The sequence below is a fragment of the Lathamus discolor genome, chromosome 1, assembly GCF_037157495.1.
Source record: "Lathamus discolor isolate bLatDis1 chromosome 1, bLatDis1.hap1, whole genome shotgun sequence".
Classification (NCBI taxonomy): domain Eukaryota; kingdom Metazoa; phylum Chordata; class Aves; order Psittaciformes; family Psittacidae; genus Lathamus; species Lathamus discolor.
In genome coordinates, this window is record NC_088884.1 from 155,089,220 (window position 1) to 155,161,308 (window position 72,089).

General features: G+C 40.1%; 1 protein-coding gene across 1 annotated transcript; it reads right to left on the bottom strand.

Annotated features, from left to right (window-relative positions):
- Positions 1-22,108: 22,108 nt before the first annotated feature.
- Positions 22,109-26,681, bottom strand: ADRA2C (adrenoceptor alpha 2C). Its single transcript, XM_065665313.1, has one exon. The coding sequence runs from the start codon at positions 26,633-26,635 to the stop codon at positions 25,298-25,300; it is 1,338 nt and encodes a 445-aa protein (XP_065521385.1). The 5' UTR covers positions 26,636-26,681; the 3' UTR covers positions 22,109-25,297.
- Between the last annotated feature and the right edge of the window lie 45,408 nt (positions 26,682-72,089).

The following is a 72,089-nucleotide window of genomic DNA, read 5'->3' on the forward strand; positions in this document are numbered from 1 at the left end:
GTCTTGGTCAATTTTCCAGATTATACTTTTATGTCAACAACAAAAGTTATCAATTTATGGCACAGCCTCAGTGGAATAAACATTCTGCAAACACACACATGGCCTTTCCGCCCTAATACATATATAACTGGCAGGTCAGATAAAAGATGTGAAAAGGAAATAGCTGGCGCAGAATCTAGCTGGAGGTCTGTGACTAGTGGAGTTCCTCAGGGGTCGGTGCTGGGACCGGTGCTGTTTAATATTTTCATCAATGACCTGGATGAGGGAACTGAGTGCACCCTCAGCAAGTTTGCTGATGACACAAAACTGGGAGGAGTGGCTGACACACCAGAGGACTGTGCTGCCATTCAGCGAGACCTGGACAGGCTGGAGAGTTGGGCGGGGAGAAACTTGATGAAATTTAACAAGGGCAAGTGTAGAGTCTTGCATCTGGGGAAGAACAACCCCATGTACCAGTACAGGTTGGGGGTTGACCTGCTGGAAAGTAGCGAAGGGGAAAGGGACCTGGGGGTCCTGGTGGATAGGAGGATGACCATGAGCCAGCAATGTGCTCTTGCGGCCAAGAAGGCAAATGGCATCTTAGGGTGCATTAGAAAGGGAGTGGTTAGTAGGTCAAGAGAGGTTCTCCTCCCCCTCTACTCAGCCTTGGTGAGGCCGCATCTGGAATATTGCGTCCAGTTCTGGGCCCCTCTGTTCAAGAAGGACAGGGAATTGCTTGAAGGAGTCCAGCGCAGAGCCACAAAGATGATTAAGGGAGTGGAACATCTCCCTTATGAGGAGAGGCTGAGGGAGCTGGGTCTCTTTAGCTTGGAGAAGAGGAGACTGAGGGGTGACCTCATCAATGTTTACAAATATGTGAAGGGTAGGTGTCAGGATGATGGAGCTAGGCTTTTTTCAGTGATATCCAGTGATAGGACAAGGGGCAATGGGTGTAAACTGGAGCATAGGAAGTTCCACGTTAACATCAGGAAGAACTTCTTTACTGTAAGAGTGACAGAGCACTGGAACAGGTTGCCCAGGGGGGTTGTGGAGTCTCCTACACTGGAGATATTCAAGGCCCACCTGGACAAGTTTTAAAATAAATGCAGGGAATGGAGATATGGTTATCATTAAAAAAGATAATGGTTCCGATGAAGTGCCAAGAAATGAACACAGAGCTCCATTTCCATTGAATCATAAGAAAATATTACTTCCCCTAGAAGTTAGATATAAGACTGGGAAAAGGAGTATGTCAACAAGGAAGAGTGGATTCAGAAACACTGGTCAGAGTGGCAAAGCAGGACCACCTGATCTTTTTCAGGACATGCTTCTGAATGATTTCCATGACTTCATTTTCAAAAATTACTAAAATATATCAGTGTCTTGCGTTCAGCAGTAGCAGTCATTTTTCTCCTTCTTAGTAGCTGGTGCAGTGCTGTGTTATTGACTTTCAGGCTGGGAACAGCACTGATAACACTGATGTTTTTAGGTGCTGCTCAGTAATGTTTAGTCTGCCCAAGGTCCTTCTGAGCCTCACGCTCTGCCAGGGAGGAGGGGAAGCCGGGAGGCAGCAGAGACAGGACACTTGACCCAAACTAGCCAAAGAGGTATTCCACACCACAGCACGTCATGCCCACTATATAAACTAGGGGCAGTTACCCAAATGGGCTAGATCATTGCTTGGTTGGGCTGGGTATCGGTGGGCGGCTGGTGAGCGGTTGTATTCTCTTCCCTTGTTATTTCCCTTATCATTATTATCATTGTTGGTAGCAGCAGTGGTTTGTGTTATACCTTAGTTACTGGGCTGTTCTTATCTCAACCCGTGTGAGTTACATTCTTTCGATTCTCCTCCACATCCCCCTGGGAGTGGGGGGATGAAGTGGGAAGGAGTGAGTGTGTGGCTGCATGGTTCTGGGTTGCTGGCTGGGCTTAAACCACGACAATCATTTTATATTTTATAAAAATATTTCAGTATACATGTGCTATAGAAATCATTTATTCCAAAAGCTGAAGGTTAGCAATATCATAAACAACTGAAAGCAGGGAATTTTAATGCATGATGTTGGGAAAGCTCAAATAAGTGGTGTTGGCAAGCCTACCTGTAATATAATCAAAGGAAGAATGTCTATTAGATATCAGAAAAAGGGTGTCTGCTTTAAAGGTAAAATGTGTTGAAATTCAGAAGCTGGTTGTAGAAGAGATGGTAAGTGGAAAAAATCTAAACCACAATAGCATGCACAAATGCTGGTGACTAATCTTGAGAATCAGAAAGGCTCCTTTCTGAACTACCGTGACTCCTGTAGTTCCTTTCAGCTTCAAAAATACTTAAAAAAATCGGGGTGCAATGATTCTGTGGTGGGTTTGAGCCATCAGACCTCCTGGAGCACCTTAAACAGGATGCATGTGTTCTCCCTTGTCATGAGCGTGCTCTGCCTGGCTGTGTTCCATCACCTATAGAGCTGGATGCAGAAGCAGCCATCCATGCATTGCATTGCACCTATAGTCTTGGAAGAGCAAATTTAAGATAGTGGAGTGATTTGTATGAAACCCCAGAGATTCCCCTGTCCTGCGTACATCAGATCCTATATGCTTTGATATATGAGGTTGAACAGAGGGAGGGATCTGATAATTTCAGAACATAGCTACTAAAAAGCAGTACTTAGTTGTTTGAAAGGGAAGGTTACATTATGATAATTGCAAAGCAGTGCAGGGTGCCCTTGTGATTGTTGAAATTTTGTAATCAAATTCCATTTCATTGTGAATCACTTTACCCACAGATCATCTGCCTCAGTGCACATATTCAAAAGCTCAACAAAAGGAATAACAAACCGTACCAGATGCCTCTATACATGTGTTCAATCCTCCCTGTGAGGTGGCTTGAACAGACCATGGCATCCCAGCTACCCCACTTCTGCTCTTTTTCTTCCACTTGGTGACATTGGCCTTCATCCCTAAGACGACTTGATGAGTAGGGGTTAAAGGTTGCTGTGGAGAGATGCAAGGTTGCATTGTACAGTCTTTGCACAGCAAATGTGTGATGTGGGACATATTCTGGGGTGGCACAGTTGCAGCACTGTTGTGACTTTATTTCACTGTTTATGTCATTGCAGACTGTGTTTCACGGACGCAGAAGGGCAGGTGCCTGACGTGGAATATCTCTGTTTGGATTTTGGGATTTGTTTGTTTTGAAGTTTTTTCTTCTAACTTTGAAATCTTACAAAACAGACTAGATTGTAACTCTTGCAATGTCTTAAAATCAGCCAGCAAGGGGCTAGCTTCCATCGAGAAGATAAACAATGGATCAAAGAGATTTCTTAGGTGAGAGTGTGTGTTTATGTGAAATGATTACCAATACTGTTTGTTAGAACAGCAAGGGACTAGAGATCAATGAGTTTATACGCCTGCTGGGAGGAACAAAGAGAAATTGGTTTAATTTGGAAGAGAAATGATTCTGCCTGGATGTAAGGAAAATCTTTGTAACAGCTAGGGAGGCAAAAGCCCAACTCAGGACAATGTGTCATTGAGGGCTTTCCAGAAGAGGTTGGGCAAACATCCGTGAGAGATGATGCAGGAGCAGCTACTCTGCAGCAGTCCAAAGTTGAGCCCTAAATCCCTTGAAGTTTTTGTCTTTGGTTTTATGGTTAGCAAACCATAAATAACTAAAGTTTAATCTTAATGTACACAGAAAGGCTGGTTTTCCTGGTGTAAATTCAACTAAATATTTCAAAGAAAAAACCAAATCAAACCAAAAAACAACAACAAAATTAACCTTCTGAAGCAAATCCTGTTCAATAGAAAGACAGCACTGACTTCTGGGAGCTCATATGTCCTTGATTAAGCTATGCAGCTTTTGGGCTGAGAAAGGTTATTCTTTACATGGATCTAAAGCAGGAAATGCTCTGCAGTCTGTCAGAGTTAAAGGGCTGCCTGTTAGACAGAAGTACTTGTGATGATACCTGGTGCTCTGATGCCAAGTTGCAGGTGAAGCTGTGAGTTTCTCTTCTTCTTTCTCCTCAACAATCTCCCCACTTTTTTAGTCCTTCTTGCAATACTTCTGTGCCCTTCTGTATGTGGTGATAGGACAAGTGGTAATGGGTTAAAACTTAAACAGGGGAAGTTTAGATTGGGTATAAAGAAGAAGTTCTTTATTGTGAGGGTGGTGAGGCACTGGAATGGGTTGTCCAGGGAAGTTGTGAATGCTCCATCCCTGACGGTGTTCAAGGCCAGGTTGGACAGAGCCTTGGGTGGCATGGTTTAGTGTGAGGTGTCCCTGCCCATGGCAGGGGGTTGGAACTGGATGATCTTAAGGTCCTTTCCAACCCTAACTATTCTATGATTCTATTCTATGATTCTATCCATCTCCAGGATTTGAAAGTCAGTGTTACAATTCCCTCAAAGCCTTATAAAACTCAGAATCTCCACCTCGGTAAATCTATTGTGGCAATGCAAGCAGTGTGCCCAGGCCCCCTAGAATTCTCTGTGGTATGATTTTCTTTCAGGTGAATGCAGAACACCTTTCGTAACCAGTCGATAAAACAAGGAAGAAATTCAGTGGCAAAGTCAACAGATGTGCACAATCAAGGAAACCTGATATTCTTCCAAGTAGGCAATTTGCAAACCAATTTTGTTAATAAAACAAAGCCAGGTGTGGCAGCTAAAAACAGAACTGCAACCTTAAATATATTTTGTTCTGATAAAAATTTGGTGTCACTTTTCTCTCTTCCAGAAGATTCTAAGCACACCGCATGATAAGCTGAATTGAAGAATTGCTGGGTTCTGAACAAATGTGAATTAGGAACTTTCTTTGAAACAAGGATAAGTTTCACAGCCTGTAGCAAAAAACTATACACTTGGAGAAGCATTAAAATCTGCATTATGATAGTCAAAAATATGTTTGTTCAAGTACCTTATGTTTAGATCTGGCTGAACTAGTCATAGGAAAGACTGTCTTTATTGTTTTTTATGTTTAATGTGATAGAAACATGAAGCTTCTGTATAATCGGGACCTTATGGTTAGAGATGATACAAACAAAAAATAATTATTTTCTAAGAAAGAAAAGGATAGAAAGATATTAAAAAGTATGGACACATAAGGATAGAGTAAGGTGATTAGGGTAACTGCCTGAAAGATTTGGCACAAAGAAGTTTTGTAATACATTACTTAAAAAGACCTATCAGGCATCTGAGTGGGTTCCTCCATGTGGGATTGTAAAAGCACAGCCTCTAAAAACTAGAGTTATAGGATGACACGAGGAACACTGCTGAGGCCTGACCCAAACCCCTCTTTATGAGGGGTAACTCTGCAGGCTTCTATAGAATAATGCTTTGTGAAAGGTGCTAAGGTGAATAAAAACTCCTTTTTGTAACACGTAAGTTCATCAAGTGTTTAACTCTGCTGGTTCTCAAATACAGGCAATAAACCAGACCCTCACTCTGAAAAGCCCAATTTTTCTAGCAGAATTAAGATGGTGTATCAGAGGAAGCTGACTATAAACATCATGTGTGACTGAGTTAGTTTTTCATGTTACTGTATTTCACTTCATGAATTTCAGTTTAGAATAGCAAAGATTAAACCATTTTCCAATATTCGCTTTAGTATGTATGCAGGAGATTTGACTTTCTCCTGAATGGTTACACAGACGTACACACAAGGTAAGGTTTTCTTTCTCAAGTTTAAGTGGTTACAAGAGGAAGAGAAGAGCATATGGCTCAGAACAATAAGAGTGATAATGAGCAATCTGGATTCTGACCATACTCACTGCTAACTGATTTTATGAGCATTATCAAATCAAAGCAAAAATGTGCTAAGGGGAATAAGGATGAATCAATGCGTGGAGGACTGAGGGCAGCATAACACATACTTTGATCCTATGGCAACTGAATTATTTAGATTAAAGATTGGAAAATGATCTCTCTCCATAATTTCACTAGCAATCTCAAACCAAAGAACATTTCATTTCCTTACTTCATTACCTCAGTCAACAGATGGAAACAGTAACAGTAAGACTATAAAGGATGATATTTCTATTATTATTATTTAATAAGTTTTCTTTGAATGTACACTATAATCCTGTTCTGGAGGTGGAGAGAAAAATATAGAGACAGAACTGCTATTAGAGGTTAATATTCCCTGGGATACAGAGGGAACATTTATTAAAGCAGTAGTAAACCAAATCTTTTACACAGGGCCTCTTGGACGTGCCATCAGACCCTTTAGTGAAATTCTGTGTGTGCATAGTCTGCTTGGACAAACAAGCTTTGCACGTGAAGACTCTGCCATAAGCATTTGCAGATGTTGGGTTTAATCTCCTGAGTCTAAAAGACCTGAAATCAGTGTGAGGCCAAGGCCGCCCAGTAGACGTGCCCTTGTGTGATCTCACCCAACAAACATGCAGGAATTAATGTATTGTGAGATTTTTCACTCAGCCTGCTTGCAAGACTTTAATGTGAAAGTTCTGAGCACTGGTGTTTCAATCTGTGCTCTTCCATGACCTGGGCTGAGCCGCAGGGGCAGTTTGCTGGGACTCACAGAGTGGCCGTTACTCATTGTCCCTTTATGACAAGTTGGATCCAGCCAGAACTCAGGCCACAGTCATTGCTCACACAAAAACGGAAAGGAATATAGAATCACAGAACGATTTGCATTGGAAAAGACCTTAAAATCATCCAGCTCCAACCCCCTGCCATGGGCATGGATGCCTCACCCTAGACCATGTCACTCAAGGCTCTGTCCAACCTGGGCTTGAGCACTGCCAGGGATGGAGCATTTACCAATTCTTCGGGCAACCTGTTCCAGCACCTCACCGCCATCACAGTAAAGAATTTCTTCCCTGTTTCTAACCTGAACTTCCCCTGGTTTTGAACCCATTCCCTCTTGTCCTATCACTACAGTCCCTGATGAAGAATCCCTCTCCAGAATCCTCGTTAGTCCTCCTTCAGATACTGGAAGGCTGCTCTGAGGTCTCCATTCAGCTTCTCTTCTCCAGGCTGAGCAGCCCCAACTTGCTATAAGCTCTGAGCCTGCGTGCCTTTTACTTGGTTTTGTCAAAACTTTTCAAACATAATTACATATTTGCTGGGCCACAGAAATTGTGGTTTTCTCCCTGCTTCAGACTGAGCATTACAGAGTTCATGACTGAAGCTCAGGTCTTTCCTTCCTTTCTATGAATGCTGTAAGACTTAAATTCCTAGTTTACACTTTACTCTGTATGGAGGAAGAGTTTCCACCTGTGAATGAGAGTGGCTCTCCCCTAAGAAAATGTCTCTCATCCCACCTATCCCACCATGTTTTTCCCAGCAGCAATGTGGTTAGTGCACATTTTTAGCAGACGCTCATTTGTACTCTCCCACTCTAATTACATGAGCTTTCTGCCCTTATATAATATATAGAGGAGAAAATGGGTTAATTTGAGAGTTTACGAATCACCAGAGTTCTGTACAGGGCACAGATGTGAGCACTTTGATACCCAAGTCCCTGCAGAGAGCTAGCTGTAAATGAACATTGCCACCTGGCTATATCAGTAAGCGTTACTACTGCATTGCATAAAGGTTTCCTGTTGTAAAGTTTAAATCTATACATTAATTTGCCCACAGGATTATTTTGCTTACAGCCTTATATCTAGAGCGTGACTGAAGGATTTACTGAGATGACACGTATGTCAGCATAAAAATAAGTATTACTACAGGACTATTTTTAACACACCAGAAGCATACCCCTAATTGAATCTTGCCTAGTGGCCTGGGAATACGTCTTGTGTAGGATTGATTAGGCACTCCTGAGCTAGCAGGAAACATGCATGCAAGAGCACATGACATAAATAAAGCTCTGATGCAAAAAGGTTCAGAATAGAGCTCTTAATGGAGATGTTTCCTACAGGCAGCTCTTGGCACTGGCTTTGTTTAGAAAAGTTTCATGATCTCACAGAAAAAGAATTCAGCTTCTACGCATTTGGTGTGCTTAGAAATGCAGATACCTTTGTCTTTGGCATTTCTGAAGGCTTGTCAGATTTAGGTTGCTCTAAGATGCAAAAAAATATTCAGAGAAATGACCTTCTTTTCCTTTTGTTAACACGACATCCCAAATTAACCCTCCTGTTCTAGTTTCTACTTCCTTTTGAGTCAAGACTTTCCAGCCAAATGCAACAATATTTCAGGATACAGCTCACCTATTTGCACACTGAAGTGCTCTGAAAGCACAAATGCACACACAGCCCATCTATCAATCAATAGTTCTTTAATAACTAAGGTACACAAAGAAATTTTGTAATCATATTCTACAGGATATGTCTAAATCTGTCTGAACCCTCTTCCAGCCTTCTCATCCCTCAGAAACCAAAAGCAGATTTTGATCCATTAGTTGGGAGTTTGTCTGTGCTATTAGTCAAATCTTCCGAAATGATCTCCAGAACTCTCTGACTAGGCAAGCAGTGTTATAAACTGCCTCTTCTTTCATTGCCACCTGCTACTCAAACGATGGTTTTTACAATAACATAATTGACACCACACCTGTTCCTACCAGCGTAAGTACAGCGTGTACCAACATAAGGAACAATGTCCCCAAAGCACTTCAGCCCGTGAATTATGATTAAGGACTCGATTGCCCCATGCTGTGGAACAAGACATGGAGGTTCCTGAGATGCCGCTGGCATACAGTGCTCCAGCTCACCATTTTTCTGTGATTTTATTCCTTTTCACAAACCAACTGACATTGCTGAGTAACAATTGTGGCTGGTAAACTGGAGGATGCTGCAGGGTCTCTCCTGCTGCTTGCCCTCTTACTGTGCTGAGCAGTGACATAAGGAGGTGCAAAGCCTCATGTCCTCAGCAGTCAGGCTAGGGAGCCTATCTCCTTCAGAAAGCTTTGCTTTGCAACCCCCAGCCACAAGCCCCTTTCCAATAGCTCTCTTCAGTAGCGAAGGGGAGAAATGATGGATGACATGGCTTGCTTGGTCGCTACTGGGGTTTGGTGAGTGTATTGTTGTTGGTTATTTACATGAAGGTTTCACAGGCTATCACAAAAAGATAAAGAGAAATTTAAGATACTGCAGTGAGAGTAGAATTTACTGGGTGAAATCTGTTGCAATTGTACCTCCCTAAAAATATCCCAGCAGGGAATCTTCCCCACAGCCTTCTTTAAATACAAGAGTTTTCAGAAGCTTTTGGTAACAAAGACGGTTAAAGGGAACAATTAAATAATAGCTGTCTTAAAGCCAACTGGAAATTGCCTTTGATATCGGAATCCATCTGTGCCAATAAGTGAAGCCTACTGGGGAGAAGATGAAACAAAAATAAAAGTGTCATGACTACTGGTGGATAAGTAGATGAAATTCAATTAGCTCAGCTTAGTCAGAAACATGCATTCACCATTGTAAATGAAGTTTAACTTTCCCCTCTTGGTTCCACAATGAAAACTGTTCTACACACCATGCCTGAGGAAAAAACTCTGCTTTTTTCATAGAATCATAGAATTGTTTGGGCTGGAAAGAACCTTAAGATCATCCAGTTCCAACCCCCTGCCATGGGCAGGAATTCCTCACCCTAGACCATGTCGCCCAAGGCTCTGTCCAACCTGGCCTTGAACACTGCCGGGGATGGAGCATTTACCACTTCTTTGGGCAACCTGTTCCAGTGTTTCACCACCGTCACAGTAGAGAACTTCTTCCTTTCATCTAACCTGAACTTCCCTTGTTTAAGTCTAAACCCATTATCCTTTGTCCCATCATTACAGTCCCTCATGAAGAGTCTTCTCCAGTATCCTTTTATTTTGGACTTCCCCTCCCACTCTAATATATCTCTTGAAATCTCATTTCTACATACTGAGAAAGAGCTTCCATACCTATCAGGGCAAGATGAAAGTATTTGCATCATGTAGTAAATGTATATACTTTATCTGAGCAATAGTACTCTTTATTATTCACTATACAGAACACAGGCAATCTATAAATGCCAACTGTAGAATTTTCTAGACCAAATTTCTGAACCTGTGCCCTCCTGAATGTTTTCTCCTCATCGTCTAGCTCTGAATTTTGTGCCTTGAAACAATTGCTGTAGTATTATGTAACAGGCATTCCCTCTTGAAGCTAATAAAAATTGCCTCAGTAGCTGTTACTGCCACAAATTCTTTTGAAAAATGACATTCTTTTCTTAATAATGATTTTCACAGCTGCATTTTAGAAGATAAAAATATAAAGCAATCTCTGCTTCAGTAATAATGATCTACTTAGTTTTCATATCTCCTTTTCAGTAAAATACTTTCACCCATGCATATGATTAAAAACTCAGCTCTCTGATCAGTTGGCTTTAGAAGTGTCACAAATTTTTCATGATGGAATATGCAGTAGATGAACCTGAACAGAGTTTACACTGACTGACTGATAGTAAATGTTTATTGATAGAACATATTATGAAAACAAGAAGTGTTGATGGCAGGGACTGAATAACGAAAGGTATTGTTTTGTGACAACAGAAGTTTCCCTGAAATGATTTCAAAAGCTGCTAAGCCATAACAATAAAAATTGGTTATAGTCCAAGCAAAGAGATTTAACGGAGTTCTCTTTGCTTGGGATCAGATGCAAGACCCAAGATTTTCCAAACTCATCATCTAAAGTTATTCTCTTTAGCCCAGACTGAAGATACCCTAAATTCCAAGTTTGTGTTTTTGCCATGCTAACAGAGCAGCTTATTCTGAAAACAATCAATGCTCACCATCTGAGCCAGCAGCTGCTGAGTTGTAGCCATGTGTTTGAGTAGTCTTTCCCTCAGAGCACTGTGGTTTGTTTAGTTAACACTGGTGAAATCCAGCTTCTGACAAAAGCACTGCAAAATATACTCCTAGTAAAGAGTACAAGTAAAGGCACAAATATGCCTATTGGGTATCCACATTATCACTTCTAAGCTCAAATGGAAAACACTAGTCCAGAAACAATGGTATCTTGTACAAAAATCTCTGCCAACAAGTAACTTATTAGTCATCAGAATTTTTCATTCTTCCTAGTATTTGTCTTGTTTGGATTTCAAGAACTTTTTAATGAAAAAAATAATCTGAAATTCTTATTTTTTTCAGGTATAGATTTTTACTTTTCTACATGCTTCTGTGGCAAAGTAGGAAAGATCGTACCAGTAGGAAGACAGGTGCAGAGGAATGAAAACACAGAAAAGAGATCTGTATGTCCTACGGTTTGGGAGGTTCTCTCCCAACATTGGTGTTTTGCGTTTGAAAAAAAAAAAAAAAAAAGGAAATATTAAAATTCTATGGAAAATGTTGACACAATGGGAAAATAATGTCAAAAGCTAGCTCCAGTTCTCTGCTACTCCTGCTAGGTAGCCAGTGGTACAAAAATGGGGTTAATTTTTGTTAACTAGAGTCAGGTTTTTCTGGGTTTTTTTTTGTCATTTTTTTGTTTGTTTGTTTATTTTTCATTAAAATGCTTTGAAAACTGAATATAACCTGTGGGATGGTGTAGAGTGAAATCCCCATTTGGTAGCATTACAGCAATACGTAAACAAACCATTCCTAGAAGAGTAAACTGATCATAATTTGATGAGATACAGCATAAGAATCCCTATACAAACAGGAGTGAAAGACTCCCATCCTCAGTGACTTTTGCGATAGCTTGTTTCTTTCCATTCACTGATCTGATGGTCCTTCTAGTAACACCTCTACTGAACTCTCAAACCTGCTCACAATATCCAGGTGTTTCAGTTGAAGTCTGTCTCCCACCCCAAGGGATTTTCTTGCTTGGTCCTTCCAGACAGTATCACCAGATGACCTGGCTCAGACATGTAGTTTTATTCAAGTGGGCAGCCCACTTGGTTCTGTTCCTCTCCTTCAAAACATCTTTTGGTGTTGAAAACTGCTGATACCTGTCACAAAAACTTGTGCACTTTCTTCCAGCAAACCCCTCTATCAGCTTTGTCATACAATTCTCATGCAAAAGAGGCATCGGCTATTAAGGCAGCTGACACAGTAGGTATGTAAAAAAATAAACTTTTTCAGGTAAGAGCTCCTTCCCTTTCCCACCTCTGAGCCCCCGAACTCAAGTTCAAGTACAGTGATAGATCATTTCTAGAGGAATTATGAAGTTAGCCCATTCAAAATAAGTGCTCTGTGACAACAGTTCTATTTCATGAATGAATGATCCTTTCTCCTCCACCGTCTCTTCATAGGATTTGCTAACCAATACCAAAAGTCTCACTTCAGCAAAAGAAAGCTGAAGCTATACATTCTTCAGTATTTTTATACCTGTTTTGGAAGAACCAGTAACGTAAGAATTGTACTTTGTGGTCACCTAAGCTGAATCCATCTGTTTTTACTGGACAATACATATTGCAATTATCACTTCAGCAAAACAGTAGTTACAGTTTTAATAGCCCATTTAACCTAAGCACTAATTTTCTCATCTATTTTGGGGGTTGAAATGTCCCATGCTGGTTTCCAGCACAGAACTGATGCTTTTCTAAAAACATAAGAGGAAAACCCAAGTAATCTGCACTGAAACATTTAATCACTGATGAAATAATGTGTGTTTCCTGGTTTGGTTTTTTCTAGGTCCCATTCGGAAGCTGAGGCTGATGTACCAAATAGACATCTGTAGCTGGTGCAGGCTGCAGAATTGGTATCCTCTGTGTTCTTTCTTATGTATTATTCAAATTTATCCCCAGATACACTTACCCAAAAGAGAATTATTTTGCAGTATTATAGGTCTCCTGATCCAAAAGATTATAAGAAGGCAGCAGCATCTCCTTCACTTCTGGGAGGGGCAGCTGTGAAATATAGGAGTGAGCCTGCTTGTGTTTCTGAGCTCTAACATCAGTTAATTCAATTGCAGTGCAGGAGTCGTCTGTTTGAAATGAATAGGAGTCTGTAAATGCCAGCTTACAGTTATTTTGCTGCTTTATTTTCTTGTACTCACTGCACTTTTACAGGGGGGTTGTGGAACAGGGAAGGAACATAAGATGCATGAAGGAAGAAAAGGAGAAAGGGACATTCATTAAAAAAAGTAAAATGATAATTAATGGGCATTAAAGGGGAGAAGTCAGGGGCCTATAAAACCAATATCCTATTATTAAGGCAGGCAATTCAGTTACAGAGTCAGTGCACAGACAATTACATTCTTGCAAAAGAACCCTGAGGCTATTCATGGAAATATTTACCTGACTATGTGTGTGTGTGATTGCTCCTTAAAAAAGAACAAAAATGGAACTGAAAGACAAGACCAAACTTTTAAAAGCACATGACAAATTTAGGTATATATTAAATCAATCTAAGGGGGCAATTTACATTTTTAACAATAACACATAAAAACATATCCTGAACTGTATTTTATTTTTCCACAATGCAATTATTTAATTGAGTTGAATATTCAGCTAGTGTATAAAGACAGCACTCATCGTTTGTTTTGAGCATTGAAGGTTTAAAAATGGCTTATTTCTGATATTTTAATCTTGGGACATGTGTAGTTCTCATTGTAAGATGTGCAATAGCTTGGGAACTTATTATAAAAACAACTTCAAAGAACAGAAACAGAGCACACTGGTTTGGAAGCCTCATGAGTGCAGTTTTCTGGATATATGTAGACAAAACTTTGACATTTATCATTCCAGAGTTTTTTCCACATTCAGACAATTTCTCATTATTTTATCCTGAGCAGGAATCCTGCTTCTAGTCATTGAACTTGTACATAAAAAAACCCAAAGCAGGAATAGCCTCAAAAACATAAAAGTCTCAGTGCAAGTGCTGTTCCCAGAATCACAGCTTCCAGAGAGATTAACTCCTTCCCAATGCTGTATGACAGACAGAAAGAGAGGTTTTGCACTGTATATTTGTGAATAATATGAACTCAAGCTAAGCAGGAAAATATAAGGCAAAATTCTTCCTCTAAAATTTGTTCTGGCCTTTAGCTATAATCATAGAATAATTTAGGCTGAAAAAGGCCTTTAAGAACATTTAGTCCAACCACAACCTAACACTGCCAAGTCCATCACGAAACCATGTCCCTAAGTGCCACATCTACACACCTTTTAAATACCTCCAGGGATGGTGACTCCAACACTCCCTGGGCAGCTTGTTCCAGTGCTTGATAACCCTTTCAGTGAAGAAAGTTTTCCTGACATCCAGTCTAAACCTCCCCTGGCACAATTTGAGTCTGTTTAGTCTCGTCCTACTTGGCAAAAGAGACTGACACCCACTGGTAAATCATCAGTTCTGTAATATCTGTAGATACATGAAATAGCAAGTTCAAAGTTTTTAGAGCTATTTCAGTGTACAAGAGTTTGGGAAAGCTACAAAAACTAGATATAAAAGTAAACACTGATGATACATATCACAACCCTCAAATTTCAAGTCATTCAGAGCAAAACAAAACAGCAGATGAACTCCTTACCAAGTAACACCTCAGTGACTATTCTCAAGTTTTCATTATATGTTTTTTTCTAAAAATAGTGATCTAGGACTGCTGTAGCTCTTTCTTTGTTCATAAGTTTCAAAAATATTTATGACTGAAATAACATTGTGCATATCTTGTAACGAAACAAAGAGGTAAAAGATTGAAATGACAGGTTCAATGCACATTGCACACTGGGTTAGAGGCCAGCAATGGAACTAGATATGAACCCTTGTCCAGGCCTCAATAGTGTTTGCTGTTAACTTCTAAAATAGAATTATAGAATTTTAAAAGTTTTGGGCCCAGAACCAGCACTTTTACTCCATCCAAATGGTATCAAATGCTAAATAAAACTGCTGGCATTTAAAAGTGTTCTTGGAGTCCCCATCATGACAGAAGAAGCTCCCAAAGAGTTTTCTAAACCTTATGAAGCTGGGTGGGAGCACAAATGGTACCAAGTACCTCTGGAGCTTCATAAAAGACAGTGAAAGTGGGCATCAAGAAAGGATTTGGTCTGATAACAGAGCAACATATTCACCATCAGCAGCAATGGGACCTGTACTCTCCTGACCCCATGAACAAGTATAGTGAGGAAGGAACGTAGCCTGTGGCTTCATGATGGTGTTGATTTATCACTCCCTCACCCAGGTGGGCTTCAGCTGCTTCAGCAGTGTCTGCAGAACAGAGACTACAGCAAGCAGCTACAGACCAGATCTGATCATACCTTGCTGAGGATTTGGCCCCAGCAAACATGTTTTTCTCTTGAGTAGACACAAGGAGGATACAGATACTTTATGTTGTACTTCTGCAAGCTACATCAAGGATTACTGTATGTTAAGAGCATTTTTCAGACCTGTGATATACTTAGTAACAACCAAATAACAAACCTTAACATACATGGAATATACAACTATATTGCCATGCCCTACAACAGCATCTGCCTTGCAGTTGCAGAGAATCATTACTGATATTCTGAAAGGAAGAAAAATGACTTGCAATTCCAGATGTGATAACATATTCATGAACTCATGAGCTAGCACCTGATCCTTTGAAATGCCACTTCTACGGAAGGGTCAGGCCCCTTCCATGCAAAAACGAATGAGGAATGCAGCTACATGTATCATGTTCAGAGACTCTGCATTGCTCAGCCTTTAACTAAAGTCTTCAGCTGTGTTCAGCTGTCTGTCTGTCAGCTCATTTCCATGCTTTCGTCTCTCTCATGACAGCTATGGTATACGTCATGGCTAGGTGCTTTATGATTTATATACTTCACTGCTTCAGAGTCAGTAGATCATTGAAGACACATTTGACTTGCTGGACATAAGATGGTTTGCTTTATTTGGGAAAAAAAAGAAAAAACAATCCAAAAGCAATACTTTGGCTGGAGTTCTAAAGAAAATGCCTGTAAAATATCTGTATGTGTATGTGACTCTACTGTGTTAAGGACTGGGGCAGGGCTGGGGAGACTGGCAGGACAAGGGAACATGATGTAGGGGTCTGTAGTCACTAAGTTAATTCTAAACAAAGAAAAGGTTTGTATCCTGGACCAGCCAAATATGTGTTAGAATTTGCACACAAGAGATAGAAAAAATTTAGATATCTGGATCCAAATAGCCTAAGGAAGAGATGAACAAACTTTGCTCTCCTATAACTGTATGTGCATCATTCTATAGACTATTACTTTAATGCTATCCAATTATTACGACTTTCCTTTTGTTTATTCTTAGGAGGACACAGTTCTTAAGAGTCATTGGCTAATTCAGGTTGGAAGGGACCTCAGGATGTTTCTAGTCCAGTTTCCTACTCTAAGCAGGGTCAGCTATGAGGCCAACCCAGGTTACCGAGTGCATTACTCAGTCAGGTCCTGAAAACTTCTAAGGACAGAGCACAGACTTTCTGGGCAACCGAGAAATTTTATTACATGACATTACTTATCCTCATGGATAAGTAAGTGCACTGAGTTAATCTAGTTGTGCTTGATTAATCAGAGAATGAAATGGTTAATTTGCATCCAAAAGTTTAAATGACTTTTTAACATGTTTATTCCTAATGTTTATTTTTGCATTACCAAAATAGAAAAGGAACAGCTATTCTTGTAGTCCTGCAAAACATCTTTTCTGTTTGTTTGTTTCTCCTCTGAAAGAAAAGGGAGGGGTGAAGGAGGGGTAAGGAGTAATTTCTGTCATTAATTAGTAGTAACTGTTACAACAACAAAAACCTAGTTAACACACAAAAAGGTTATAACACTAGATGATCTTTTGAGGTCCCTTCCAACCCTTGGGATTCTGTGATTCTGTGATTCCGTAACACCTTTTGAAAACACTGTAACCTGAGGGCAGCTTCAACCCATGTGACTATCAGTTATCCCGTGCTGCGGATTGCAGAATTAGGCAAAATTGAAGTGCTGCTGAACTCCTTCTCCAGGAACAGACAGGTTCCTTCTCCATCCACATTTACTATGCATGACTACTTAAAAAAATTACTTCTACCTACTTTTTTCCTTTAATAACATGTTTGGGGACAATCCTTTCCCTTAGTTATGAAAAGTGTGAGTTTGATAGACATTGACTGGCATTTCTGAAGGTGGTAAATACTGTCAGGAAGCCTTCTCTGTACAAAGCGTTCACCCAGCATTCAAGTTCCCTCTATAGTCACCACTTTGCCTGAAAAACATACACAGAATTGCTCAATGCCCCAAGACGTTTGTTCTCAACAGCTGTATTGCCAGTTAGAGAGTCTATCATACCTAATGTTAGAATCATGTATGTTATTTCTTCAGTCTATATTATTTTTTCATTCAGTTTCCAGGTAATTTCTGGATTATTGAAGACACAGGTTCAGTAATCTCAAGGGAGTGACCTTCAAAGTATGAGAAAATAATGATCTGCTGATCTGCATTGTATCCTGAGACACTTGGCAGGCACTAAAATGGGAGATATGAAAGATCCCTGGCTTAATCTCTTTTTCTATCTGAATTTGAGCCTTTACCCAAAAATGAGGTTGGCCATTTCAGTGACTAGTTTTGGGGGATCTTGGGTCAACTTATTTGTTTTTCAGTAATACATCTGATTTCTGCACTTTGCCAGGAATACAGAAGTTCACCCCTTTGGGGTGTAAATCATAGGTCAGTTATGCCCTGAGGATACTTGTTCAATTCATGGTAAAAACAGGCACCTAGAAATGGGAGTGCAAATCCAATGCTGGTGACTAAAAACACAAAAATAGTAAAAAAAAAAAAAAAAAAAGAAGAAAAAGCTAACAATGCCAGTGCCTTTTCACAAACTGGAGGTACTGCCTTCCTTTTTTCTTACTCTGTAAAACCCAAACTGCATGGCCTACTACCAGCTGGAGACAAGCAAAGGAGAGAAACATTTAGTTTACGTATCTTGATAGGATTCATCTGCAAGTTTGGTGGACAAGCAGAACTTTAAAGCACAGCAGAACTTTATATGTTGGAGCTTAGCAGGGTTCCGAGAATCAATAGTGAATTTGCAACTGGGAAGATCAACATAAATTAGAAGCTTGTTAAGACTGACCTACCTAAATGTCATTAATCTTTTGGTTTCTCATCAGCAAAAAGGGCAAGGTAGTCCTTCCTTAATGCAAAAAGACATTGACAGACTAAGTATAACAAAGGTTATGAAGCATTTAGATACTATGATAACAGAGCTAAGAGCTGAGTGCCCATAAACCCAGGGGCCTGAGCTGCCCAGTATCCAGGAGCCTGGAAGTCTCGGCTTTCTGGCACCTTATCCAGGAGCCAGCCAGACAAGCCGGTAAGCAGTCAGGCCAGCAGAAGATGATTAATGATCTCCTGATTTCCATTGTACATGGGGCAATAGAGACACATTCTTTAAGAAAAGATCAGATTTCACCAAAGTGGCATTTTTCTGACAGAAGAACATGCCATCCAGGAATCTTTAATCACTTCTATAGCCAATTGTGTTGTTAAAATGACGCATCACATTCCTCTGATGTATCATGTAGCAGATCAAAAGCAGTGGTCTGATCGATTGACTAGAAGTCTCCCTTTAATCACCAACAGAAACTGCTGCTGATGTAAACAAATTAGTGCCAACCTTAGGGAATGAACATTTGTAGACACTGCACATAAGCGTTTATTGGTGATAAAACAGTATGGCTTGGAGTGAGTCAAGAACTTTTAGCATCATTCGTGTTACTCTGAGGTACTTACATATAGCAGAACTGCATTAAAGCATCTCACAATAAGTCTTCTGGGCAATCCTCCCAAGGATTCCTGGGAGGAGGGAAAGTACTGTCTACCTTTTGTGGATCAGACACTAAGGCATACAAGGTAAAGGCACAGCAAGCATGTGCTGTGAATTGTATTCAGATTGCAAGTAGAGACTGATTTAAAGAGGGGAAAGGGAAACAGAAAGGGAACAGAAAGACAAAGCGAGAGACTCTGCTATAACGTGATTCAATAGGCACTTATTTTCATGCTCTAGTCTTTGCTGGGCATTTGAAATTCCTCCTGTCAGTACAAATGCAAGAGCCCTGGCTGAATAACTCTCCACACTGCACCAAAATGGGATGAGAGACACATTTAAGTAGGTGATCTCAGAGAGGGCATTCCCACCACAGACAAGATTAAGCCTTTTCCTTAGTTCAGCTGTGGCTTTTTCTTTTAAAATTTAGCTGGATTAGCTATTTTTTCAGGATTTCTCATATTCTTCCCAGTATTTGACATGTGTTTGCTTCCCAGATAGAGAATGTCCTTGTGGAATGAGAGTGTTAATCTACTGAGAGATAAAAAGCTAGATCAAATAAAACATTTATGTGCCTGAAGGAAAGGCATTTTAGCTGCATCACCTTTATAGTCTGTTGGTGAAAGCACTCAGTGAGGAAGTGGGAGACCTCAGTATTAATTTCTTACTCCAACAGACTGGGCTGAAAGGGATGCTGTGCTCAGTGTTCCACTACAGAGGAAATAATGTGAAATGTTGGGTCAAAGGCATAGAGAAGGCAAACGAGAAGCATGCCCCTGCAGCCTAGGGTTAGCCTATTGAGTGTGCTGTACACCTCGGAACTAGACATCACACCAAAAAACCTACTCCAAGTGGCCTGCTTTTTAATTCATCAGAGAATACTTAATGGACTTAATAGAGGGACATAGGAATCCTCATTTTTTTTCCTGCTGTCAACAGATGTACAGCTTTCTCTGTCAGCAGAAAGCTATCAGCAAACAGTATCACACGAAATGAATGACTGCTGTTCGCAAAAATGCTGAAACACAACTAATTGATTTTGATGAAGCAGGCAGCTATATTTGTGTACTTTACATCCAGGACTGTTAATAAAGCATTTTTGTTATGAGAATTACATATAGACAAACTGAATTAAATGCTATTTTACTTTTCATTAGATTTCTCAGAGAAGAAAATTGCTTTACAGCAGAAGGCTATTGACAGAAAAGCTCCTTTTTTAGTGTAAACTGTATCATTGGTGTAATCTATTAAAAGTAAGCTTCTGCAATTTCTGTTTTGCAAAAGAAAAAGGAGGGGGTGGGAAGAGGAAGACTGGCATTGCGGTAAGATGTTAGACTAGGACTAAGACACTGGATTTCAATTCCTAGTATTTTCTGTGCTTCTTTTTTTCTGTAAGATACTGGCAATCTTTCTCTACCTTATCAACTGTTGTGCAGTTGAATTAAAAAATGTTTGGGATGCTGTAGTGAAGGACATGTGCCAGAAGAAATAAACTACTTAAAATGTCTTCTGTTGTACTCTAAGGGCCGCCACTTCAAACAAAGACAATGTACCAACTGTAGGTATCACCTAAATTCAGACCAAGCATGATAGTCATTGAGAGTTGAAAATACCCCAGCCTTTCCCCCCCATAACAGTAATCAAGTCATCCACCTGCTGGAGGACTGGGCATCTGGAATAACCATCTGAACACTGACTCTTTGAGCAATTTGCCAATTTTTGCTCGCTTGAGAAGCAGTATTTCTACTATTTCCATATCATATACCTCCCTTAGTCTTTCTTAGAAGTTCAAAGCAATTAGGAAGCCACAAAATTAAAGCCAGCTCAGTTATCGGAGTGGGATCCAGGGAAACTTCACAATACACCCTAGAAAATGCTGACTATTCCTTTCCAACATGCCTGAATTGTCAGACTCCCTTTTCTGGTCTGAAACAGAGATGTGCAGGGTGTATAATATGAAGTGATGCTTTTTGCAAAAACTAGACAACATTCAGTGCAGCACTATTGATGCTACATGGTGACTTGGGTCCAAGTGCCAAAACCGTATTTTTGGTTTAATTTCAAGGACAAAGGACAAACTTAATCTTGGTGTTAAACACGGAAGTGAGCAATCCCTTATCCCTACTTTCTCCTGTGCCATTTTCTATATGACCTAGTTGACCCACAGATGTGAAAGGCAAATTAACATTTGCTATTATGCAATGAAAGAAGGCAAATTCCTCCACTGTACTTGTCTAGAGTGCAAAGAAGGTAAGTAAATATTAATTCCTCTGGTGTCATCGGTAGTCACTTCCTCATGCATCATTCCTCCTCCAACTCAGAGCTTTTTTTCTGAAGCATCTCGCTGCCTTCCACTCACCAACAAAGTCACAACCATCAAAACAAACTCTCAAATAGCATCTGGCCTTCATTTTGCACAGCTTGGAGGTATTCTCTCTGCTTCTTGACTGGAGTCATAGCTTAAGGTTAGAACATTCTCCTGAAATGCATGTTGTTAGTGACATTTCCTATGAAATCCTTATGCTTCTCAGATGCAGTTCTAACCAATACCAACTTCCACAGAACAAGAAGGAGACCAACAGTTTTCTTCTCTGAAAAACAACTGCAATCAGAAAGTGCTCTTCACACACCTTATACTGAAAATATACAGTAGGGCTTGTTGCTCTGGTTATATAGTGAAAAACCTCTTGACCCACACCTATGGATTTGAACAGTAGCCAAAGTTAAGCAGAGAAGACTACTTTCTTTTTGCTCCTGTACATTTGTGCACAAATGTTTGCTTACATTCCTCAGGCACATTTACTGAAAAAGAGGCAATGTCTAAGGAAGCTCCTAATATCCTTGCTCTCACTAAGTAGTTTCCTCATTCACAAGTAAACACCAAAGTTTTCTGGGCTTACTCACAAAGGGTGATACAGCTCAATGGTCGCAAAGCTGCTTGCATGTAACCTTCAGTTTCAGGTCTACTTCTCAGAAACTGCCAGTGCTCCTGGAACAACCTGACTTTTTCGGAGCAGAGATCACATAGAACAAGGGACTGATTCCTATTTTAGGCAATGATTTAAAGCTGTGATCCAGTCAAATCTCCTGCATATAAGGCCTCTTGCATCTGCACCAAGCCTCGAAGAGGCTAATTCGGCAGTCTCACTCACGCAAAACTCGCATAGAAAAGAGCTAAGGGCAGCAGCACTGGTTTCCCATCCTAGATAAGTTACAGTGTTCAATATTTAAATAACCAACCAAGTCACTATTCAGAAAACTGGTTTTGAAAATGAAACTAACTTCTCACTTTAGACTGAGAGAAAATCTGCTTCAGGTGAAATAAGCAAATGAAGAGTTAAAGATCAAGTGCTTGCTGTTAAAAACAGTATGACTTCATAGCAACATTTCCTTCTTACACAACAGTAAAAAGTAAGGGTTTCAGCCAGCTCATCAGATGTGATCAAAGACACAAGTGGACACATTTGAAACATAAAATATCTTCTTTTTTTTTCTTAAGCAAAAGCTGCATTGTCTGTTTTTTCCTGTATATGCTATTAGCCAACTTACAGTGAAAGCAAAGCCACAGCTTGAGTAGCAAAGCTGATAACTTTTCATAAAGTTAACACCACCCAATATGTTAAAAACAAATTCCAGTCTTCAGCTATTGCAAGTAATAACAGAACACTATAATTAAAAAAATAAATCAGCCCCATTTTACTTCCTTGATGCATATTCAGTGGTTACATTAAAAACAATTTTTATAGAAATCCTCTATACTCACTGATTTATAGAGGGAAATTCACCTTAAAGGGGTGTAAACTGCACATATTTATTGATAATGTTACTTTTTAATCTAGCTCAGAAGGAAATTAATCAGATGAGTAACTGTGATGATAAATAAAATAAAACCACAGAAAATGCCCTGTTTTTACGTATGCTGCTGTAGCTGGATATACAGTGTCTGCATCAATCTCTTTCAGACATTTGGAAATGCAAAATAGAAACATTATTTCCTTTACGTTTATAATGACCACAGAATAATTTTATAGAGAAGAAATTACTTTTAAGGCACATCAGTCATTCCATATGTAGTTCATATCGACTAAAATATGTCAATTAAATTTCATTTCCATAGACTCCTTGAATTCTACATGGTAAAACAAAAGAGAAGGATTATTTTCACAGGCAACAAATCTCATTGTCTACACACTGAGAAACCACTCTAAATGAGCATTAAGTGACAAAACCAGACCTTCATCTTGGTGGGCATAGGTATCTCTAATGAAGCTGTCCAGTAGCTCAGAGGTAGTAGCTATGTACCCTGTGTTGCTTTGGTTGCTCTGGCAATTACATAGTTTCTTCAGATTAAACAAACCTGAACTTTTTAGCTACATTGTTACCTACAAATAATACGAGCTTGCTTCAGCTTTCCTGATGTAACTTTAAAAAGAATTCTCCATTTTGTAAGAGAGAAATGGCTTTTAATTTCCTCCTCCTTGCTATTTTTTTTTTTTCCTCTTATTTATGTCTCAGGTACATATTTGTACCAAACCATTTGCTATTTACAAAGGGATGCTCCTGAAAATAAGTATTAGCATCCTTTCTTTAGGTGCAGATGTGCAAACAAAGCTCAAATCTTTTCACAACTCCAAGCCTTATATCAAGTAAGGATCCAATAAGTTATGGATTCAAGACTTTGAAAATGTCTCATTTGTTTCTTTAATGAAATCAAGCAGAATTTGGTGCAATCTTCTCACTCCTACAGGACTTCCGCTTGAGTTGGCCGTGAAGTTAAATTGTCTGTTGAATTAACACCAGACTTAGCTACTGACAACCTTCTTTTCTAGGGCTAAGTGAACCGAATGCTTACTATGAAAAACTGATGAAACAAAGTGACTGTTCTGTCATTTCTCCTTATGCCATAGATATTTCAAGAGAAGAGAGACTACAGACACCTGTCAGACAGAACAGAGGGAGTAAAGAAGGGGATATCTAATGATTCTCAGGTATAGATTCAATTTAGCTGTTTCAAGAAGCCTGCCGTATGAGATTAGAATTTGCTCTATTTTTCACTATTTTGTTTACTACGGAAAGGTTCATTTCAGGCAGATGCCAAATCCTGCTGCCTATGGAAGGAGAGATACACCTAAAATGGAGAGTATTTACCCACAAACAGAATACACACCTTGCAGCAGCACAGCTGGAAAGGGATATAAATGCTCAGCTGAGTCTTACACTTGGTATGCATTCAGTGGTGAATGTACAGTCACCAGACCCTGTCTCTCCTCCTCTTCTTTACAGTTCATGACATTTTAGAAACTCATGGGAAATATTTTGCTTTAATAACAATTCACTAACTATATCTTCTCCCCTCTTCCCTCCCTTCCCCCCAAACAAAATCCTCTGAAATCTTAAATTAGAAATCCAAACAGCAAAAGGGAAAGAAAGCAACATTAATATTAAAGGTTTGAAAGAGCTGCACCTTCTTTTGAAATTTGTTCTCATACACCACTGACAATCTGCAATGTATGCTTCTCATTAAAAAAATAAATACAAAGGATTTAGTTGTTCTAGACTGTAAATACGAAGGATTTAAAAGACCTTATTGGTGTGGTGATTGCTCCTCCTCTGCAAATCTGCATAGCAGACTGCCTCCAGCTGCCTGTCTGAGGATGAGAGCAGCATGCACCCAGCCCCTGAGATAAGCCTTTTCAGGGGAACTTAAAGGGGGGGGGGGGAGTAAGTTCCCCAACACACATGCAAGTTGAGCTGGTTGGAAATCTGAATTTTTTTATTTTAACTCAGAAAACATTAGGTGAGTTCACAATAATGATTTTTATTTTCCCCCACTACCTGCTTCAGGACACCAAGGTGCTTAGAGCACTGATCTGAGATGGATCTTAATGTGTGGCAATCCAAGAGGGAGAAGTAAGGTCATAGGGTGCATGTGCTCCTTTTCATATTTCATGAAGACATGCAAGACTCACAGGTTTGTCCCAATGACCAATCAAAAACTATGGGAAGATAGAAAAAGTTTCCCATCCAGCTCTACATGCAAAGACCCCTTCAAAGAAAAGAAACCCCCATGCTTTCTCTTTGACTTAAGCCCTGTGTAAAATCATCATTCAGAAGGTTTTAACAGTACAAAGGTTTATTTAGAAAAGAGTTTGGATTGTTCTTTAGGATTTTTTTTTTTTTTTGGCAAACATTTAAATCCTTTTGTAACTCAAAAAACTGCCAGTGCCTGGTACTTTGCACTTTCTTTGCCCACATAAGCAGTAAAAGCTAATTTCTTACTGGGACAAGACCATCACAGGACCCAGCTGCTCTATTTATAAATACTCAAATCTTCATCACCACTGCCACTTAATCCTTTCCTCCTGATGTCTCTGCTTGTTTTCCCACAAAATTTCAGATCCTGTAAAAGCTCACTGCCTCCAAAAATCAGTGTCAGCCTATTTTCCTCTGTGGACTCCCCATGCCCTCCATCAAGGTTCAAAGACAATCACTCCCCTTCCCTTTTACTCATCCACACTCCAGCACCATTCTGTACCACAGTGAATGCCCTCAGCCTCCCTGGCTCTATCTCTATACCCCACAGCACCACTCTGCTCCACCGAGGGGGCGAGCCCAAATCCCATGTTCTCTTCCCTCCCTTCTTTGTCAGCACAGAGCCTTCTCCTCTTTTAACTCTACTCCTGCTCAAGGCAAATCCATCCCTCCAGCTCAATGCCAGAAGTTCTTCTTCTTCTTCTTAAAAAGAATGTGTTTAAAGGATCTGCGAAAGTCCTGGTTGAAGATGGTGTAGATGACTGGGTTCAGGGAGCTATTGCAATACCCAATCCAGAAGAAGAACTTGAAGAGAGTCTCAGGGACCTCACACGCCTCCCGGCAAATACCATAGAGGCTGTAGCTGAAGAAAAAGGGGAACCAGCAAACTACAAAGACCCCCATGACCACGGCCAACACAAAAGTGAAGCGTTTCTCCCGGGCTTGGGTGACTTTCTTACGGCAGATGCTGCTACGCTTCCGGCGACGGCGGTATGAGAATAACTGCATGGAGCGATTGCTAGCGCGGGACAGACGGCTACTAGAGTGCTTGGAGGAGTATGAGTAGGAGAAGGACTGGCTCTTGCTGCTTTTGCGGGGATGCTCCTCCCGGCTCCGCCTCCGTCTACTCTCTGAGGTGCTGCTCTCCTCCAGCTCAATGTCCTCCAGTTCAGAGGCTTTGCGCCAGTGGTGCACTGAATAATGTCCATTCTCTCCCAGCTTCATCCTCACGGATGTGCAACCGCCAGCAACGCGGCTCAAGCCATTCTCAGTCTGGGAGGACCCTTCTGGCATTGTACGCTTCTCAGAGAGGGTCCTGGTCCTTAGCTTGGCCACGCGGTAGATGCGGATGTAGACCAACACCATGATGAGGCAGGGGGCAAAGAAAGAGCCAATGCAAGAAGAAAGGATGTACCATGTCTCATCGTTCAGCTTGCACTGGGGAAAACTGTCTCCCTCGGGGTCCCGGTACATGGAGATCAATGGAGGGAAGGAGATGACTGCTGAAATGAGCCAGACAGTGACGATGATGGCCTTGATCCGCCGGGGGGTCCTTTTGAGGTTGTACTCCACCGCCTGTGTGACCGACCAATATCTGTCGAGGCTGATGGCGCACAGGTGGACGATGGAGGAGGTGCAGAAGAGCACATCCAGCGCCAGGTAAATGTTACACCAAGTCTTGCCGAAGTACCAGTAATTCATAAGCTCGTTGGCTAAAGAGAAAGGCATGACCAGGGTAGCCACCAGGATGTCTGCGCTGGCCAGGGACACCAAGAAGAGGTTCTGGGGTGCTCTCAGCGCCCGGCTGGTGAGCACAGCAATCACCACCAGCACGTTGCCCACGATGGTGAAGACGATGAGGAAGCCCACTACCGCCGCCAGGCTGGCCACGGCCGCCGGGGAGTACGGGGAGGGCGGCTGCAGGAGATCAGAAGAGGACGGCGAGGATGGGGGCAGCGCCAGGGACTCGTTGGGGGAGCCCAGGCTCGTGTTCACCACCAGCAGCAGATCCATGGTGGGTGTGCGGGGCGCCGGAGTCCTAGAGAGCCCGGCGGAGCCCCCGCCCCGCCCCGCCGCCCCGCCGCCGCCGCCCCGCTGCCCTCATTGCCCCCCGCCAACGGTCCAACAGCCGCCTCGCAGAGCGGCCCCAGCAGCAGAGCCGGACCCTCAGGGCAAAGCCGGGCAGCGTCGCCCCGGCGCGGCAGGGAGCCCGGCAGCGCTACCTCCGCCCGGTCCCCGACGAGGGGGCAGCGAGGTACGGCTGGCCCCCGCCACCCGCCCGGTCATGCCCGGCTCAAGGCAGCCTGCAGCTCCGGAGAAGACACCCCCCAGCCAACGGGAGTCGGGGGCGGGAGCTGGATCCTCGCAGGGAGCAGGGTCCGAGGCGGCGGCAGCAGCATCCGATCCCATGGAGGGCGGCCCCCGGCGGCCCCTCTCCGGCGGCGCGGCAGCGCGAAGTCGCGGCTGCCCGGCGGCTCCGTCCTAGACTCGCATCGCGCTCCCAATCGGCGGCGTGCCCCGCCGCCGCGCGCATGCTCAATGCCGACAGGTGAAGCCTCCGCTCCCGCCCGCCTCGGTGGAGCGCCGCGGCTGCCGCCGCCGCCCCGCCGTTACTGCCGCCCCTCCTGCCGCCCCGGCTCCCGCGGAGCCCCGCAGCCCGGACGCCTTCTCCTCCCCGCTGCGGCGCTGTCCCACGGCGCTGTCAGGGAGGGGCGGCGGCGCGGTGCTCCCCGCCACTCAGCGCAGCCCCTTACCCCTCTTGGTGGCCGGGCAGGTGCTGCTTCTCTGTGCGGCGCCGGCTGTGAGGGGAAGCGGCCGTGGCGGAGCCCGCCCCGGCGGGTGGAAGCGGCGGCGGGCTCACCTCCCGGGCGAGCGGCGAGGGTGCTCGCTGCGCGCTGCCGGCCTGGCGCGCTAGGGGGCGGCCTTGTCCAGCCGCGTGAGGTGCAGCCGTTACCTGAGCGGCCGCGCCGCCCTGAGGGGACCGCGGGCTCCTGGCGGGGCTGCAGAGCCGTGTTTGAGCACAGATGTAGGGTGCCTGCTCGCCGGGGTAAAGCCCGCTCCCCGCCGCGCGGTTCTCCCGTGCAAACCTGCAACCGGCAGAGTGCTGACCTGGGAGGGAAGCGGCGGGGAAAATCTTTGGGGCATTCGGCTGTACTCATGAGAGCAGAGAAACCTCAATATGGGAAGCACTGAGCAAACTTAAGAGTGGTATTTCTGCTGTTTGGGCTTCCGGACACCTACCTCTGGAGGTACATGAGAGCTTCATCTATCAGTAGCCAGAGGTAACCAGAGCAGGATACGGCTGGCTCACCGCCCCTTTCCACAGAGAAAAGCAGAGAGGGTCTGGGTCATGCGCTTGCTGCATCCCCATCCATCTTACGTGCCTGCTGTGAGGAGCACATCTTCACATCTCCTTCACTGATGGCCCTGTGACTTACGTTACCTTCCTTTGGATGGAAAATTTGACAAGTGACAATAAAAATGAAGCCACGGCCACTTCCATGCCTCATTCTTCAGCTGAACCTGCCTACTGGAGGGTAGAAGGCATTTCAGCGTAGTCCTGGTCTGGGGTAGTATGTGATCCTGAGAAAAGCCACTGCCCTGCACTGGAGAATATGTTGTCTCTTGTTATGCCCCTTCTTCCACCTGCTGTCTCTACTGCTACTAGTCCCCAGGTCTTCCTCTGGATATTACCTGTGGTACACTTAGGTGAGGGTTATAGAAAGGTAAAGAGAACAGCCATATATACAGCATGCCTCTTCTGGGAGCATGTCCTGCTGCCCGGATCACAAGGCCTTCAAAGCAAGGACTGTCCCACTGGTCTCTTTGCTGCTGCGCTTGCTTTTCTTGTGCCACACTGCAAAAAGCCTGTGCTTATGTAACCCTAACAACAGCATAACCCTAACCACAGGATTAGCTGTGAGCCAGGTGAGCCAGAATATGAATTCATCCACAGCCAATTAATTTGCTTTTCATCCAGAATAATGCATTCCTTTTATGCTGCGTGGCGGTGTTACTGGCTTGCAGGGGATGAGTATTTTTCCCCATTGTGACAGTGTAAAAGATATGGTAAAGTAGTAGATATCTACAGCAGAACTTGCAGCATGCAGCGGTGCTGAAAACCACAGGCTGACTGGATTCCATGGCTAGTACTTAGTTTTGGAGCTGCCTAAACTCCTTCATCATCACCCTGCTGACTTCTAGAGGAACCTGATGTTTTGCCTGTGGGCATTCACAGTCTGAGCATTTGGTTTATGCCTCCCTCCTGCGCCCCATCTGGACCCAGAAATGCAGTATCCCTAGGTCTTGGGAGAGTCACAGTCTGGTACATGTTCTGCTTATTACTGCCAGGTTTATATTTATAACACAAAATTGGAAGTAGTGAAGGCAAATACACTTCAGAGCACTTCTCTTTCTCTGTATAACATTCAAAATAATAAAATACCTGATATTTTAATGGTGCACAAGTTGAAACACAACAGCCTGGGGCTTTAGGGGATGATAAGGGATACTCTGATTCCAGTTGTCTTTTTAGTGCAACCAGGACTGGTTCCTCTGTTCTCTGTGTAGGTACATGGACTGGAGTATAAAGGGTTAGAAGTGAATATGCTTAGCTCTGATAGGAATGAAAATTCCTCTGGAGATTATGATCTAATTAATCTATTTTGTAAGCAATTTAGTCTGAAGGTTGGGGTGGGGTTTTTTATTTTTTTTTACATTTGAAAACTAATTAACCAGATGATCAGAGAACTGGAGCACCTCTCCTATGAAGACAGGCTGGGAGAGTTGGAGTTTTTCAGACTGGAGAAGAGAAGACTCTGGGGAGACCTTATAGGAGCCTTCCATTACCTAAAGGGGCCTACAAGAAAGGTGGGGAGGAACTTTTTACATGGACATGTAGTTATAAGACAAGGAGTGATGGCTTTAAACTGAAAGACAGGAGATTTAGATTAGATATTAGGAAAAAAAATTCTTCCCTGTGAGGGTGGTGGGGCACTGACACAGGGTGCCCAGAGAAGCTGTGGCTACCCCGTCCCTGGCAGTGTTCAAGGCCAGGCTGGATGAGGCTTGGAGCAACGTGGTCTAGTGGAAGGTGCCCATGGCACATGAGGTTGGATCTAGACAATTTTTAAGGTCTCTTCTAGCTCAAACCATTTTATGATTCTGTGAATAAACACATTGTGCCTGTACGTAGAAGACAAAGGAGATAATGTTGGAACTAAACTGTGTCAGGTAACAAGCTTTGATAAGAGTGAAATGCAGAAGCAGTAATCACCTGAACAATCAAAGTGTAACATATATAACAAAAGGATATAGAAATCTGATGCCCCCTCAAGTCCTCCTAAATATACAATTAATCTGGTAAAGAGGCCTCTTTAAAAAAGCTTACAAAACCACAAGATGACTAAATGAATAGATGTTGAGGTTAGTAAAGTTCAAACAGGAAGTAAATGACACATTTTTAACATGAAACCTGAATAACCAACAAAGCAGCTTCTTAATATTTGTGGTCAATTCTTCATATTTGAAAGTTTCATAATGGTATCTATAAACTGAGCAGACAAGTGTAACCTTTTATATGACTGGCATTAAGGAGAAAGCAGGAATGTATGATCTAACTGGTTCCATCTGGGATTAAAATACAATACATACAAGCTCAAAAATCACATGAACATTTGGGATTCAGGAACTAACTGTCAAAAAGGGGTATATAAGACCCACACTATTTAATTCCCTTACTAGCGTAATTATGAAGTCAGTCTGACCAAGTATGTCTTAAAGTTGTGTGAACTTGAACTTGAAATAAACTTTCAGCTAATGATTTTGGGCTTCAGGTTAAAAGAGCTGAAGCTTTTGAAGACTTATCTTTGCCCAAAGTAAGTCAATGCAAAAGTTTCATAACAAAAAGAATGAGACAAGCAAAATGTCTGAGCTATTACTTGGCATTTCTAATAAGGAAATGCCAATCGGGATTTAAAAAAGAATTAAAAAAGAAATTTGGAGCAAAATACCCGCATTTTGTTGTGGGTTTTTTTTTAGCACTGAAGTTGTACTCTGAAGCTGAAACAATTTGGTATCCAACTCCACTGAAGCCAGGGAAGTAACTTTTGTGTTTTTATGTGTGTAACTAAGATTCAGTTTGCTTAAATAGCCATATGTCACCCCAGCTCATGTATATGGAGCATGGGCACAGATACAAAAAATCTACACTCATAAAAATCTGTTTAGTCTACTGACAAAGGTTGGAGCAGGGTAAAAGACAGCAGATAAATTAAATGTGCTCATTTGAGCTCACGCTTGGTAGGTGCTAACAGGATCTCATTAAAAAAAATAAAGCAATTTAGAGGCTGTATGAGGCTCTTCTAGATAGTAAGATGGACCTCCCTTAAACTGACCCAAGACCACACTTCCTGAAGTAATCCAGTAGATACGGTGTTATACCAATCTACCTGTATGCTGTCACTGCTGCTTGGGTTCCCTCTTCCAACATCCCAATACAAACCTGCCATCACAGCAGGTTGAGAAGATCCTGCAGGATCTGCAGGAGCAGAACTGTTTCTCTAATTCCTGATGGTTTTTACTTGGATTCTCAAACTGGACTGACCTTTAGTTCAGTTTGGTCTACCAGAAGACACTATTGGCCAGAGACCCATGACCTTCACCTGGTTTTGTATCTTGGGAAATCCAAAAGCTGTCACTGGGAGACTGGCCAGTTGTGGCTTCAAGAACTCAAGTCCAAACTCAGGGACAATTACCAAAGGTGATGTCAACCCGGCCACTGAAGTTGGTGGAAGGTTTCCTGCTGACATCCAGATCTTTAGGCTTCTGCTAGATTGTATAAGAACATCTGAACGTCTGCTTTGAATAGTGCTGTCATGCCATGCTTGCACAAACACAGATTTAGCAGTAAACAGTGTTCTAGCTGCTTTGCACTTCCAAACATGTTTTGCCTCTTCTGTTCAAGATCTGAAGAACTTGTGTGCTTGAAAGCTTGTCTATGCTTAACTCCCAGACATATCAGATGAGTTAGTGGAAAATACTACCTCCCCATACAAACCTGTCTTCTTATACTTTATATCTTTAAGTCATCACAATTGTAACCATGCTATTAAATGCTCTTCACTGTACTTTATTTTTAGTAATCCCTCCCTCCACAGAAGAGCAACATTATGATTTATAGAGGGAATATGTCAGCTTTCTCAATAAAGGGAATGGTATTTGATTTTCAGTGGGAACTGGGGTCCTCACTTCCCCCGTTGTGACTTTGAAAATATGTCCTGCATAAACAAAAAGATTTGTAGGCCAGCTAGATTTATTAAACATTTGGAAGTTCTTTTTAATCTCTCAAACTAAGCTTTACATCAATAGGCAAAATTATGCAGTCTTATCAAATGTACTAGAAACTGTCTGCTGACAAAACATTCTGTACATCTATATACTTTCTGAGACACAATTTGCATTATAAATCTGCTCAGGATGCCATGATCAAACAGAACAGGTCAGCTGAAATCTCTGTAAGTAGTTAAATAGATAAGCTGCAGTACAAACCTTGTGATAGCAAAATGGGATAGTGAAGTAGCCTGTTCCGGATCTTGAAAGAAAGAGACTAAATATAAGGAAACTGACAGTTACTTTGGAGGAGAGTTCAGGTCTTTCAAAAAGTAAATACTGTTATCAAGTGAAATATTGTGAAATTCTATAGCACTAAATGGACATTAACCTGTAAATTACTGAAAGAAATCAAGGTAAACATTTAGTTTGCAGAAAAGGAGCCAAATTCTCAAAAGACATAAGTGTCAACCTGCTTACATTGTGGTTTTCATGACAGCACCTGATCGTTTTTCCTTAGACACAGGATAATTGGACTCTTTTGTATGTCTAGGCATCAGCTGACTTTTTCTTTGAAAATGCGATTTGGATCGGTTGAGTTCTTGCTTTGTTGACTACCCACCAGAAAATTAATCACAGAGTCATTTTAAATCCTAAAAAAAAATATTTAAAGCTTTCCACAAAATAGGAAAGAATGTTTGGAGAAATAATACCACAGGCATTTATATTTATTTGTGAATATTTGAAATATTTAATCAGAAATATGTAAATTAAATGGTTTTCAAAATCACTTTTTCTTTTTTAAAGCAACTTTTGGACTTGAACATCTTTTTCAGCTATTATTTTTTTATTACACTGTCCAGTGAAGGAGAAAATTTTGATTGAAATGAGACTGTTTTAAACTCATTCTTCTGTGTGAAACAATATTTTATTGACAATTAAGATATCAAGACCGAATCAAAGCCAGTTTATTCATTATTTTTTCCTTGATGCAGAACTAAAGCTTAATCATGATGTTGAAGTTAGCATTATGCTTGAGCTAAAGTTGAATGAAGAAAGTTATTGGTTCAGCTCCCTAAAGCAATTTTCTTCTCCTATATATTTGTAACCCTTTTTCAAGCTTTTACTAAATGGTGTCATTGTTGTTGGCAAGACCATGAAACAGAAGTCAAATAATCTTAGTCAGCCATATCCTGTCTGGCTCATTTCTGGAAGTCTTTTCTGCTTTTGTAATAGAATCACGTCAACCATAACTGTGTTGCAGAGTGCCATTGATTTAGCCCTTTTGAACCAAACCTACCACAGAAGTATTTGTTTGATTCTCCCTGTTACTGGAGAGTCATGAAAAATAGATCTGTCCCCTGTCTTCCTTTTCCCTATTTGTACTGTTTCCATTATCTGTATTCATTTTAAGGCTTCTTCATTTCTTATTTATTAAGTCGGTACTTTAAATAGCCTTTACAGACACCTGTACTGATAGCTACGCCATTTGCGCAGGATGAGTGCATTATTTTTCTAGGACTCTGCACTGCATTTGAGGACTCTTCCCCTTGATTTCAGTGGTTTTTTAATCATGCAAGACTTCTGCACAGTTAATGTGTATGGGAAGTAGTTTATTGTTCTGAACTTATATTAAGCATGCATTTATTTGCATTCTGAATTAGGTTTTGCAAGTTTGTATGAGCTTCAACTTCTAAATAGAGAAAATTCTGTGTAGATAATTTATCATCTGTGACATTGCCTACCTCTAATTTATTACTTGTGGGGCCTGCTTGGCATAAGTGTAAGAGGCTTTCTTATGACAGATTTTCAACTGATTTAGTTAGGACAGATTTTGGTTGCAAATCCTTACATCTCTGCCCTCTTAATTTATATTGAAATAACCATTTCCACAGTAATGATCAAGTAACAGAAACCACTGCAATGGAGGGTGGGGGAGTAGATGGCACCATGGTTTGTCACCTCCCAGCTGTATCTACTTCATGGCATACATCTTAATTTTTTGAATCACTATCCAAGGAATTTCAAAGGCTGGTATTAATTGCCATGATAATCGATCATCAAACCTCATGCAGTCTGGGAGAAGAGGCATCTACCATCTTGTACACTGTTCTGTGGTGCTTTGTAGGAGGAAGATTGTGTCTGCACAAGATCGATGAGAGCAAATTTTGCCATGTTTCCCAAGTCTGCTATGAGTGACAACTTCAAAGCAGTATAGTTGACTGCACCAAAGACTTTCTGTGGGAACAAGAACAGATTGTATTATTTCTGCTTCACATGAACCCTTAGGGACATGTTCAAACACCATGTTGTCTTTTTTATTTCCTCATATGTATACTATAGTGATTTGAATTGTATTTGCTAATTTAGCATTCTTCTGTCTTTCAGAGGCTGCTTCAAGCTCATGAAGATTTGATTCCTTCAAGACAGGCATCGAGTTCTGCCATATTTCACTAGGAAAATAAGGTGTTTTTTCTTGCAGTTTTTGCCTGGGAGGTGTTCTGCCTTTCTGTTCTTTTGTACCCCTAGAATAAGTTGACATTCATGATTTCCAGTCATTACTCCTTACTGCACTTTCCTTGTTGTGGCTTAAAATCTCCAGTAAGACTTTAAACAGTTTGATAAAATTTTCTCATGTGTCCCTTCAGTGCTGCCGTTCTGCTTTCGGTTCCTGTCTGTCAAGAGAGCCTCTTTTATAATTTTTTTTGGTTAAACTTTTTACTGCTTTATCTTTATTCCTATATCCTTTTTTCTTTGTTTACTTTTCTGGCCTTAATGTATTGAGCAGATTTAACTTAGCCTGCCTTTTTTCTGTAATAGCATCCCATGTGGCATTGCTAATCCACTCTTCTTTCCTAGTTTTAATAAAGAACAATCTCTGCTATATTAATATAAAATTTACAGATGGCTTTCCATTCTTTTTGTATAATGTCAAACACAGCTTTTGCCACAGCTGAAAGCTTATTTGAATGTTACAATTGAAATTCATTCCTTTTATATTCATCCTTCGTTTATAGAGCTATTAATATTTCTTGTAATATTTTCCTGATATATTTTTAATTTTTGTGGTGGTTATGTATAATTGATGTTCATATGTCCCCAGTGTCTGTGAATTTCATCATATACCAAAAAGAGCTACCTGACTTCTAGTAATGGTGTCAGAGAAGATCCAGCATTTCTTCATGTATTTAATTTTGAAAGAATAGTGGCCCTCCACCAAAAAGGGCAATACAACCAAGAAACCTTTTCACTACTATCAAGTGAGCCTTGACTGTACATACACTATTTGTATCTGTCAAGTCAACACACAGTTGATGTCATGTTTGACCTTGCTAATAAGAACCAGTAAAAGCCCTGTAAAGAACATTTTTGTTTTTCTTATCATATTCATTTGTTCCAGCTTGATATTAGATATTAGCAATTTTCACACATGCACTTATATTATTGCCAAGAATTCTTATACTCCGTATGTATTGTAATATTTCACTTCTTTGATGACTTGAGACTATTTACAGCCTCTATTACAAGGTTTATATTCCAGAAAGGAGCCCACCATTGAGAATGAGTTGGAAGTAGTGACTTCTAGCAGGCATTATTTCCCTGCTATAGCAGTATCTCTCGGTACACTTTATACCATCCACTGGAGAATCACCTGCAGGTCAAAGAGATGCATTTGACATTTTACTGTCTAGTTTGGTTTTCAACTCAAGCATGTAATTAAACTTATGCATGTCCTGTGTTTTGATGAATGGGGCCTTATATTTGGAAATGGCAAATCAGTAAGTATCAATAAATAACTAAGTGTCAGCAAAGTTTTGAAGTTCATTAGAAGCATCTTTCAAAGCATAAAAGGTGTCATAAAATTAATTCTTAATTCATTTAACTCATTCTTACTCATGCTTGCCAGTAAGAAAGATGAAGCAAGGAAGAGGTGGAGAGAGGAAGCAAGGGAGGAGGAGAAGAAGCAAGGGAGGAAGGGATGAAACTGCTACTTCCATCCCCTCTTCACAAAACATTTGAGGAATATGGACTCATGTGCTGTGTATTTTTTTCTGATTGTATCCATTTTTTCAACACCTGCAGTGTGCAGTAAGTTATACTCCGCATTTGTATTGAGGCTAATGTTGATTTCCAAGAATATTAGGTAAAACATGTCAAAATGGCAGTGTTCCTTTAGGAATAACTTATCTACTGAATGTGGTGAACGTAGGCTTTTCCAAATGAGAAGAGTTTAACTCACAAAAGATGAATAGCAGGAGTAGCAGCAAGTACTATAGTCCGCTATATATCTGTCATGCAAAGGCAATGCTGATTTTAAGTTTACAGAATATTCAGGAGATCAGAAAGTGGTAACCCATCAAAATAGTCAATTAGCAGTAGGAAGACCATAATCAGTCAGAAACCTATAGTATCTGTTACCAGTCTTTGATCATTTAAGTTACAGCAAGTATTGGAAATAGAAGCTGGTTTAGCACAATATTTAACATTCCCTTATTTGTATTCTACTTGCTTGTCATAGATATACAAGATTCATCTAACTCTAACAATCTTTCGGTCTTGAAAATAAAAACACAGAAGCCATACGAATTAACTATAAGCTGTATAAAAAAACCGTTCATACTGAAGAAGTTTTATTTATACTATGCAGAAACAAAATTTAACTCAAACTCTTGAATTGACATCAGTACTTATGGATCACAAATGCCTTGTTCAGAGCTCAGTGTCGTAAAGGCGCCTAGGTAGGTGTGGATGTTTACTGGAAGTGTACCAGCTTAAACATTAAATACCAACACAAGAAACAGATTAAATACCTGTGACATTTGTCAACTGCGCCTCCTCTGAAACAGATTCACATTCCTATTCAACCACTTTTTGGTGTCCACTGCAGAGGGACATCTGAGACCTATATATCTCTTAACATTGCCCTCCTAGAGCTAGCATCCCCATCGGAGCATGCCTGAGCTCTCTGGGGAGTACTGTTGTTTATGCCATGAACTAGAGTCAAGTGTAAGGTCTGGGAGTGTCAGCACGGATCAGATAGATACACATGCTTATTGCTGCTATTAAAGATCAATTCTTCTTCCAATGGTTAAACTATGTGCATAGCTAATACTTTGGATACCAAAGTAGGCAAACATGCTGAGACAGCGCAGAGAATATCCTGTGAGGAAATACTAGTGCAGCATAGATTTTTTCCTTTCTTTTTATTTCCTCTCTTGATCTTTAAACATGATCACCCCTGTCAGATGTTCTGGTTCATGCTGTTTATATTAAGCAATTCCAGCAGGTGCAAATCTTGGCTTTTATCCACCACAATTACAGTTAGGTTATAAGTAAAGAGTTTACAAGTAAGGGCTTCCTGAAGCACCTGTGAAAACACATTTAATCATTTATATAGCATTCGTTACTTACCATTACACGCTTAACTATTTAGCTGTATTATCATTCTCTGTCATTTAAGTCATTGACTAGTTAGCAGTCTTGTTCCTTCTGGTACTTCGATCAGTTTGTTTTGACACCTTTGACTGGGCAGAAGCAATTGGGTGAGATATATAACAGCTATTTTACTAATATTAACTTTGTAACGTGTTAAGAGATTGAGTAAAGGGTTCAGAGATCCCCCTGTCAGTGAAGGTCCCACTACCTGGCATCAGAAGAAAGACAGGTTGGGACAGGAGATGTTTCCTCCTTTCTAGACCAGTAACTTGTTTTTGAAGATGGCCTTAACATTAGCCCCTCTAACTTAATGAGTAAAATAAATAAATTCAAAAATATCTAACAAAGGGCTGAATTTCTAAAAGACTGAAAAGGGGAATTTCTCTTGTGTGTAGTCATGCGAAATTACTCTGTAAATCTGTGATAAAGGAAGTTTCTTTATTGATGGACTCATTTAAAATTTAAAGTATTCCTGCTTTTCAGTGTGTACTTTTTGCTTTCAGTTGTGAGCCAGCTTCTCATACAAAGGCATTTGCAGCAAACTCAGCAGACTGACAGAGCAGCCTCCAAGTAAACAGTCACAGAATAATAGAATAGTTAGGGTTGGAAAGAACCTTAAGATCATCTAGTTCTAAACCCCCTGCCATGGGCAGGGACACCCCACACTAAACCATCTCACCCAAGGCTTCATCCAACCTGGCCTTGAACACTGCCAGGAATGGAGCACTCACAAACTCCCTGGGCAACCCACTCCAGTGCCTCACCACCCTAACAAGAAAGAACTTCCTCCTTATATCCAATCTAAACTTCCCCTGTTTAAGTTTGAGCCCATTACCCTTTGTCCTGTTACTACAGTCCCTAATGAAAAGTCCCTCCCCAGCATCCCTATAGGCCCCCTTCAGATACTGGAAGGCTGTTATGAGATCTCCAGGCAGCCTTCTCTTCTCCAGGCTGAACAGCCCCAACTTCCTCAGCCTATCTTCATGAGAGAGGTGCTTCAGTCCCCTGATCATCCTTGTGGCCCTCCTCTGGACTTGTTCCAACACTTCCATGTCCTTTTTATGTTGAGGACACCAGAACTGCACACAATACTCCAGGTGAGGTCTCACAAGAGCAGAGTAGAAGGGCAGGATCATCTCCTTCGACCTCCTGGTTATGCTGACAGTTTGGCTTTGATTTAAATAAAAATTTAAATCAAATGGTTTTGGGCAGAAAGCCTGGACAGCCTGCTCTCCGTCCCTCTGACCACTCTCTGCTGTTTGCTCCAGAGACTGCCTCTGTAACAAGACCACACCAGTACTCTCTACTAAACTCATAGCTTATGCAGCTCCACAGAGAAAGCAAGCCTGTAATTAAATTGTTCAAAATTTGAAGATCAGTGTGTTTGGCCATCCCTTCAGACTCAATTATTTGCCAAAACACTGTGCACAGTGTGGGAATTAATATTAATTAGGAATCTTCTTGAACTGCAGATTACAGCCATTATAGACAGAGGAAATAATTATGAAATTTATGCAACTTACATCTTTAAAAAAAATGTAATTACAACAACAAAGCCCTGTCTCTCGGTATACATAAAGAGGCTAGATATAGATGTTTGTTCCAGGTTAATACTAGCCTAAATTGACTATGCTCCACAGGATTCATCCTGGTTTATATTACAGCAAGTGACAGGAGAGAAAAGCCCTTTGTATGCTTCCATGTGGTAATGTTGCCTGTGGTGATTTTCTGCTGAAAGCACCCTGGGCCATTTTGGTGTGCTGTCTGATGTGCCTCTGCTGTCACTCAGTTCCTGCTCCCCAAGGCATGTATACACATGCTCCTTCTGAGGCAGGAGGCACAGCAGGGCCATGGCACCCTGCTTTGTGTCAGATGAGCTGGAGAATATGTTTGAGGCAGTTTCCTGATCCCTAAGCTGCATGGTCAGGAGCTCAGCCTGGGACTTGAGGTCCAGAGAAGGAAATGCCTCTTTTTCTTGTTTGGAGGGTGAAGGTCCAAGCTTTTGTTTCATAGCAGAAAGCATTACTGAGCAACAAAGCAGCAAACATTTCTCCTTAGTGTAGTGCTAAAGGTTAGTAAACTGGAAAGTATTTGGAAGTCCTAAATACCACCCAATTTACTATTGACTAAATGAGAAGAAAACTTCCAGAGACACTTGACCGCTGGAAACACAAGGATCAGGAAATATATCTTAATTTTGATAGAATGTGAGACAGATTTATTTTAAGGACAGAAGGAGAGAACTGAAGAGACATAACAGTGGATAGGTCAGTCAGCTGTGCTCGTATAATTCCCAGAAAAGAACAGTACAATCAGGTTTGCACTGATTTGTCCACTGTTGGAAACTGTCCGTTAATGATCCAGGTTGCAACAGAGGACATTTTTAATTCAGGCTTTCCAATCACTATCAGTGACTGCCATACGTATTTGATAAGCCATATTTATATGAAGAAGTGGCCTCTGCTGTGACCGTATGATTAAAAAAGTCTTGTGAACAATCAGGTACTGATAAAATATATACTGGATTATTACCTTCTTTTATAGCTTTGAGACTTATGGAACCATTTTGAGAGCAGACAAAAATATCAGATTGTGTGACTTGGCATGCACTTATATGAAAAATATTTTGGAGAACAATATTAATGGTATTGCAGTCCTAATTTATTTTGAAGGCAAGTACAAAATAAATATAAAAGATATATTGAACTGGAATATGAGAAGCATCATTCACTGCACTTGAGGTTCTCAGCTCTTGGAAAAGAGGCTATGTTTGTTTGCAAATGCTAATGATGCATGTCTCTATGAATTGATTGCTACTGAAATGAAAAATGCTTACCCATGTTTTACATTCACTGATAAAAGCAGAAGTCACATTGCCATTTTTGATGCCATGTCTCCTTTTATTTCTAGTATTTATTTTTTTACTGTAGGTAGTGCTGCTTTATTCTTGGCATACTATATTAGTGTATTTCAAATGCTTCTCACTGTTGACCCATATGTAAAGATCTATTTGCTCCATTTAAAGGAATAGGAAGAAATATTTTAGAATAGCCATGATAAGCCAGTTAAGTGTATTAGTAGGCATGGTTCAAGAACCTGGCAGTGAATTTCAGTTGAATATGTCCCACTTTGTCTTATTTTGAAAGTCACAAGGAGGGTATTGAATGAACAAAACACTAAAAATGCCAGCAGGCTGTACTTCACTATTTCAGTACCTTGAATAAAATAGAATGATAATCTAATAACTTCAGTATTTGATCCTGATAACAAAAGGTGAAGAAAACATTTGTTTTAGGAGTTTGCAGTACTCCTGGATTTGAAAAATCTATGATTGTGTAATTCATCAAGTAATAAAATCTGAAGTTTCAGGAGAATGGCTATTGACTAACAAACAAAGTAATGCATTTCTAATGTGAATATATCTAATCAATGTGGTAGAGGAATCCTATATTCATCAACCTCTTACACAAAGCTATAAGTTTTCACAATATAACAATATAATAGAATTAAACCTAGCCAGGGATGTTAAGGATAACAGGAAGGGATTCTACAGGTATGTAGCAAACAAAAAACAGACTAGCGACAACATAGGCCTCCTGAGGAAGCTTTCGGGAGAACTGGCTACACAGGATTTGGATAAGGCTGAGGTTCTGAATGACTTCTTTGCCTCGGTCTTCACTGGCAAAGACTCTGACTGCACCACCCAGCTCTTAGAAGGCAGACGCAGGGACTGTGAGAATGAAGACCTTGGGCCCACTGTAGGAGAGGATCTGATTCGAGACCATCTTAAAAATCTGAACGCACACAAGTCCGTGGGACCTGATGGAATCCATCTGCGGGTCCTGAAGGAGCTGGCGAATGAAGTTGCTAAGCCACTGGCCATCATATTTGAAAAATCATGGCAGTCAGGTGAAGATCCCGACGACTGGAAAAAGGGAAATATAACCCCCATTTTCAAGAAGGGGAAAATGGAAGACCCGGGGAATTACAGACCAGTCAGTCTCACCTCTGTGCCTGGTAAAATCTTGGAGCACATTCTCCTGGACAGCATGTTAAGGCACATGAAAAACAACAAGGTGCTTGGTGACAGCCAGCATGGATTCACTAAGGGGAAATCCTGCCTGACCAATTTGGTGGCCTTCTATGATGGGGCTACAGAACTGATGGACAAGGGTGAAGCAGCTGATGTCATCTACCTGGACTGGAGCACCTCCCACATGAAGATAGGCTGAGAAAGTTGGGGCTGTTCAGCCTGGAGAAGAGAAGGCTGCATAGAGACCACATAGCAGCCTTCCAGTACCTGAACGGGGCCTATAGGGATGCTGGGGAGGGACTCTTCGTCAGGGACTGTAGTGACAGGACAAAGGGTAATGGGCTCAAACTTAAACAGGTGAAGTTTAGATTGGATATAAGGAGGAAATTCTTTCCTGTTACGTTGGTGAGGCCCTGGAATGGGCTGCCCAGGGGGGTTGTGACTGCTCCATCCCTGGCAGTGTTCAAGGCCAGGTGGATGAAGTCTTGTGTGGGATGGTTTAGTGTGAGGTGTCCCTGCCTATGGCAGGGGGATTGGAACTAGATGATCTTGAGGTACTTTCCAACTCTAACTATTCTATGATTCTATAAAGGATCTCAAAACTGGCAATCAGAATAAATAAGCACAAATAAGCTGTTCCTAGAACTCAGGTATTTCTTGGGGTAAAAGAAAATAATCTTTTTTATGGATCTCCTGCATTCATTTAAAAAATGAAGGATCAAAAGAATTCCCCTGAAGTTATCGGAAGTTCGTTTCAAAATACTTTGAAGATAGAAAGCAGCTGTAAGCCGTTTTAATTCAAAATTCTTATTCCTGCAGTATTTAATTATTGACATTTTAATGTCCCCTGCAATCTGCAGAAAATCCCTTGATGGTTGCATTTACTGGAAGAGATGTTTTAAACTTGGAGTCATTAAGAGGAAAGATTTCTTTAAAAATAATCAGGGCAGTTTACTTCTTCAAGAGAAAGAAAAAAACACCACAGCCAAGACAAATAGATCCAGATGTGATCATATAATGTCTTTACAGAATTTTTGATAGTAAGAGGGATTTTCCTTCTATAAGCTTATGTATTTAGTCTGGTCATGACTGTCCAAGTGTCTTATTCAAAGAGTATGGTTATGGTTAATCTCTAATCTTGTAATGGGGTGGATTTCAGCTGGCTGCATTAAAAAAGTCACCTCACTAATGGAAAGCACTTATTTTCCACAGATGAGTTAACATTTTGAATGTTGATCTTGAAGGGTATTTTGAGATTTTTCAATTGTTTGCTTCATGTTTGTTCTGAGTTCAGCAGTAGCAGTCATTTTTCTCCTTCTTAGTAGCTGGTGCAGTGCAGTTGACTTTCAGCCTGGGAACAAAGCTGATAATACCAATATTTTTAAGTGTTGCTAAGTAATATTTACTCCGACCAACGGCTTTCTGAGTCTCATGCTCTGCTAGGGAGGAGGGGAAGCCGAGAGGAAGCAGAGGAAGGACACCTGACCCAAACTAGCCAAACAGGTATTCCATAACAGCATGTCATGCCCACTATATAAACTGGGGGCAGTTACCCGGAAGGGCTAGATCACTGCTCGGTCGGGCTGGGTATCAGTGGTTAGCAGTTGTATTCTCTTCCCTTGTTATTTCCCTTATAATTATTATTATTGGTGGTAGCAGCAGTGGTTTGTGTTATACCTTAGTTACTGGACTGTTCTTATCTCAACCCATGGGAGTTACATTCTTTCAGTTCTCCTCCCCATCCTTCCGGGAGCGTGGGGAGGAGGAAAGTCAGGGGAGTGATCAAGCAGCTGTATGGTTCTTGGTTGCTGCCTGGGCTTAAACCATGACAATCTTCAAGTATGATAAGACAAAAAATGGCTTGGTTCAGTTGTCTAAATGTAGATGTCTAGTGCCAATGGAGATGCATGGCAAACCCTGCTTAACCTTCAGGTAATGCTCCAGTATTGTTTAGGCCTATATTGTTAAAATTTAGGCAAATGAATCAAGCCTCAAGCCCACAATTTGTGTATCTTTAAAATATTCAAACACATTTGGTTCAGTATTATAACAATGTTTTATTTTCATGATTTCCTTCAGGAAACACAATATGGAAATTCGTATTTTCCTGAAAAAACAATAGCATTGTTTATTTTCTATGAGAACATTTGTCTGACTCTGCTTGCCTATAAATGATGGTGGGCTATAGCCACTTGTTAGAATCAAAGATTGGTCTGTCGATTTATTTCTAGTTGTGCTTTGAAGTTTCAAGATATGTGGTTGATTCTCTGGTGGAGGCTTTTTTTTTTTGTCTTAGGTAGATCATTTCATGTCAGACTAGTAACAGTTTTGTTTCATATGTCATAAGGTGCTATTCTGAGTTCTGTTGCTTGCCTCAGTCTTTTTTATTTTTGTTTTTTTTTTAACGCAATGATCATTAATGTAAGAAGTGATATCAGGACTTCTACTTTGGCCTCCCCAGATGTTACTTAGAAAGATTTGCTTACTTGCCTTTAGTCACCCGACTGAGCTACTTTTTGGCAGAAGACTGTCAGCAGGAGAACTGAAAATTCCCTTTCTTCCACTTGCTCACAGGTTTTGGCAGGTAGCAGCCTGGAGGGAGGAAGGGTGGTCTGGAACACCCCACAGGCATAAGAGGAAATGGGTTTTACTGGCACTGAATTCCCAGCCTCCTTTCCTTTCCAAATTTAGGAAAAAAGCCACACTGAAACCCCAACATTTAGGCTGTGTGCAATTTGATGTGAATGTGCGAATTCACATGCACTCACAGGAAGAAGGTAAAATGATATTATTAGTGAGGGAATATGTAGAAATAAAATGCAACACTTTTCTGATTCTGATTGAATTTGAAAGTGTCTGAAAGACTGAAGTGGGTTTTTCTTCTTTATGTTGTTCACCAAAATCTATCGAAAAATCCTTTCAAAAGCATTTTGGTAGTTAAAACGAGTTAAAACTTTAAGATGAGATGAGATATTCACACATATTAATAATCTCTGAAATCATGGCTATTTTAGTAAGTATTACACTGGAAAATATGATTATTTTTGTCTTGGCATCTAAAATGGAGGGTTGTTCACTAAATCCAGATCTAAAATATGATGATTTTTGTCTTTGCACCTAAAATGGAGGGTTGTTCACTAAATCCAGACATAAAATAGGGCAATTTTTTGGTAAATATTTGATTTCTTAAGAATGGTACCCTAGCAATGCATAGTTAAGTCAACCTTTTAATCTGCAGAAACCATTGCAAAAACAATGATACTCCCTCAATATATATTTACCTTAACATCTTGTATAAAAACTCATGTTTGCTATACATAGGATAAATTGAAAGAACTATGTGTTTGCACTACTTCTGCTGACTATCAGCTGGAAGTAGAAACAATGTTGATATAGGTGTCTTGATTACCTCTTTCCTGTATTACTGACATACAGATTATGCCCCGAAAGCACTTTTATTTAAATGTGGAAAACATAAACATAAATAAATATATCAGGCAAATTTTGTTTTATATTTTATTGTCTGTGTTGATTTTCACATCAAACTTTCTCTGAAATGTGTGCTAACATTATTTAGTGAGGTGAGATGTATTAAACTGAATTATTTATCCTCCTATATATTGAGTTTTTCTTCCTAAAAGAGCACTAGAGCTTTTACTGTTCCTCAGTCTGTAAAGATTTATTAAGTAATTTTTAAAGCACAAAGATGATGGGAAAAATCTTCATCAGCTTCATTGAGGAAGGTAGTGAGAAGCAGTGAACTTGTTCTTTTCATCTTTCTCACTGGTCAAGCATTAAATATACAATTAAAGAAAATAATTCTATCAAAGAGCTCCAGTAAAAGCAAAGATTGATAGGTTTGATCTATTGAGGTACTAAAACAGTTGAGAGCAGAATATATTGCATCTGGCTTGATGATGAAGAGAGCAGCCAATCCCTCCCCATTAAAGAACTGTTCTTTATTCCTCCCACACTCTTTCACTCTGCCTCTGAACCACTGTACAGTTTAATTGCAATGCTTTACGGGCAAACTTTGCTTCAATTCCTGCTGAGGATGAGCCTCATACCTGCAGCTCCAGTGTAGAATGGTGACAGCTATGGCAGCCATGGTGTAGGTGTAAGTGTAGGTGTAGGTGCATTTGCTCTGTTGGGACATGTGCATCTGTGACTCTGTCTTTTCCCATGGGGATGCAGGGATAGTCTCTGTTCCTAGAAGATCTGACTAGCATTTTCCTGAGAGGAAAAGCAATATGCTGCTTGACAAAATCTTTTAGGGCACTTCCATAGGGCCATGTTGCTGTAGGCATGGCTATTGAAGTCAGTGAGAAACCTTTCCATCTCAGGACTACTGGATCAGGCCTTTGCAGTCTTGCACTCATGACAAACCCCAGAAACCCCAGCTTTCTTTTGTTCTAAAAATGTTTTTGGGTGAGCTCAAAAGAAATTGGTATAAAGTGACTCAAGTACATCCATTAATTTTAGGAAAAAAAATCTCTATATGGTATACACTGTCCCAGGTGAAAACCAGAAACATATAACACAAGCCATCATGCTTAACAACTACAATTATCCAGTCTCTTCATCAAGCATCATGTTTTATATATATATATAAAGGGAATATGAATTGTCAGGGCAGAGATGAACAGCTAAGAGACTGAGAGAAATCTCACTTTTTACTTGTGAGAAAACCTTATATTAAATGTTATAAATGATAAACAATCTCAGGAGCAACATTGAAGGACGTTGCTAGTTTCATGAGAAAGTCAGTTAAAAATGTAGGCAGGTTATCTGCCAGCCTGTAGTCAATAGTACCTCATGTTTCAATTAATGAAACAAACCTTGAAATGTTACAGTAAGTTGTTTTAGCAAGCAGGAACTAAATTAAAAAGATTTCATGAACACAGGCCAGATGATTAAACACACCAAATGGAGTGGAAGACTCTGCTATAAGGTGGCATAGCGCTCCATCACTTGCATACTGACATGGTGCTAAATCACAGTATTCATAGGATAGTTTCTTCATCAATGGATTAGAAAAGAGAAATCAAGGTGGCAATGAAATAACTGTATAATAACCCAAAGATGAAAAATATCACCCTTCTGCTGCAATGTGGAAGTTGATTGAGGAAGATCAGCAGTTGTTTTGCCAGCATTAAAGACCTTCCAGTCATGATGCGTATGAAATTTACTTGGTAATTATCACTTTTCTCTGATGTCAGCTGTAGCTGACAAAACTATGGGATTCGGCATTCATACAGACATTTTCATTCCCCTTCAATCTGTCTCTTTTAAATTCTGTTTCTTATATGTTTACTAAAATTATTTGGTTAAGATGTCAATTGGGAGTCAGATGGAATGTTTTCCGGATGGTGCATATTTCAGTTCATTCAATTTGGTTATTTAAAATGTTATTTCTTTTCAGCTTTACATCTTAGAACTGCTAAAATGAAGATTTGCATTTTCTGTAGCATCATAAAACATCTTTTCTTTTCCTTAATCATTTTACCAGTCAGGCCCAGGAAGTTCTTAACAAATGTTAATATCTGGGTTAGCATTTGGCATCAATAAATGAATTCAGATGCAACAAAGAAGCCTAAGCAAACAAATCTTTCTGCAAGATCCAAGGTATCAGTAGTATGCTGTTGTACATCCAGTACATGCAGCCCACAAGGCAGACAGGAATTGCAATGAAGTATGTAAACAACAGGATAGGTCTTCCAAAAAGTTAAAATAACTTTTTCAGGTTATAGTATTTCCTGTGAACCCATCATCTGAAGGACAGAGCAGTGTAAGAAGTATGAAAAATACAATGTTTGCTTTTTAGCCAGAAACTGAAGGTAGTCTGGTAGACTGAGAAACTGGAAAGAACCCTGGTGAAAGAAGTTGAGATGAGGAGAAATGGATGATAAAGCTAAAACAATGGTCTGAAGTGAAGGAATTACACCTAAAAATGGATTTATCTGTAACTCCCTCCATCATAAACAAGCACCCACACATCACACACCCGACAAAGTGAAAGGTTGAAGTTGAACAACTTTAATATAGAAGCTGTGGGATGGAATAGGAAAAGACAGCAGCAGGCATTGCACAGTCGCTGCTCATAGCAGAGTCCTGCTGGCCCTTTCATTCCCTCTGCATTCCTTGGGCTTTGCTTAGAGAACAAACACTTCTGCTCCAAATAGATGTGCTGAGCAATGCTGAAATGCAAGAAGGAGACAAGCACAGCAAGCATCTGCATAGCTCAAACCACATGGTCTGGGCTACTGTAGCACCCAGCATCCTCACTCCTCTCAAGCAGTAGATAAAGAGGAAGGTTATTTAATTTAAGAAAGCAGCTGTATTTTAATGCCCATGAAGAAGTTGCTGGTTAAGTCTCTGTTGCATAGTTTGCAGCTATGCCTTATGAAAAGCTCACAGAAATCAATGGAATCCTTTTTATTAATTTCAGTGTATTTCTGATGTGTTTTAAGTGCTGCTATTCCTGACCTGTTCACTGATTCATGTGAGTAATGTGTTTATGCATGTGTAGCTGGATGTGCTTGGGCTTTTCTGAAAATGCACATCATTTTTATTTGTCCTCTGTCACTTTAATATTTGTGTCTGCCATGGATATGACCATCTCAAATAACATTCTTGAGTGTGTCACTAGTGTAGAATTTGCCATGGGTCAGAATAACATGCAGACACACAAAGGGAATGAGATTCTAGACCTAACTGATACACAAACCAAAGCTCACAAATCTTGACGAATAATACGATATTTTCAAAATAAGACTGATGAAGGTGAACAGTTTTATTCTAAAGTAGCTGTAAGGAGTTTAGTTTTCTGATCATAACATATGATAGGGACATCTTCAGATTTTATCTAGATTCCAGAGGTTGCTTGTGCTCTAATAATCTTAGGTTTCCTGCTGAGTATGGTGGCTGAAAGTATGCAGTTCCCAAATAAAAACAAATGTATAAAAGTATTTTCCATCTTTGTGACTATGACAAATGATGCATTAACTATACTGATGCTATATTAGTCTGGTCATTTAGCAAAAGCACTGTGGTGCTTATTCATGCTCAGTGGTCCAGAATAAGGCCTCAGGAAACGTTTGCTCAGACTAAGTGTGTGGTGAATGAAAAAATATGTTGGGTAGGTCTTTTTCTTCAAGTTAAAAAGGGTATCAGTACCATTTCCTATTAAACATGTTAAGTCATGGGAATCAGTCATGTTTCTCATGTTAAGCCTATGACTTTATAAACATAATTAAAACAGTTATAATCAGATGCATTTTTTAAAGTCCTATTAGCTAAAACAGGTCCCTCTCATCATCCATCATGTTTGTACAGAAATACCAGGGAGCAAATTGACATACAAAACCCCAAACATCCAGCACAGACCATTAGGTCTAGGCAGCTGAGGACATACTTGTCACATCTACATTGTGTGATGGAGACAGTCATACTAGTTGTGCCTGGTCTCTTGAGTGTTTCACACTGTTCAAAGCCATTTAGATAAACCTATGATTGATGCTGCCCAACCAGTGAGTCTCAGTAGACTGGCGCTGGTTCATGCCTTCTAGCTCAGAGTTCATCCATCACACCACATGGGATTCAACCACTGGTTCTGTATATGATACAGACTGCTAGAGCTGCATCAGAAAAAGGTCATTACAGAAGGCCTAAAAATTGCTAATATCCTCACCAGATGGCATCCCCCCAGTAAATCCTACTACAGTTTATGGACATAATTTTAAAACTGATTCTCTTTGGCAGCTCATATTTTCAGATGTAAATGTTTCTGTAGCTTCAATCACCTACACAGACTGTCAGGAGGCATATTTCATCAAATAAATTCTAGGCCAAATTGATTTACACTACAAGAAGTTGTGAGCCAAGATCTGTAAATTTCTGACATTGGATTTCTATATTTTTTTTTCACATGAGGCATTTGGAGTTTGAACTGAGTGAAATCTTCACTTCGAAAGGTTCTGAATTGGGTTGGCAACATTGGACTGAATTTCAGTCTAATTTAAATTAAATCAAAGCCACTGTAGCAATTAGTCTTGGTTAACAAAAATTCATCCACTGATTCCCCCAGCTCAACTCCTGTCCTTGCTGGAGAAGTAATGTTTGGTTTTCTTTCTATGAAGTAAGAATACCGACTCTTACTGATGCTGAGCAGGCAAAGAGGTTCAGTAAGAGCAATATGAATGCCACAGAACATCCTGAGCACTAGGATGTGTCTCTATATAACTTAATTTTAAAAACACTTCTTCTTCTGAGCCTTTTTATACGCTTGAAGGTTTCTGTGGAACTTAGTGTAAAAACTGTTTTGCATAAAGTTAATCTTATGTGTATTTGCAGGATCAGGCCATAGAGAATAACCCACATCAGTGCATCATTTTTAATTACACTCTGCTACATAAATAAGCCCTCACTAGTCATCATTAATTTTAGATGAAGCAAAACATTATTTAAAGTAAAAAATCTCAACTACCCTTGCTGCACTGGAGTTGTTTTTCAATTAAAAAAATATTTGAACCATTAAAGTGAATGCTAAATATGATATGGATATATTACAAACACACACTATTAGACTCCAAAATGCTTGCAGAAAGTGAAAGCTCCCTTTCAACTCCAATGGTGTAAAAGATCTTTTATTTTCAGCTTAGAAAACTCGTACTTGAAATTGACTGTAAATTTCCTTCAAATGTAACTTAAGTTTGGGTTTTTTCTTCTGTTTTGGAAATTCAAATAGGTGTTGCAGTTGGAGATAGCATATGTACTGGTGTCTAGAAATAAAACCCCAAACTCTGATTAAACTCTTTCTTTCTGTCCAAGCACCACCCCCAAACACACATGCATGTAATATAGCCATGAATACAGCACTGCCTTCTGTACCCAAACCTGTTCTAGTCTGAGGCATTAGGCATATGACAGAGATACCTCTTCAAACCATGATTCTGCATATCCTATTATATTTATGCATGTTCTGTGTATTCTTTGAACTGAATGTATCTACTTCCCTGCATTTCTCTATTCATCTCTTCTTTTAATTGAGGGCAAAACTGATAGGAACCTGTGTCCAGTTGGAAAACTATTCTCCATCTAGGAAGCCCAAGGTTGTTAAAGGGAATCTCACAACATCCTTGGCAATTTAACTCATGTTGCTTCATATTTCCTATTAGCTTTTTGAGAATCTGCCTTTTTTAACTGCTCAGTTTTGAACTGAATTTGAATTTTGAATGCCAGAATTGATATATTTGATCAGATCCCTCATTACAAAGACTTAAAAAGGGCAAATTTCAAACCTACCAGGTTTAAACCTTATATAGTCACTGACCGATATAGATTCGAAGGAGCTTCTGGATGCCAATTATTTTAACCTCCTGCTCAAAGCAAAGCCATATTCAAAGGCGGATAAGCTTGTCCAGCTAAGTTTTGAAATTCTCGAGCATGGAGATTTCTCATAGCAGTCAAGGTCTATAATACAAAGAGCACAAGGTTTTAAAAAGAAATAATCTGTCCTTAGACCAGCAGATATAGCTGGAATAAACAGAATATCTTTCAAACATATAAGCCTCTTCAGAACTATTTGGATAAATTGGCATTTTGATTCAATCCAGCTCTGATAATTACATCAAAACCATCACTAGCAACAGCATCATCTTTAAACCAACTGTTGCCTTGAAATGAAAATTAGGATTTCAAGGATTAAAGCAAAGCGCTTCATCATGCTCAGACCTTGAGAAGCTTGACATGCTAAGAGAAAGAAGGTCATTAAAGGCTTTGGAGACCAAAAGACTTGCAGTAGCTACATGACACAGAAGACTAGCATTTCAGTACAGAGGGACTGCTATCTCTTGTTCCGCAGCAGTTTCCCTCTGAGGACTGTAAGTCTCCAGTACCCCTCCTAGGTGCTTTCTCCTGTCAGTAGACTCCTCTTAGCCATTACACAGAAGTCTGCAGACCAAAGAGAACCTCTTTGTAAAAATAATTGGAGGATGGTCTATTGCATATGACATCCCAGTGCACATACAGACAAGGTCTACATTCGCTGCAGCAGTCTGAATGGCCTTCATCAATAGCATTCTTGCAATCATAAAATTCTAGAATGGTTTGGGTTGGAAGGGACCTTAAAGTTCATCTAGTTCCAGCTCCTCTGCCTCAGGCAGGGGCACCTCACACTAGACCAGCTTGCAAGGGGTTATCCCTTAATTTTACCACTTTAATGCACTATTCTGCAACATTGCTATAATACTATAACAAGGCATGCTAAGAACCTGCAGAATTTAAACTGTAGTGCAGAGCCCTGTAGCAAGGGAGCAGACTTTCTGAACTCCACTGAAGTCTATTGGCAGGCTGTCATGCTAACTTACTTCTCACCGGCATTGCTAAAATGCTAAACCGTAATTCCATACATGTATATATACATAATACTGTGATTTCTAAATTGGTTGTTTACTTCTCTGGAAAGGGAAGGTGCTGTTTTACAGAAGAGGGATTTTGAATAATTAGTCACTCAAAATTAAGACTACTCCAAAGTACATATTAATATACATCCAAGGCAGTTTAACCAAGAATGACACAATTAGAAGATGTTCCTTAGTAGAATGTGAATGCTGGCAAACTGACTTGGTTGGGGAGTCAGACTGTTATAAGGTGGGACTCTCATTCTGGCTTAAGAGATCAGCTGCTCTGCAGAGGCGGTGAGATAACTGGTGTACAATGCTCTGACTGCCCAAGGTTGCAGAGTGAGTTGTAATGTGAGATCCCATGCTAAAAAGAACATAATCAACCAAGTATTAGCACGTTTAACATCTTTTGGAGATGTAGGAAGGCTAATAATACTGTCTTTTTACCATGTTTTAACTTTCTGATTTATCTAGCAACTGAGCGTGTATAGGAGCCAGCTGGATCAGGGCTCCAAGCTGTAAACTCCTGAGGGCTTGCTTTCATTATGTATTTCCATGTGCACAGATAAGAGCTTAGTCTCAGCCATTGCCTTTAAAAGTTGGCTCCATCTGATTAAGTGTAGAAGTCTGTGGACTTTCAAGCAGTTCTGGCCTCTTCTTTCAGTCATTGGGCAGAATCAGTTGCTCTTTGAATATCATTTCTCTCATCCTAAAATGGACACCTACATTTGGTCAGACAGATTTCCCTCCATCGGCCAGAAATGAGGTATCGGGATGACGCAGACATAGATGTCTATGTCATAGATGTTGTAAGTTAAGAGAACTGAATCCCCTTGAGTGTTTATGTTCTTATACACATATTAATGGAAATGATACCCATTTTGGATCACGATTTAACAGTCTGCATTAGGGCCAGAAGTCAGTGGTATTGTCTCAGTGTAGAATAATTATGAGGTCAAATTCAGGCTGACAATGTCTACCCGAGCTAAGATATTAAAGAAAGCATGAAAAGAATAAAACTTCTAATAAAATTCAAAGTTAAAGCTGCTATCTGTAAAATAATAATAAAAAAAGACAAAAGGATACATGCTTTTTAAAACATATTTTAGGATGCATTTCAGGTAAAAAAAAAAAAAAAGACTTTGATGCTGCTCCAGTGCGTGAAGTAGTGAAGATTGAACAGAATGGATTGTTTGCTCCACATTTAATAATTTTGATTCAAGCTGTCAGTATTAAAAATTATCATTTAATACTGTTTTCTCTCAGAAACATAAAGTTTCTCAGAAGGAATTCAGATTAAACACCTGCCTCTGCAACTTCCAGGTGAGTCCCCGAATCCTGGGGCTCTGCTTGTTAGGTGACAAACTTTTCTCATTTGATCAGAAGTTGTAAAACCTGTCATATTTCTTCCTTTTGGAAAACAATGAAAAAGTTTTGAAACCTGAATATTTCTCTTAAAACAATGTGTATTTCCCAGCTAGCTCCAGTTTAAATTTCTTCTATCTATTATTATCATTTATTCATAACCCAACCTCAAAGAAAGACTGATGTCACTGATCGCTGCCATTCTGTCATGTTCATCCTAGAATCACACAGAATTATTTAAGTCAAGGTATTAGTTCAAAACAGAGGATGACTTCCAGATAATAACTTTTCTCAGACCCTGCATGGAGATAGAAATTTGTAATCTATTTAAATTGTACTGGTCAGGCAGCATCCTTACAGCACTTGTAACAGTAAACACCACTTTGATCTTTCCTTTCTATCCTCTTTCCAGTTCCATTCTCATGGCTTTTTTACCTGCCTTCTCTATCAGCTATCTGTCCCTTGGGCAAACAATATCAGTGGTAATGATTATGAGCCAGCATATTTTATACTCTCCTAGGAGTTTATTTATTAAGGAGTGGTTTCCCAAGGAATCCCCCCTCAAATGATTTCGTTTTACAGTTTAAGTTTGTGCACTCTGAAGACTGTTTCTAACCCCTATGAAAGTCTGTTTGCCACACTGATCTCAGGAGAGGGCAATGGTCATTGGATTGCTTATTTGCCTATCTATGCTTTGCACCAGCACCAAACACTAGCTCAGGGGGTGCACCAGAGCTGTAACGATGATGATGATCAATACAGTAACTGTATATGCTATAATAACTGGAATTAATGTAGTGTTAATTAATCAACTGCACTGGGCAGTATACTAAAAGGGAAAAAAGGGCAGATCATGCCTGAAAGGGTTGATAAGCTTAGGATAAATTAAGAGATTGCAAATAGAAAGAGACAAGTAGGAAAAAGAATGGAAAAATTTTACCCAGTGTGCAAGGCAATGGCTTCAGTACATCAGTAGCCTAGCTGTTCCCAAAGGATCAGCTTCTGGTTTTCATTAACAAATTCAGGTAAGCACACAAATCATAGAAAATAAAGGTGAAATATCAGCCTTTAGAGTTCATCTAGTCTATCCCCTGCCACAGGAAGACACCCTCATATCTGTGCCATTCTTACCCATACCCAGGCATGTACTCTACATTGCATAATACTGTAGCTGAGCAACCTATCACAGAGTTTTACTAACTTTACTACTGGGCACTTCTTATTGATTTTACTGTTTAATCTGAACTTTTCTTGCCAGAATTCATTACAGAGCTGAAGAACAGGTTCTTCATTGTTCTAGGCAGCAACTTTTTACAAATCACAAAATCATCATCTTGTCTCCCTTCAATCTTCTCTAGGTGGTACAAATCTCTGAAATCTCCCATAGCTGGCATTTTTTAGGACTCCAGTTATTCCTGCAGCTCTCCTGTGACTCTACAATAGCTCAACATATTGACAGACTGAGTTGGGCTTGTTTAGCCTGGAGAAGGCTCCAAGGAGATCTTAGAGCAGACTTCCAGTACTTAAAAGGGGCCTACAAGAAATCTGGAGAGGGACTTTTTACAATGGCATGTAGTGATAGGATAATGGAGAATGGCTTTAAACTGAAAGAAGGCAGACTTAGATTAGACATTAAGAAGACATTTTTACTCTGAAGGTTGTAAGGCACAGGAACAAGTTGCCCAGAGAAACTGTGGATGCCCCACCCTTGACAGTGTTCAGGGCCAGGTTGGATGGGGCTTGGAGCAACCTGGTCTAGTGGAAGGTGTCACTGCCCGTGGCAGGGGATTGAACTAGATGATCGTTAAGGTCCCTTCCAAGTGTCAAAGCTCTATGCTAGACCAAGAACAAGACATTACAAAATCCCACTTGGTATATCTGTTGCTTTTGAGAATGTGTCTTTTGTAACTATTCCTTAAGAACGCATATATAACCAGCATTATATCCACCCTAGGTGACGTGGGTGACCTAGCCAATGTCTCCCTACTTTTCATGTGAGAATATTGTGTGAGTTGGTTACAGGAATGAGTAAAGACGTGATTCAGTACTACTAGTACTGTCTCATGATGCCAATCAAGAGAAAATTATAGCAGCTTGACATGATTTACTCATCTCCTTATTATCCTATGGCTTCATACAGATAATTTTATTTCTGTTCCAGATTTTTTTTTTAAATCTTGAGCTATATTTGTCTTACAGCATCTTACAACCCCCCAAAAAGTTCTCAGAAATGATCCCTATTGGTTTTGAGATTGCTTCAGTCATTTCTTTAACTAACTTGAATGAACCCTATTAGAGCCAGCAGTTATGAAAAGATTCAACCTGTCAAAGAGCAACTTGTTACTTGGTCTTTTCCCATTCTGTGCTGATGTTTTATTTTTCAGTGATATTGAACATTCTAACCATTTGAACCTTTTAGTGAAAGCTGAGATGGAAAAGTATTAAATACCTTTGCCTTTTGGCGCTGTCTGTCAATAAGGTTGCATTTCACATTCAGAAAAGAAAAATTTAAAATGAGCACAGATTTAATGATGATACATCTTATAAACCATTAGTATTTCTGCTAAGAAAATGAAAGGAGTTAGACTACAAGTGCTTTGTATTTACAATAGCTTGTAGCCTGAGTCCAATAAGATCATGCAAGCAGAATTTTGACTCAGTTATTCAGCTGTAATAATAGAAATTACAATAGTGATTTTTTAAAACTAGGAATGCTGCACTTTAGTCAGAAATTACTCATGTAGCTGCCTTATGAGTCAGGGAAAGTGCTTGTATGGGCTACTGATCAAGACAATTAAAGCATGCTTAAAATGTCTAATTGATTTACTCTGTGTCTTGAAAAAAAGCCATAATGTCAGTTTGTGCATTTGCATCCATTAATACTTAAAAATTAACTAAAAATGCATGCAAAAGACTATTTAGCACACAGCTGATAGTTCTGTCTATAAAGTTATTTCTTTAGCACATTGAGGATATTCGTATTTTTGGGAGGGTTAGAATGAAAATGTATTCATTTCACAATAATCAAAGAAATTTAAAAAAGAAAAATAAAAAAAGAAATGCACATTTATTGTTTAAATACCTTAACAAAATTAAAGTGTGTATTTTCACTTATTTACATTATTTTCCATACAGCTGTTCCAAAGAAGAGTGAAGCTGCAGAGCACTATTGGGAAGCAACTGATTTCATTCTGCAAGCAGAATAATTTGAAGAAGCACAAGTTTGTTTAAGACAGTGGGTTGTACCAGTCCAGAAATCTGTTGTATGACATTGTCTTCAATTTTTCTTTTTCAGCAGGTTTTAAATAAGGTCTCTGTCCTAAAATAATGAGCTTTGCCTCTTGTCTATCTAAGCAAGACTATGTAGATGTGTCTTCCAAGGTACATATTTAGCTGCATGGAGCACCTAAGAAAATAAAAGAAGTTCTCACTAGCCTGTAGTATTACGTATTCCAGGAGCCTCCTGTGTAGCTTTCTTTGTACCTAGCAGCTCCCACGGAGTCAATTTAAATATTGAGCCTGTTCAGTCTACAAGTCATGTGGGTAATTTCTATTAATGTTAATGTGAGCTATTCATCCATCAGAGAAACACATCTTCATGCTCTTAACTTTCTATTTGCTTTCCCTCTCTTGGAAGGGTTTGGAAGGATGCTTGTGTGGAAAACTTAACACTGACCAAGGATGCTTTTTTTTTCTTTAGAAATATTTGGAGTTTATAATTTTATTTTTTTTTTTCCCATTGAGAGGTGTGTCAGCCTGGTTCCTTGTATTCTTCCCTCCTTTACTATGATTACTTGGAATTGGATTAGGCTGTTGCCTCACCCGGGTTCTGTTTCATCAGCTCCTTGAGAAAGTGGATGAGTGAGGAGTTCTCCCTACCTCCCATCTGGTGTACTCTCCACCGGACCAGTGTCATACCATTCCTTGCCTGTTCATCGTCTAAACGTACATGTTTGCTGTCTAATGGCTCAACCTCAGGAGGAGCAGGTTTGGAGCTCCCCAGACTTGTACTCAGGGTGGGCTCAGTCCCCTCAGACCTTCGCTCCTATTTTGTCAATCAGTGCCAAAACACTATTATGGGAAATCCAGGAGGCACAATCACAGCCTGGTCAGTCACAAAAGATGACAACAGAGACATTTAGAAAAACTTGGATTTTGCAAGGCATGTGCAGAAACATTAGGCCTTGGTTCATCATTCTATTCTCCTGTGGCCACTAGTTATTTTGTTGAGAACACTCCTCTGCTTTCACGGGTTTCCAGTCATGTGTTCCTGTTTAGAAAAATAAGCTGAGCATAAAAACATATTCTGAAATGACACTAGGAAAAAACAAGATTAAATTCTCTGAAGGTAAGGCATCAAATTCAGGAATGCACCTAAAGACCTGCCAGCATCCATCTTTCACTTCTTTGATTTCTATGAAAATCAAAATCTAAGTCCAAAGCATTGAATTAGCATTAGAAATTCCTGGGGAAATCACAGTGCGTGAATTTCATGTTTAACTATTCAGTGGAGTGTTTCTGTAAAGCAGGTTTGATTTAAACATTCCTGAGGATCAAGAGCATACCTCAGCAACAGGTAGGTGTAATAGCTTTAATGCATCTTTTTTGTCTCATCTGATTTGCCTAACCTTGCCTTCCAGCCAAAGCATCTTATGATGTCTCAGACTGCTGTCCTGAAGGACACTCTGAGATTTCTTTCTCATGTCAGTACTTACAAACCTACACAAAGTCATCCAGTCATCCCCTTAATCTTCTCTGCGTAAATCTAAGCTAGCAGAGACTTTGATTATATCAGTATAAAGAATGATTTTCAATCTTTTCATCCTTCCCATGTGCCTTCTCTGTACAGTCTGCTGTTCAACAAAATCCTTCTTGAAAGAATTTTCTTATTTTCACATTCATGGTGTCCCACTAGTGCAATTCTCAGTGGAAAATTCACCCTTAGCTATAATCATATCAGGACTTTGTCAATAAGAGGAAATATTTGGAAACACCACAAAACAGTAACAGCATGAACTCATCTTCATGTCCCTATCTGCTGTGACTCCTAAGTCCTCTTCAGCCATGCTGAATACAGCCAGAGTTTCACTTCCTGGGGTCTTAGCACCAGACTTAATGAAGGGTATGTTATCTTCATGGCTTATGACCCTCCTATTTCTATATCATCTGTCAATACTTCTAATAGCTTGTTAGTAAAAATGCTAAGTAGTATAATGCTCATTGGCTGACTGTATTTAAACATCCACACATCAAGTTTTCAGTGGTTTGAAAAGTACTTAATGTGATTTTTTTTTCACTTTTTAATATTTTCATTTCTAATGAAATTATTTTCTAATGAAAATATGGTCTGAGACTGTAGAAGGCCCTGTGCTTGCATCCACACTATTTTCAACCAAATTTATGACATCAAGGGAATACATCAAGTTAACTAGCATGACCTATTGTCAATGAATCCTTGGCAATGAGAAAAGATCTTATTGCCCATCCTTGCTTTGGCCATTCTTTAGAGCTGAAAAGCCCAATAGACCCACCAAATTGCACACTTTACCTTTTTCAGATTTTCTTACAGCATTGGCTTCCTTTCAATTTTCTGAAACTAGATTACTGTTCCCAGTTTTGTTGAAAATCAGTGTTAAGGATCCACAGAGCTACTCAAACAGCATTTTTAAACTCTCTGATAGAAGGTATCAAGGCCTACTTATATTAAAAGGTCTAACTTAAATAGCTGCCTTCTAACAATTCTTTGAGTCATGGTCAGAATAGGAAATAACATCATCATTGTCATAGTCATCACTACAACATGCACTGCTATCACAGCATATCAACTGTTTTCAAATCCTGAAAGAGAAACATGTAGAGATGCTTGTCTTTTCTGCTGTATTGTAGGCAATTCCTTAGAAATAGAATCATAGACTCACAGAATGGTGATTTGGTTTGTAAGGGGCCTTAAAGATCACCCAGTTCCAACCCCCATGCTGTGAGCAGGGACATATTCTACTAGAGCAGATTGCTCAAAGCCCTGTCCAACCTCTCACTTCTTTACATATTCTTTTGTTCCAAATTTGCTTTAACAATCTCTTTTTTATCTGAACTTTGCTGACCACATAGTTTTCCTTGTGGTTTTACCAGTTCCTGCACTTTTATGTCCTAATTTATATTCTTTAATATCCACTTTTTTTCTTTCTTTCTTTTATATGTAATGAATGTGATACATGTTATTATTATTACTACAATTAGCTCATTTTACTGTCTAGGTCTCACAAGCTAGAAGCTGGGGTGATTTCATTTCCAGCTGCAGGGTTCTGATTTGTTAAAAATTTATTTTTAAATTTATGCTTTTTTATTTGGATTTTTTACCCCCAATTGATATGGCCAAAGCTGTCCTCAGCTCTGTGACACGATGAAAATATGCATATAAAGCACAGAGGTCACAGATGCAGAGCACACCTGATCAAGTCACAATTACTTGAAGTTATATCTACATAGAGCAATGCAGTATCACTTAGTTACCTGAGCTTACTCTTAACAGGCTAGTAGCATAAGGTTGTTTGTGTGATGATTTGGAGCAGTATCCCCTGTGATAACATTTTAATGTTGAATGCTATCTTTTTTTAAGCAACAGCTATGTTCTGAAGAGCAACAGCTGCAAGACTTCAACAGTCGCTGTCAAATATTCTGGCGCAAAACAAGGTGGTTAGGGTGCAATTGCTTTGCAAAGAGGCAAATACTGATGACTGAGGGGGTGACACTGAAGTTACCTTTATTCTGGCATCATTTACCAGCTGCAGATGCTCAAGAGCAAGATCAGACATAGTTTGTGAGTACACAGCTACCTCATTTATTGTTTATATGCATTGCAATGGACTGGAACTAGCCATTATTAGCCTGACCATTAACATGCTCACACCCCACCACTGGGCACCTAATGAGTCTTTGCTGACTGACTGGATGTCAATATACTGCTCTTTGAAAAGGGAGAATCCTTGATCCTGCTGTGTTGCTCTTTTCCTCCTCTTTCAGTTTGGGTTTGTTTCTTTTTTCCCTTCTATTAGCATTTTTATAACTTGTCATGGAAATACCTTTTTTCCCCTGAATATTAAATGATTCCTATGCTTTGCTTTGAACTATTACTAATGAGTATCAACCCCACAGTCTCACCTTCCTATGTTTTGACTCCGTCATTTTGCATGGTTCAGTAACCCACATGCTTTCTTGCTCATAGTGAGCTGAAAGCTCATCATTAGCTTCTTTCAGTGAAGCTGGGCTCAGGATCAGAAGACAGTGTGCTGCTTATCTGTGCCTACAAGAGCTGAGACAATCTTCCTCAGTGCATAGAGAATCCAGTGCATTCCCACACTTTCCCACCTGAGAAACTCATTGAGTCTTTAGGAACCCTGCTTCAATGAACAAAAGATACCCCTGATCTGCAGATCAGCAGCGCCTGACCTTGGTGGAAGACAGCAGATCACAGCTTCATAATGAACTCCATGGCAAGCAAACTAATGTAACTCAGTAGCATTCCCCTGGAAAGAGGAGCTGGGAGTTGTATGTCTATGAAAGCACAGTCCTTCCACATCCACTCACACACACAGCACGTAGCTGCCTTAAGTGCAGCCCAGCCACACTGAGAAGTTGTATCAGCTCAGTGGACTGTGATGTTTGCTTCTGAGCTGGCAGCAATTCAGACAGACAATATAATTTTTGAACATAGAATAACACTTTACCTTCCTTTTAGTCCACACAACCTTTCCTAAGCAGGTAATAAGAGGAGACTTTAGCACTCAAGTCATGCAGATCTCACCAGGCTTCATCCTTCCCTTCAATGTTGAATTTATACTCATAAATACATTCCAATTCTTGTTATTACATGGGACAGTAGCATTGGTGTATAGGAAATGAACATGTTTCTCTCTTCTTATCTGTGGGTGCCTTAATTAATTTTGTTCTTGACGTTATGATTTTAGGCTAAATGAGTTCTTATTTATCCTCTCCACTTTTATTAATTGAATACCTTCCTAATTATTCCCTCTGTCTGCCCCCTTAAGCAGTGATCCACAGGTTACCCCAAAAGTTCATTTGCCTCTAAAGCACTCTTCACAAAATCTCTTTTCCACAAAAATCCTCTATTTACCTCACTTTTTTTCTCCCAGCAGTTCACTTTCACAGCCTTACACACTGCTTCTTGCAGAAAGCAGAAAAGCTGGTCCTCAGATATGGTCCTTACATATTCAGCATCCCTCCAGGTTCTTTGTAAGTCATCTGCAGTCTGTGCATCCTTGATGCAGTCTTAGTGCTTAAAGGTTGTACCAAACAGCAGTCAACCATGGGGTACTCATGTGTTTTCTGTTGAGATAACTTCTGTAGTTTCTTCAAGTACCTGGTAATGTCTGGGTGCTCTGGAGAATTCCTCATGTACTCTGCGCTTTGGTAGTCCCAGAACAGCCATATTCATATTGTTCCTCATCTCCCTTCTGACTTCAGGAAGAAATAAAATGTGACCCATACATTCACAGTTACTGAGCCATCTCTGGCTACAACATATAGGATGTAGAATGCTGTCTCGAAGGAAAATATCTGACTATGCTTCCCAAGTTCTCTTGTGAAATGTTTGGAGCCTCGCTCTTTTTTCTTGTCTCACAAAGTTGACTGCATAGAGTTGACTGATGATTTGGAGGTTACATTCTGACAATATCAATATGCCTCAGTGGGCTCTTTCTACTAAGTCAAGGTTCACTGCTCCATCCCACAACCCAGAGAGCCAACACACAGAAATAAGAGTAGCCAAACCTCATCACTCAGCGGTTGTCTCTTCCAAGCACTGACTGCTGTGCCTACACAAACACCTTTATCTACTCCAGCTGCTTACAAGCAACATATAATACCCCCCTTCGTGAGATAAGTCACACAAATCACTGTAATCAGGTCTTGAGATGACAGGTAGAAGTGGAAAAATAATTCATTTAACACAGATGTCCATACTTTCAGATTCTTTCCATCTCCTGATAGGTACAAACTCTACATCTGTATCTATCCAAAGGAGCAGATCCACTTTGTTGTGCTGTCCTTATCCCTGCATACGCACTGCAGCTCTTTCCTGACCATCTATCATAATCTGAGTAGACTCCATTCTGCTGTTCTATGTGCTGGCAGGAACCCAAAGCACATGGACAATAAGGGCACCCTCCTTGCTGGGCAAGTGCTGCGCCCTGGCATAAACACCGCTTAATTACACCATGCTTGTCATGTTCATGTTTGCTTCTGCTGTCTTTGGTACCCACTCTCTTCTAATCCTCCAATATGTTTCTGTCCAGAATCAAGTCAAATGTATATCACAGGGCTTACACACTTTATACACTCCTAACATTTCCCAGTAGATGTTTGTGTCAATGCACTTTTTGGAATTTCTGCTTTGGATTGATGAGAAAAAAAATGAGAAAAAAAACCAAAACAACCCAAACACCCCCCACCCCCCCGAACAACATCTCAACAACAAGGGAGGAAAAAGAAAAGAAGAAAAAAACAAAACCAGAGGAGATTCATTGATGTTTGTAGAGATGCATGTTAAGTTTCCTTGGAAACCACCACTGCTCTTCTTCGATTCAATTTTCGTTAAACACCTTTCTCTTTCTGAAAATAAATGACCCCTAATTGACATTACAGGATTTTATTTCCTCTCGTGTTTTTTTGTCCAAAATTCCTGAACTTGGATAAAGGCTATAATGATGTTGAAGGAGCTGCCTGTCAGTGTTTTCTTTTTCATATACATTTCAGATGCAATTAATGAAGATTTTCTATCTCTAGGTATAAAAATAGAGTGAGAAAGCCTCTGCTTATAAAAAAGGACATGTGCCAAAGAACCTTACAATGCTGTGGACTATATGAATCAAAGATGTCACTTTATAATCAGTGAACTTCCTGGATTCTTACCTTGCTCATAAAATGTCTAGTCAGGCACTCCAGCATTGCAGGAAGGTTATCTGTAGCCTTTCAGTTGAGTTATTGTACTTGGTCAACATGGAAGGTTTAAAGTCATAGTACACTTTTATTTTATATATAGGTATTGAGAGAGGTGCTATGTTTTCATTCCCCCATTGCAATCACCAGTAGTTATTTGTTAGGGAGGTGAAAGTAGAGGTGCAAAGGTTTTGAAAGTAGTTTTGTTCACTTGGCTGGGAAAAGCTTGCTGAATTTTCGTAGAAAATTACTTAGCTGGGACCAGCATCTTCCCTTTGGTATGCAAGCACAGAAGGTCTGAGCCCAGGTGTGTGAGCATTACTAGCTGTATACTACAAAAGAGTAGTGGCTGGCTGTGGTGGAGACAAGGATTAAAATAGAGATTACCCTCTGTAGCAGCTGGAGACCATACAACATCTAACCTTCTGGAGAGAGGTTAAGAAGCGGATCTTAAGAGCAGTCCTCTCCATGTGAAGAATGCCATCAGTCACTGCTAAGGTATACACACTCAGGGCTGCTGACTGCAAAATAAACCTCTTAATGACCTCTTAATAATACCCTCCTAAAGATCTTATAATCTTGACATGGTGGAATGAAATTGAATAGCTCTGTGCTAACAATTTGAACAGTTCAGAAGCTCCATCTTTGGACATCTGTACCCTTGTTTTGAATTCCTAAAAGCATTCACCCAGGAAGCAGCTCTTGCCACGAGAATAACTGGAGTTGTGAGAGACCTGTCATTCTGCTGGAAGAATAATGGTCTTTCATACCTTCATTTAAGTGGCTTTTCATATTTTTAGGAGTCACTTAATCATAGGAGATTAAATATATGCCATATGTATATGTAGTGCTCTTCCAGGGATTCAGTGGGAGCAGACTGATTAAATCCTATCAAGGATAGAGTTCTCATCAGCGTGGTGTCTTGAGATAATGAACTTCACACTGAAGTGGCATCTGTCACTCCCCTGTTGGTTTCTTAGGCTGCTTAGGGGTTGCTGCAGAAATTAACAAGAGCCAACACGCACCCCCCGCACCCCACCCCCCCCCCCATCTACAGCAGACATAGGACATGAATCTAAAATCCTTTCTTCTTCTGGATCTTAGCCATCAAGCATCAAACTATAAGAAGAATATTCTGCTGTTCAAGTACTTACCACTCTGAACCATTTTCCAGGCAGAGTACAGCACTGCTGTTGTTTCTTCAACAACATGGACAAAATGCATGACACATCATGTCTTTCAAAAAACCATGGAAAACAAAAACACTACTTCTTCCTCTTTTCTTAGATTTGAACGTCACCAGGAGTTTGAAGAACCCAATTCACTGCTCTTGTCTGCTTGATATAATGAAAAATCTCATCTCTCACCTGCCTGGAGAATGCTATAAACTTTAGGTTATAGTTCCAGATGCTGAGTAATTCCGAATTACTTTCTGTTGCCCTGTTTTTAAAAGGTGTTACTAACAGTGTTCTTTGTTTTGCTTTTTAAACACCTTCAGAAAAAAAACAACACCTGAATGCTGCTTAACGTGTCATGTTGCAAGCACCTTTAATCATGAATAAAACTTCACCAGTTCTCAATTTCGGGCATAATATGAGTGACAAGTGTATTCTGAATCATATCAGCTGTATACAGCAGAAATTTGTCATATGTATTATTTCTGACCATGACCCATAGCCATCCATGTCAGCTAACAGATATGATGAAATGCACTTGCTTTGCATTGCTGCTTTCACTCCAAATTTCATATGAGGCTTTCACCAGCCTTCCTGGGAGCTGTGATGCCAGTTTTAGTGCCTTACAGGATTTTACTTAACAACAACTTTCCATTCATATGCTGTACCTTGTTGGCCGACACACTTCACTCCTGGTCTTCCTTTCAATTTTCAATGCCTCTTGGTCCTGCTCATGTGTAGCATTGTACTGGTATATTTTTCTGTAAACATTTCTCAGAGAAATAATATTTTAATCCCCATAGCAAACTGTTCTCTACTGACAGCTTCAATTTCCAGAAACATTGAAGCTACATTTCTTTTCAGCTAGCTGATGAGATCATTCCTAAGAGGAATAATGCATTAGTCTGTTCAAAGTATGCCTTGTTTCTAAAGCTATTTCCCAGCCTGCATTAAGGAGGTCATCTAGGGGAATTATGCTCTTTTTGTATATGTTTCTCTGGGGAGCTGGAACAGTGAGGATAGTCTGTCTGTGGAACAATGTTTTTCTGATGCTACATAACAAAAGTTGTGCTGGTGAATCAAAGCCGATCTCTGCAGGCTGACCACATGCTGTGGCCTACATGAACCCAGGATGTTTATGCAGCCTTTGATTAGATCAATATATTTTTTTCCTTCCAGGTGGTCACTTGTGAATTTTAGTACACACAGTTATACTCAATGAGCTTTTTTTCTGATTGGGCCTCCTTACTCTCATTTTCAGTTTTCATTACTGCTTTGAAGTTAATTCTACAAGTTATTAAATGCCCATCATTATAAGCCAGTGGAGTGGAAACCTGCATTCTCAGAAGAAGAGTACTCCATCCTACTGCTATGAGTTACTCTGCTGAAATGTGAGTCAGTAGCCTGAAACTACTCATTCCTTTTGCATTACCTCTGAGATTCTAAGTTTCTTTAAGGTCCAGTATACTGAATCATTTTAATACATTGGCAAACGAGCCAATTGACCCTGACAAGTTTGGAACGAACCTTTCAAATGTGACCCGAAAACACTGAATGTCTACGATATTTGGCAGCTATGAAGCATCCCAAAATCTTTATCTTTCATTTTCTTGAGGGTTCATCTTTTGCATCTGGGCAATGCCTCATGTAAATAACTAGATTTTCAAAAGTCATCACACTTTGTTAGCTTTAAATTCATCACACAGCACACATCACAGTCCCCTCTGGGCTTTATACATATTCCTGTGAATGCCTTCAGAGCGAACCTCTCATCCAGGCATGAGGTAACTATTTGCTCTCTTCCTGCTCTCGCCGACCCTTTGTTCTTCCAAACACAGCAGATACAGTGACTCCTCTAACAGGCCTAAAGTACCTATAAAAGTGGTTTGGGATTTTATTTTTACTTTATACGTTGCAAAAGAGTAGGAGTGCTCACAGACAGGTTTGGTTTTGGGTTTTTGTCTTTCAGCTGAGGGGAGACAACTGCTACTGTATAAATCATGTCTGTTTTCTGCAGCTGACTCCATCCTAATTTTTTGATATGAAACTCTTTGACTTTATATTAGCTAATCAAACATTCATTTAACCAGAGAGAGAGGAAGTAAGCACAAGGGTAACAGAGCAGCATGACTGTCATTGCACCGTCTCCCTTCCAGTTTCTTGTCACAGTCAAGTAACTTAAAAGTTACTTGTCAAGTAATTTTAAAGAAGAGATTCAGCGCAGCCCTGCAGAGAAGGACTTGGGGGTGCTGGTCGATGAGAAAATGAACATGAGCCGGCAGTGTGCGCTCGCAGCCCAGAAAGCCAACTGTATCCTGGGCTGCATCAAAAGGAGTGTGACCAGCAGGTCGAAGGAGGTGATCCTGCCCCTCTGCTCTGCTCTTGTGAGACCTCACCTGGAGCATTGTGTGCAGTTCTGGTGTCCTCAGTATAAAAAGGACATGGAACCGCTGGAACAAGTCCAGAGGAGGGCCATGAGGATGCTCAGGGGACTGGAGCACCTCCCGTATGAAGACAGGCTGAGGAAGTTGGGGCTTTTCAGCCTGGAAAAGAGAAGGCTGCATGGAGACCTAATAGCAGCCTTCCAGTACCTGAAAGGGGCCTATAGGGATGCTGGGGAGGGACTCTTTGTCAGGGACTGTAGTGACAGGACAAGGGGTGATGGGTTAAAACTTAAACAGGGGAAGTTTAGATTGGAATAAGGAGGAAATTCTTTCCTGTTAGGGTGGTGAGACACTGGAATCGGTTGCCCAGGGGGGTTGTGAGTGCTCCATTCCTGCAGTGTTCAAGGCCAGGCTGGATGAAGCCTTGTGTTGGATGGTTTAGTGTGAGGTGTCCCTGCCCATGGCAGGGGGATTGGAACTAGATGATCTTGAGGTCCTTTCCAACCCTAACCATTCTATGATTCTATGATTCTAACTCCTTGATGTAAAATAAAATAAGCAAGGACTGCAGTGCAGGTTGCTTTGTTCCTTAGGGAATGCCACAGCCTCCTCTCTGGAGAATCATAGGCTCAACAAACACTGTAAACCGCGCCTGATGCGAGCTGAATTGACTCAGCCTCTCCTTCAACAGGTAGAGTCCCAAAACATTCGTAGCTTAGTGGTATGGGGACTCACATAGGAAACGTAGATTTGCTTACCTTCAGACAGAAGACAGTATGGGACTAAAGACTCTCCAATCAGTGAAAAATGTTATATGCTGACAACTCCAGCTGCTCATCCATGAGAGCAGCGAGTGATAAGCAACATATAAAGCCTTATTCAAAGCTTGAGGCAATTTCTGAGGACACCTAATACATCAAGGTGCTCAAGCAATATATGTGAAGTGCACCTTGTTCCTGTATCCCAGGAGAGCTTAGATGTAAGTTATGTCCCAGCTAGTATCCATGGTGAGGCAGTTTGAGGTGTGTGAGAAATGCTGGCATTGAAAACTTGGCTCTTAAAGCACTGAGGTGCTTCCAAAGGCTCAGCAGAGCTGAGTATGGGCTCTGAGTATTCACATTTGAAATTAAATATGTAAAACAGGCACCAGCTCTAGTTTACTGCCTAACCGTTTCAGGGATCAGTCCTGATCCTATAGGAAGATATGGTCTATTTTTGTTGTTGGGCATGGAAAAAATATTTCAAAAAAATGCAATTTCATTGAAATTTAAATATATCCGTTTTTTGATTTTGATGAAATTTTATGTGCCACTTTTGATTCTTCAGTTCTATATGATACCAATGTATTATTTTATTAATATTATTTATAATCAATTAGATGATCTTTAAAACTAGATTAATTTTAAGGTCCCCTCCAACCAAAATCATTCTGATTCTATAATTCTATTTAACTGTTTCAGTATTAATGAAAGGACCTCTTTCAAGATCATCACAATAAACTGAATATTTTAAACTGGCATTTTATGGAATTAAAGCTCAGAATGTTAGAAATTCTCATGGGAAAAGAATTGTGTTTGTTTTCTGACACATGTAATTGCTTTCTGACAGATGTAATTGAAATCTCTCTAGTGAGATCAACTCCTTTCAGCACTGAATCCTTGCTTTTAGAAATTAGAGTTCATAAAATGTGACTCCTGTGGTAATGTGTTGCCACTATTTTGAGGAGCACTATGTTTCACTAGGAGGTAAAAGAAAACATAGGAAGGAAAATTACTTAATTTGAAATATTTGATTGTGTTCCTTAAGAACAAAAAAGCCGGCTTACCTACTTGTCCATTCCTATTACTATACATGATTTAAAGCGAATGTGTGAAGACAATGGTTTCAACACAAGGGAAAATAATTATGACCTTTTCAAATGTTTCTAGACCAATTGAAGAAAGTCTTTTACAGATTAACTAATTCTGAAACTTTTATGTTTAATAGAAAAAGAAATACTGGAGTTTATCTGAGAATGCAAAAGTGTTAGAGGTTGTCAGCTAGAGTCTTCCATGTCTGATCTATCTGCAGGCAGTCAGAACCTGTAAATTTAATATGCAGTGTCAGAATGGAGCATTTCTGTGTACACACAAGTATAACTATGCAGCATTTCAAGTACAGTCCCACTTGCAAATGCCAATGCATTACAGGAATTTCATATGTAACTAATTTTGCTTTTACAGTGGGCAAGGGTTGGGCTCTGTATGAGTAAGTTCACGTAGGAAAAGAAGAACAGAATGTCCAAATGCTGCTAATGAGAGGAGATTTCAGAAGTGTGTTAGCCATGTAACTTTTGTCTTATTTGTGTATATTCATTTTGATTCAGTTATAAGGACAATTTTTATAATTTAGCTGTGAATAACACTTTCAACCTATACCACATATACAGTGACTATATTTCGCAGACACAACAGGGAGAAATAATTCTTCTTGCCTTTTCAATGTCTCTCATTCATTTTTTTCTCTCTGGGTGCCCTGCTTTAGAGTACCAAAAGGGTAACTAGAGGAACAAAAAGCGGTGCTCAATCAGTTCTGCTGCCCTCCCACAGTCTGTCCTTGAAGGTTTGGTGCTGGTGGAGGAGAGAAAAGGAATTCTGTGGCTTTGTTTTTTCTGAAGGCCTTGGATGTGATGAAGAACCTCTCTAACTTCAGAGGGAGCAAGAAGAGCCAGCAGGGGATGTGACTTTGGGTAGGAAAAGAATGGGACAGACACAAACTTATTCTGCTCTTCCCCATCTGGAAAATCACAGACAGTAAGTATTTTAAGAAAGAAGCTAGTTCAGCTGATTTTATTTGTTCCTAATCCAATGGGGCACTGAAGGATCCTTGTAAAGTTATTCAAATGCAGTTGAATATTCAACTGTCAGCGGTTGAAAGCAACGGACCCTGGTGACATTATTGATGGATGTACCCCACATCACCCAGAGGATGTGCACACCCTGGTAAGAAAGAATCAAGACCACAGAATTCTCCCTGGGTGGGAATCAAACCACTTGCCTTGCCATTCTCTTTGGAAGGCTTTTGCTGCCTGATTTCAAATGCAAAATAATACACCATGAAGCCACAGGGAATCATTTAAACTCATTTTGACCTATCTATTAAAAACACCATGATCTCAACAGAGTGAGGCTTGGATTCATAAATAAAGGAAATGTTCTCTCTCCTATCATTTTTTGGATCTGTGTCAAGAATAACTTGCAAGCAATTCTCCTGTATTTCTTCAGTTTGTTAGTAAAAACATAATTTGTTATTCTCTTTTTGTTGGGAGCAGTCTTGTTGAGATCTGTTTCCCTATGGGAAAGGAGTGAAATTATCTTCAAGTCTCTGTATGCATTTTCTCTGCAAGGTCCTACAGCACATTCTTTTGGTTAAATAATTTCAGTTGATCTATGGGGTCCTACAGTATCAGGAGGTTTGTCATCCCACTTCTTGTCTTTGTCTTTCAATTTAGATGTATTTTTTATCAAATAGTCATGCTGTTTACCTCTTGAAAATACTTCATTAATTCAAGAAGAGAAGAATCAAGCCAAGCAGAAATAGCACTTCAGTTTTGACTATCCAGAGCATTAGGAAATAACAGAAAGAATTCCATCTCTAACAGCAAGATTGGATTTTGGAGAGAGAAGAGAGGAGGAGAAAAGAATGTGGCTTCTGAAATCATTAAAGGAGCTAAATGCATAGCTTGAAGGGAATGGGTCTTATGCATTTATTTTAATCTTTCACTTTAGGGGGAAAACACTGAAGTGAATGTATTGCTTACGGCAAGACTGGATTGACCAAACTGCAGACCTGAATTCTCTATTTAATTACAGGCAAGACATAACGTGTAACAGCCAGGCAGTAATTTTATGCCCTTTTAATAGTGAATTTTAGCTCTGAGAAAACTGTGTTCTGCCCTCTGAACTGGTATTGTGCAGCCATCAAGACTAGGCAAAATCACAGTGAGTGACTTATGAACCATAGTGACACAGAGATGGAGATATGAGTATGGAGTTACTATTTCAATCATGTTTCTGTGGTATTATCCTTCTGGAACCATTAGAAACTACACAGTGATGGTCCTTTAATATTGTTCATCTGGTAGAGGTTAAACCTTATCCTGCTGAGCCCTTCTCCCATGTAACAAGTGATAGGACAAGAGATAATAGCCTCAAGTTGCACTAGGGGAGGTTTAGATTAGATATTAAGAAAAATTCTTAACTGAAAGGGTGCTCAGGCATTGGAACAGGCTGCCCAGGGCAGTGGGGGAATCACCATCCCTGGAACTGTTTAAAAACTGAGGCCCTCAGTGATATGGTTTAGTGGTGGTTTTGACAGTCCTGGTTGGACTTGATGATCTCAAAGGTCTTTTCCAACCTAGCTGATTCTCTGTTTCTATGATTCATGTAAGTACTACAGAGAGTCTCTTCTCTGGAATGATTCTTGCTAGTGGTTAATAAACATACAGTGGCTGAATAAATAGAGAAACAGGGGAGTTCTACCAACATGGTCGTAGAAATAAGCAAAACAAGTATTTTGTAGGGATTGTAGCCTTCAGACAACCACTAGTAAATGTAAGTCTGATGGCAGGCAAGAAGTAGGAATTCCAGTCACATCTTTTACACTCATTTGTCCCCTTGTTAAAATTGCAAAAGATGATCAAATTTGCATTTCAGTTGGGTCAATAATATCTTCCTGAGTTCTGGACTGCACTGTATATCAGTGATCCTCAGATTGGACTCAGTCATTGCTGGGCTGTAATTGCTAATTTAAAGATAAAAGTATGAAAGATCGTTTCTGTCATTCTACCTCAGGTAATTATAGCTATTTTTGGCCTTTCCTTAATGCTAAGGCATCTGATGTACTCAGGAACCTATTCCTATTTGGCTAATACAAAAATATTAGCTCATATCCAACAGGTTCTTACTTCTTACAAATAATTACATTTTCTTGGTTGAACTGATTGTGGGACTCTGTGTCTTATATTGGCTTCCACATGATGACAAGATAGTTGGTAATCCACATTTAGGAGCCAGTTTATGAAGCCTGGTATCTGCCTTGCTGTTGACATATCTGCTGTCTGAGGCACAGTAACAGAACATCTGTGGTATCAGGAAATGTGAAACTGCAGTTCAAAGCCATTCTATTTATGAGAAACCTTTCATGGTTGCTAGTCAAAGCAAAGAGTTGTTCAACTTTGTCTTTTCAAATTTAGCCTTCGGTAATTTCTTTTCTGTTATAAATACGATGATAGTGGGTCATTATTCTATGCTAAGACAGCAATAAAAGCAAATCTATTGTTTCAAAAATATTGAATTAAAATAAACAAACCCTCCAGTGATGAATAAGATGGACATGGTGACTTGTGCT

Excerpts from the sequence above, each read along its gene's own strand:
- ADRA2C (XM_065665313.1), bottom strand. The coding sequence starts at position 26,635 with ATGGATCTGCTGCTGGTGGTGAACACGAGCCTGGGCTCCCCCAACGAG.